Source organism: Coenobita brevimanus, chromosome 98 (assembly GCF_032717465.1).
Source record: "Coenobita brevimanus isolate Jiangsu-jjx chromosome 98, ASM3271746v2, whole genome shotgun sequence".
Lineage (NCBI taxonomy): Eukaryota > Metazoa > Arthropoda > Malacostraca > Decapoda > Coenobitidae > Coenobita > Coenobita brevimanus.
The window spans coordinates 16,810,455-16,876,891 of NC_137051.1; the positions used below are offsets into that span (position 1 = coordinate 16,810,455).

At 40.6% G+C, this 66,437-nt stretch overlaps 8 protein-coding genes across 8 annotated transcripts; all 8 read left to right on the plus strand.

The window, feature by feature from the left end:
* The first annotated feature begins 9,682 nt into the window (after positions 1–9,682).
* Positions 9,683–10,841, plus strand: LOC145414214 (uncharacterized). Its single transcript, XM_080283791.1, has 2 exons — positions 9,683–9,694; positions 10,230–10,841. The coding sequence occupies exons 1-2, from the start codon at positions 9,683–9,685 to the stop codon at positions 10,839–10,841; spliced, it is 624 nt and encodes a 207-aa protein (XP_080139917.1).
* Positions 10,842–14,808: 3,967 nt separating this feature from the next.
* LOC145414215 (uncharacterized) lies at positions 14,809–15,941 on the plus strand. Its single transcript, XM_080283793.1, has 2 exons — positions 14,809–14,820; positions 15,339–15,941. The coding sequence occupies exons 1-2, from the start codon at positions 14,809–14,811 to the stop codon at positions 15,939–15,941; spliced, it is 615 nt and encodes a 204-aa protein (XP_080139919.1).
* Positions 15,942–24,007: 8,066 nt separating this feature from the next.
* LOC145414216 (uncharacterized) lies at positions 24,008–25,145 on the plus strand. The gene is made up of 2 exons (XM_080283794.1): positions 24,008–24,019; positions 24,540–25,145. The coding sequence occupies exons 1-2, from the start codon at positions 24,008–24,010 to the stop codon at positions 25,143–25,145; spliced, it is 618 nt and encodes a 205-aa protein (XP_080139920.1).
* Positions 25,146–40,002: 14,857 nt separating this feature from the next.
* Positions 40,003–41,150, plus strand: LOC145414217 (uncharacterized). Its single transcript, XM_080283795.1, has 2 exons — positions 40,003–40,014; positions 40,539–41,150. The coding sequence occupies exons 1-2, from the start codon at positions 40,003–40,005 to the stop codon at positions 41,148–41,150; spliced, it is 624 nt and encodes a 207-aa protein (XP_080139921.1).
* Positions 41,151–43,891: 2,741 nt separating this feature from the next.
* Positions 43,892–45,039, plus strand: LOC145414218 (uncharacterized). The gene is made up of 2 exons (XM_080283796.1): positions 43,892–43,903; positions 44,428–45,039. The coding sequence occupies exons 1-2, from the start codon at positions 43,892–43,894 to the stop codon at positions 45,037–45,039; spliced, it is 624 nt and encodes a 207-aa protein (XP_080139922.1).
* A 3,566-nt stretch (positions 45,040–48,605) lies between these two features.
* LOC145414220 (uncharacterized) lies at positions 48,606–49,753 on the plus strand. Its single transcript, XM_080283797.1, has 2 exons — positions 48,606–48,617; positions 49,142–49,753. The coding sequence occupies exons 1-2, from the start codon at positions 48,606–48,608 to the stop codon at positions 49,751–49,753; spliced, it is 624 nt and encodes a 207-aa protein (XP_080139923.1).
* A 2,707-nt stretch (positions 49,754–52,460) lies between these two features.
* Positions 52,461–61,289, plus strand: LOC145414221 (uncharacterized). Its single transcript, XM_080283798.1, has 5 exons — positions 52,461–52,472; positions 52,997–53,604; positions 55,114–55,165; positions 57,056–57,635; positions 61,018–61,289. The coding sequence occupies exons 1-5, from the start codon at positions 52,461–52,463 to the stop codon at positions 61,287–61,289; spliced, it is 1,524 nt and encodes a 507-aa protein (XP_080139924.1).
* Positions 61,290–63,345: 2,056 nt separating this feature from the next.
* On the plus strand, positions 63,346–64,251 carry LOC145414222 (uncharacterized). The gene is made up of 2 exons (XM_080283799.1): positions 63,346–63,357; positions 63,874–64,251. The coding sequence occupies exons 1-2, from the start codon at positions 63,346–63,348 to the stop codon at positions 64,249–64,251; spliced, it is 390 nt and encodes a 129-aa protein (XP_080139925.1).
* The last annotated feature ends 2,186 nt before the right edge of the window (positions 64,252–66,437 follow it).

Genomic DNA, 66,437 nt, shown 5'->3' on the forward strand with positions numbered 1-66,437 from the left:
GGGCTACCAAAGCCAGGAAGGGTTGTACCATGGCCAAGAGATGGGCCATAGTCTGAAACAGATGTAGAAAGATATTGGTGTACCATAGCCAGGAAGTGTAAAACAGCCTGAGAGGTGAACCATAGTCAAACAAGTATACCATAATCAAAGATGTGTTGCCGTAGCCATGAGGAAGTGCACCATAACTGGAAAGAGATACACCATAGTCAAATAAGGTGTACCACATCCAGAAAGAGGTGTAACACAAAGAAAGGTGGATGGAAAGTAAGGACTTCAATGAAAAGATGAGTCAGTGTCCAGAGACGAAATATTACGGAAGGTATTTTGGTTGTTTCTTTTATTTTGTAACATCTCTTCCACAGTGATTTATTGTGCCAGTTACACTTCATTGATCTTCTGTTACGTTACTGATGAAAACTATAATGAATTATGATGTATAATTATAAGTACATGTATTTATACTTCTCTCTCTCTCTCTCTCTCTCTCTCTCTCTCTCTCTCTCTAATAATAATAATAACGTATAAACATAAGTACGTGTATATATACTTAACTCTCTCTCTCTCTCTCTCTCTCTCTATATATATATATATATATATATATATATATATATATATATATATATATATATATATATAATCTCATCAGCCGTTTGAATGTCCATTGCAGGACCGGCCTATCCTAGCCAAAGTGGGGACGATACAGCCAATGTATCTCTAACAAGTGGCTTATGCTGTCTGGTAGAGATTGTATGTAGGGTGAGAAGTGCTTGTAAGTGTACTGTAGTGTTGGAGTGGCTTTGGATGTGTGTGAAGTCTGTGAACCATGTGTAATCGGCCCGTGCAAGCCGACAGGATGCAAGCATACTTTATAGTATGAGACACTAGTTCAACCACAGCATCCCTGATGTCCGCCAATGCAGTACGTGGCCAGATGAAAGCTCCCAAAGTTTATTACCATGGCGGGGCGCGAACCCTCGTTCTTCAGTGTACGAAATCGCAAACTTTACCACTGTACCACAGAGGCTCCTTTATATATATATATATATATATATATATATATATATATATATATATATATATATATATATATATATATATATATATATAATGCCAGACGCCTTAATCCCATAAGGGATGGCCATAAACAATTCGCCTCCATGTCGCCCTGTCCCCCACCATTTCACTGCCCTGCTCCCAGCTCACACCCCCTCTCTCATATACCTCTCCACTCCATCCCTCCATCTCATCCATGGCCTCCCCCTCCCTCTCCCCCCTCCACCTCACTCACATACACTCTCCTTGTCAGTCTCTCAAACCACCTTGATGTGTTTCTCTTAACACTTCATATCACATCCACATCCACACCACAAAGCTCCTTCACTTCCTCATTTGTCAGTCTGTCTCTCCATGTGACTCCACATGCTCCTCTCGAAATAACTCATTTCCACTGCTCTCACTCTTGACTTCTGTCCCTCCAACAAGGTCCAAGCTTCACTTCCATACGTTAGAGTTGGTATCACAATACTGTCATGTAGTAACTTTTTCACTTCCATGCTCACTTCCTTGTTTCTTATCATTGCTTTCAAGGAACCAGCAACCTTTCTTCCTTGTTGTAACCTTTCAAGCACTTCACCCTTTAAACTTCCATCCTTACTCATCACACTACCCAAGTACTTATTCGCACTCACGTTTTCCATTTCTTCCTCATCCAGCCTCACTGTACATTCACTGACTTCACTTCTCTCGAAGACCATAATTTTACTTTTCCCTACATTCACCTTTAGATTCCGTTTCTTACATATTTTCCCAAACTCATCCACCAAGCCTTGCAGCTCACCTTCGTCTTCTCTTAACAACATGGTATTATCTGCAAACAACAGAACAGGGAGTTTCTAAAAACTGCCCTCTCTCATTAGGGAAGCGCCAGCATCCACTGCCCTACTTGTATTGTCTTTTATAACCCCATCCATATACAGATTGAACAACCATGGAAATATGACACAATCCCTGTTTCAGTCCAACCTTCAAATAGAAAAATTCACTCAGTTCACTATCCACAAGCATTGCAGCCTTAGCACCCTCATACATTTTTTTTTTTTGTATGTGAGGAAGAAGGACCAAAGTCCATGAGCCTGCAATAACAGTTCCCTCCAAGAGAATAACAAAATACAAGAGAAAGCCAAATTCAAGATTCATTCATTTCGAGATGCCTTCACACACTGCGTTTGAAAGACTGGAGATCATAGGCAGCAGGAAATACAGACAGAGGGAGACAGTTTCAGAGCTGACCTGTTGCATAAATGAAGGACTGGGAGTAACGGTTAACTCTTAGATTAGAGAGTTGGACAGAAAAGGGATGAGAATTTGCTGCTAGATGGGTGCTATGCGCCCGTCATAGAGGTGGAGGAATGCATGCAGACAGTTCAGAGGAGCAGTGATCATTAGAGCAGCGATAGAAAAGAGATAAAGATGCAACAGTGCGGTGAAGAGACAGAGGTTGAAGGGAGTCAGTAAGAGGAGGAGAGTTAATGAGACGAAAAGCCTTTGACTCCACCCTATTGAGAAGAGCTGCATGTGGGGAGCCTCTCCGCACATGAGAGTTGTACTCCACACAGGGGCGGATAAAACCCCTGTATAGAGTCAACAATTGTGCAGAGGTAAAGAAAGAACGGAGTCAGGTTAGCACACCTAATCTCTTGGAAGCAGACTTTACAAGAGATGTAATATGATCTTTCCAAGATAAGTCCCGAGTAAATGAAAACCCAAGCATGTTCAAGGATGATGCTGGATTAAGCTGAATATTATTAAACATTAGTGGGTATGCCTGTGGAAGATTTTTTCGGGTTGATAGGTGTAAGAACTGAGTCTTAGATGCATTAAAAACAACCAGATTATTTTTACCCCAGTCAGAGATACGGGCCAAGTCAGACGTTAAGTGTGCCATAGCCTCATCCCTTGTTTGTTGAAGTAACCGCTGAGATGGGCGTTGCGGGAACCGAATGGAAAGGTGAAGGGTGGAGTCATCAACGTATGAGTGGATAGGGTTAGATGTACAGCTTAGAAGGTCATTGATGAATAAAATGAAGTGAGCTGGTGATAGGACAGAGCACTGTGGAACACCACTGTTGATAGATCTAGGAGAAGAACGATGGCCGTCTACAACAGCAGCTATAGAACGACCAGAAAGGAAGCTAGCGATGAAGGCACAGATAGATGGATAGAAACCGTAAGAGGGCAGTTTGGAAATTAAAGATTTATGCCAGACTCAATCGAAAGCCTTTAAGATGTCAAGTGCAATGGCAAAGCTTTCGCCAAAGTCCCGAAAGGAGAGTTGAGAGCATTTAGTATGGATGAAATTATTTTTAGCAGAGTGAAGAACAGACTTAGCACGATTCCGGGCAGAAACGTGAAGATGATGTGATTCAGGGGTGGGTTGGCTCCGGTACCTTTTGTAGGCCCTCTCCTTGTTGCGGACAACATTAGAATAAGCGTGATTAAATCAAGGCTTTCTTGTGTTAGACAGAGGATATGAGAAAGGAATGTATGCTTCCATGCCAGAGAGAATAACTTCCGTAATGTGTAAGGCACACTCAGATGGCTAATTCTACTTACTACCATGGAGGCAATAATCATTCCAGGGAAAATCAAAGAAGTACTGCCTGAGGACCTCCCAATTCACAGCTCCAAAGTGCCACAGACGACGTTTCTTTGGAGGGTCCACAGGCCGTACAGGAGCAATAGGACAGGTTAAGGTGATAAGGTTGTGATCTGAGGAGCCCAACGGAGAGAAAGGACTAACACTGTAAGCAGAAGGATTAGTTGTAAGGAAGAGTTCAAGTATGATGGAGCTCTCTCCAAGACGGTCTGGGATACGGGTAGGGTGCTGTACAAGCTGCTCTAGGTCACTGTGGATAGAAAAGATGTAGGCTTGTTCACCAGGTGGATCAGTGAAAGGAGAGGAGAGCCAAAGGTGGTGGTGAACATTGAAATCTCCTAAAATGGAGATTTCAGAGAAAGGAGAAATGGATAGAATGTGTTCCATCGTAGAAGTAAGGCAGTCGAAGAATTTTGGATAGTAAGTAGAATTAGGGGATAAGTAACAGATATATTTAGTCAGAGAATGACAGGAAAGCCGAAGCCAGAGTGTAGAGAATTCAGAAGAATCGAGTTCTGGAAACAAGAGTAAGATAAGTCGTTGTGTATATATACACAACATCCACCTTTAGCTTTGAAATGAGTATAGAGAAAGTAGGAGGTTACAGAAAAAGGTTTGCTGTCAGTTGCCTCAGACAGCTGAGTCTCAGTTAGAAAGAGAACGTGAGGTATAGAGGAGGAGAGGTGGTGCTCAACAGAGCTAAAGTTAGAGGAAAGGCCGCGAGTGTTGCAGAAATGAAGAAGTGAGTCAGACAGTGGTTCCAGGCAGCTCAAGTAGTCACCGGGAGAGGGGCGGAAGGTGGGAGCATTTATTGTCCTCCCCCCTGGGGACTCTGAGGCTGAGTGTTGAGTAGCCATGATTTTTTTTTTTAAATTTTGGAAAAGGAAGTGTAGTGTGTACTGTGCATGTAGTTTGGTCTTCACGGCCTTCAACAACTTCCCATGTACTCCATATACTGTTAATACTTTCCACAATGCTTGTCTATCCATCCTGTAATTATGCTTTCTCCAACTCCACGAAGGCTGCATACAACTTCTTTCCCTTTTCCAGAAACTTTTCCTCTAAAGATCTAAGAATGAATTTCTGATCTACACAACCTCTTCCCTTTCTAAAACCTCCCTGTTCTTCTCCAACTAATTCCTCTGTTATATCCCTAACTCTGTCAATAAGTATCCTCTCGTATACTTTTCCTATTACACTAAGAAGACAAATGCCCCTATGATTACCACTCAATAAGTATCCTCTCGTATACTTTCCCTATTACACTAAGAAGACAAATGCCCCGATGATTACCACATACTACTTTCCCCCTTTTCCTTTGTACAAGGGAATAATTATACCTGACTTCTCATCCTCCGGGACTCTACCTTCCTCACAGGCCATTTTGCACATCTTCCACATCACTCAACTACTATCTTTCCCCCATTCTTCAGCATTTCACCACACACTCCATCAATTCCTGGGGCTTTCCCCATATTAACTTTCTTCATTGCATCCACAACTTCCATCCTACAGATTTCTTCCTCTCTTCTCACATCCCTCCGTCTTCCAGCCATTCCTCAGCCACTTATACTCGCATTACTTTCATTCTCCATGTTCAACAATTCCTTAAAGTGTTCTCTCCATCTGCTCACTTTTTCTCGCTTCTCCACTAGTAATCTACCATTTTTTTCTTTTTCTCCCCAACTAACTTTTTTGGCACCCTCTCTCTCTCTTTCTCTCTCTCTCTCTCTCTCTCTCTATATATATATATATACATATCATTCCATCAGCCGTTTGTGTGCCCACTGCAGGACCGGCCTATCCCGACAGAAGTGTATCTCTACCAAGTGGCTTAGGCTGTCTAGTAGAGATTGTATGTAGAGTGAGAAGTGCTTCTAAGTGTATTTGTAGTGTTGGAGTGGCTTTGGACGTGTGTGTAGTCTGTGAACCAAGTGTAATCGGCCCGCGCAAGCCGACTGGGTGCAAGCATATTTATAGTATGCGACACTGGTTCAACCACAGCACCCCTTGTTTCCGTCAATGCAGTCCGTGGGCTGAAGAACGCTCCCAAAGTTTATTACCCTGGCGGGGCGCGAACCCTCGTTCTTCAGTGTACGAAAACGCACAGTTTACCACTGCACCACATTGGCTCCCTATATATATATATATATATATATATATATATATATATATATATATATATATATATATATATAATCAAAGAGACCTTAAGGAGCACTGTACACCATGGACCGCTTATGTAAAGCTATTGCAGAGCTTACTTATATTCTGGGTCTGTAACGTATAACCCGGTCGCCATAATAAATGCATACACGCATAAATACATACTGACAGACATATATACATATTTTACATGCAAGCATACATTTCCGCAAGTTTTGATGGAAATATACCTGGGGATGTATCTTCCATAATGTGTTTTTTGATATTTTGTAATGGACAGCAGACAATAAATTTATGTCATATAACTTTACATTAACCCCTCAAACCCGTGCAACCATATTTCCCTACCTTTATTTTGCGCTTTTAGGTCTAACTGTCTCAATGTTTAGTTTATTATGTGGCGAGAAAGTGCATACTTAGGTCACATTATTTTTTCTCCAGTCCACTTACGTGTACACGTACACATACGTGCATATACAGATACTATATATATGTACATATATATGTATGTATGTATGTATGAATGTATGTATTAGTTAAGTATTCCTTCTGCAAGATTGTTTCATTCACTTTTAAAACGTTTCTCGTACTGAAGTGGTTAATGTGGGCTAGTTCGAGTATGTAACCCCTTTGGATTGAAAAGTCTCTACGAAGGTAACGAATACAGCGTAAAGTAGCAAGAAGAATGTAAGACTCATGTCACCGTATCGAAGGTGTTAATATGTGGTATAGGTAAAAAATGAAAATATGGTTGAACTGGGCTACATAGTGCAGTTTGAGATAATGCTTGTTCTGTCCTATTGATAGTAGAAAGCAGTACGACTAGCAGCATGTTTAGCAATTTCAGGCAGTCTTTGACATAATGAAAATTTTATTATTACTAATTTCACAGGATATATCTTATCCTAGGGGTATCTCGTATTGTCAAGGAGGTTGGTAGAGTATATTTGCAATACTCACCATTGAAAAGCTTCTCCAAAGTTTAATAAATCATCAATAGCAATATCAGTATACATCTATCTATTTACCTATTTATCTACATATACAGAGAGAGAGAGAGAGAGAGAGAGAGAGAGAGACCATTTTAGGAACATACTGTAAAACTAAAGCACTAAAATCGCAAATATTTATCAGACTGAGACAATCAAACACCTGCACCTTAAATCCTGGGTAATGCGAGGGAAAGCTCTATAAAAGTCTTCAACTTCCTCTTTGTCTTCTTTTTCTCATAATTATTGGTATTGTTGTTGTGGATTGGTATTCAGGTACAGTCGTGGTCATAAATAATCACATAGCTTCGGTACCCGTGCCTCAGGTTGGCTCCTTTATGCACGCCAAGTCACAGTGGAGTAAGAGAGGCTGAAAGGGAGGGGCCAGAAAGAGAAGGGAAGGTGGGTGGGGGGACGAGCGATGGTGCGGGGGTGGAGTGAGGGAGGGGAGGGAGTGTAGGTAGGGAAGGGAGGATGAAATGTGAGGTGGTGGTCACATTATTTGTCTATTTTCTTTCATTCCGGGCATGTTATAAAGGAGTCAGTATTCGGTAGATAATGCTGCATTACACCCTGTATAGTTGCGTCGGATAACAAGCTTTAGATAGGTGATGATAATTCAAGGGCTAGCTTGAGAGAGAAATATACTGACGTGACAGAATCAATCATTAGTGAAGAACCAGCGAGACTGTGTGGGCCCAGATTGTCAACGACTGGGAGCCAGAAAACGAGAGGACACGGGTCCACCTCCTCCAGCACATTAAGGAGAAGTGAGAGCTGTTCGAATGTAACCAGCAAACAGTCAACAACATTGTTTCCTTGGTGTCGTGAAGACTACAAGAAGTTATCAAGGCAGGAGGCCACTGGTCTACTTGCTAAGGCTTTCCTGGTTGCTTTGGCCTGCCCAGTGTCGGTGAACAATGAGATAGATATATGTTGGGAGTTTGGGTAGGATTTTATTTAATTTTCCTCCTAACAGATAATGAAAAATTTCGTTATTATATCCACCCATGTGTACAGACATCAAATTTAATTACTGTTTATGTTCAGTTTTCCAAATAGCCTTCATATACAGATGCCATAAAATAGTTGACATGATGGTGACTGTATAGAGGGAATGTATACCGAAAAGATGATCATATTTACTTTGGACACAGCCATGTCAAAGATTGCATATGATAATTAGTTCCAACAATTAATTACATATAAGGGTAGAGGACGTTTCTTACATAAACATTACAAAAGTCAAAGTCATCCATATTCCATTCTCTGTCCGAAGTCAGAATAAACGGATAAGCACAAATGTATGGCTCCGCACTAATGTTTGATCTGTCTATTTATCTATCTATTGCCAGACGCCAAAATCCCGCAAGGGGCGGCCACTTGACTTTGTCATGTCGGTATATTTCTCTCAAAAACCAGCCCTTGATATCACCACCAATCTAAAGCATGTTATCTAACGCGCCTGTACAAGGTGTAATGCAGCATTATCAACCGAATATTGACTCCTTTATATCATGCCCTGAATGAAAGAAAATGGAAAAACAATGTGATCACAACTTTACAATTCATACACCTGTACTCCCTCCCCTACCTACCCTCTCTCCACCCCCGCACCATCGCTAGTCCCCCCACCCACCTTTTCTTCTCTCTCTTGCCCCTCCCTCTCAGCCGCTCTTACTCCATTGTGACTTGCAGCGCATAAATGAGTCAGCCTGAGGCACGGGGTCCGGAGGATAGGGGATTATTTATGACCACGACTGTACAATACCTGAAAGCACACCAAGGTAATACCTAAGTGTTTCTTAGAAATCAGAATACCGAATACAAAACAATGATCATATTTTTACCTCTAATGGTAAACACACACACACACACACACACACACACACACATATAGATCAGAGAGAGAGAGAGAGAGAGAGAGAGAGAGAGAGAGAGAGAGAGTTATATAAACCGGTTTCGATTTATCTGGCACGTAAAATAACAGGTAATACAGTACAACCCTCTATTATTGCTTAACCTACTCTCGTTCAATTAATAATACCTTTTCAAGCGACTGATATCCTTTCTCTTCAATATCTCGATTTCTTTCCTTTCGTGATTAATTCTCCTTGCATTTATAACCAAGGTGAGCTATGACATGCGCCAAGCACCATATAGGAAATCAAGCTACAACTGTCACTGTTAACCTTAAATGAAAATTTACTGTGATATTCATCTTCAGATAACTAGTAAAGAATCACCCGATTCTACATTTATATATACTTTTACATGATAACGTATATAGTATAAAAACAATGGTCTCTCGCGGGATTATTAGTCACATTGTTGATAGGATGTAACAGTTCTATGATTTTGAAGCAGGAAAAGAATATAAAAGGCTATTACTGAATCTTGAATAATTTCATATTTCATATAAACCATAGCTGAATAACAGTAAAGGGCACAGCCATAACGACACGTATACAATACACCCTGTGTGTATGTTTGTGTGTGTGTGTGTGTGTTTGTGTGCAATAGTTTGTCAACAAATAATCTGCAACACAACCGGATCACCAACAAAGTAGATATCAAAACAGTATCTGCAACACAACCTATATCAAAACAGTATTTGCAACACAGCCTGTATCAACACAGAATCTGTAACACAGCCATCATCATCGCGGTATCAGTACCACCACAACAATGCTAACACTACCGCTCCTTCCCGCTGCCTGACCAAGTTTCATTGAAAGCGTATCTGACCAACAAAAACTGGTTTCCTTGAGAGAGGCGTTCGTTCGTAGCGTGCGTTAACTCCATCTTGGTATATAAGGAGATAGGAAGCGGGGAGCATCAGCACACCAGACACAGCTCAACACTGGTCGAAATGAAGACTCTGGTGAGTCACAGTTTAACCTACGGGACCCAATGGTTAATTTTTCCTAACTATGGATGATTTTTTTTTTTTTTTTAAATTTTAGGGAAGATTACTGCCATACAGGTGTTACTGAAAGTTATACTTAATCTCTCTACTTCATAAGTCCCTTCTAAGCTGAATAAACTGGTCTGGATGAAGCAATAGCAAAATACAAAATTCGTCATTCGAGTGACGGGAGTGACAGCCTCTTGAAGGGAATCATGAGTTTGTCGTTAACTCTGGATATTCATGGTAAGAAATTTCACAGTAATAACACAAGGGTTGCCTCTGATTGCTTAACGCTGTATAAAAGAAAGGCTGTACCTTGGATCATGGAAGAGAACTGATTTTCTCATTGTTACAAAAATGTAGGATATTAAGAGGAAAGCTATACTGATCTCCGGTCGCTCCTTTTAGTTATTTTTTTCATTTATATTTTAAATAATAGATATTAACCCATTGCTTGTCATCGTTATTGTTTAATTAGTGCATAGTTAACGACACTGTTTCTCCTCAGACTGTCGCTGCCCTGGCGGCCCTCTGCCTTGTGGCCGTGAGTGCCGAGCCAGAGCCAGAGCCAGAGCCTGGCTTCCTCCGTGGCGGCCATAGAGGTATTGGCTTCCACAGAGGAGGCTTTCGTGGAGGCTACGGAGGCTATGGTGGCTACGGACGCAAGAGGAGGAGTGCCGAGCCCGAACCCGAACCCGAGCCCGAACCAGGATACAGAAGGAGCTTCCTGTCCATCGGTGGTGGATACGGCGGCTATGGAGGTTATGGTGGCTACGGACGCTGGAAGAGAAGCGCTGAGCCCGAACCTGAGCCCGAGCCTGGCTTCAGAAGGAGGTTCGTGTCCTTCGGTGGTGGATACGGAGGTTACGGAGGCTATGGTGGCTACGGACGCTATAAGAGGAGTGCCGAGCCTGAACCCGAACCCGAGCCTGGCTTCCTGTCCTACGGCGGGTACGGTATTGGGTACGGTGGTGGGTATGGTGGCGGTTACGGTGGATATGGACGCTGGAAGAGGAGTGCTGAACCCGAGCCTGAGCCTGGCTTTCTTCGTGGCTATGGAGGCCACCGTTTCGGAGGTTTTGGTGGCTACGGAGGCTACGGCTATGGCTACCATGGGTGAGCTCTTGTCCAGTCGTCCGTCACCGATGGGTCATAAACTATAAACGTCGATGTATACATACAAAAATAAATACTCTCGAAATGTTATGGAAGGCCTATGATTACTTCCTTAAAAATATGTTTATCATAACTGTATGCAAAAGTGAGTGGCGACTATGAAGTTAGGACAAAATCGAATATTTTACTTCTAACAGACTTTGCATTATTAATTTTCCCAATTGTTTACTCGATGGCTTGTATAGATCTTATGCTCTGAACTGAATAACATCGTGGCTGAATATGACAACATATAACGACTCAAATTTCTGAACTATGGCCGAAGTATATTTTACTTCATAGACTGGGTATAACGTCTATTTTCCGTAATGCATTGAAAGGAACATTGTGGCTGTTCTCTGATTTTTTGAAAACCCTAACCGCGGTTGAAGAATGAAAATAGTTACCAGTAGCATGAGTCCTAAGGCAGCTACTACCTGCCTGTAAAGTTGAAACGCAAGTTTACCATAGGACTGTGAGTATCATCATCATCATCATCATCCGGATCTCCTTCCCACCCTAGGGCAGAGTGAGGAGTGGCAATGTCCAGACAGTCCAAATTTGCCCAGTCGAATGGGTCACGCTTCCATTCACTCATCATTCAAGCCCCCGGAATCCTGGCTCTATCGGATACGCCAAAAACATTCACCATGTTCTATAGCTTGACATAAACGTATCCGATAGAATCAATTCGGACGCTGCCACGTTAAAAAGGGGTGCCAAATCCCTGATCATGCACTTCTCCTCACAATATTTATCCAGGCAGCTCGATCTCTTGTCAGTTCCCTAGCCTCACCGACTTCCAAACCTCTCTTCCTCACACACTCATCCACCATATCTCTCCACCTTCTCCTTGGCCTACCTCGCCTCCTCCCTCCTTCAAATTCGCTCAGATATACCTTTTTCACCACTCCATTGTGATCCATTCTCTCCACATGACCATACCACCTCAGTACACTCTCTTCGAGTCTGCTGTCCACAGACTTCCTCACTCCACATCTTTCACGAATCACATTATTTCGTATCCTCTCCACGCTCTGTACTCCACATACATTCCTCAGCAGTCCCATCGCCACTGCTCTTACTCTTGACTTTTCATTTTCATGCCACACCATAATCTCACATCAGTATGTTAAAGTTGGTAGTAACACTCCTTCATGTAGGCCTCGTGTAGCTGCAACACTCAAGCTTCTGTTTCTTATCAAGGCCTTCATTGCACTAGCTACTTTTCTTCCTTGTGTCACTCTACTTTCCACTTCTTTTGCACATTTTCCTCCTTTCTATCACTGTACCCAGGTATCTGAACTCTCTGTACCCAAGTATTTGAACTCTCTCACCAATTCCAGTCTCCCTCTCCATTCATTGTAACATACGCACGCACTGGGAGTCACCTTCTCTCTCAATAACCATCACTCTACTCTTATCTACATTTACTCTCAAAGCACGACGTTCACAGACATCAGCAAAACTCTGCACTAGCCTTCCAAGTTTTTGTCCGGCATTTGCAAGCAGCAGTGCATTATCGGCATACAACATATTTGATATATTCCATCCATCACCATTCATTACCAAAGCCATCCCCCTCTCCTTTACTCGTGCTTTTACTTCGCTCATCACCCCATCCATATATACTGTATAATGAACAACCATGGAGACATCACACAACCTTGTCGCACGCCCACACCGATCGTGAACCATTCACTTAGATGCTCATTAACCCTTACACATGCTTCACTACCATCATAAAAACTCATAACGGCACCTAGCAGCTTACCATCTACACCGTACATGCGCAAAACTTTCTACAGTCCTTCTCTGTCCACTTTGTTGTATGCTTTTTCCAGATCTATGAATGCCATAAACACCTAATGGTCCTTCTCACAAGCCTTCTCTGCTATCTGTCTCACTGCAAATATTTGATCGACACATCCTCTGCCACTCCTAAAGCCATCCTGTTTATCACTCACTAGGACTTCCTATATCACTCTTACTTTCTCTATAATAATTCGTCCATACACCTTCCCTACCACACTCAATAAACTTATGCCATGATAATTCTTGCACTCACTTCACTTGCCTTTATTTGTACAGGGGTACAATCACAACCTTTTTCCACTCCGCTGGCAGTTTCACTCATCCATGCCTTCTTACACATCTCCAACAAGGACTTAACTCCACTTTCTCTACTGCATTTAATCATCTCTGCATACACCCCAGCTGCTTTTCCATTTTGCAGCCGCTTCACAGCACTCTTCACCTGAGCGAGTGTCAGGTCTCCTGGCACTGTATTCCTTCTCTATGAGTAACTGCGATAAATGTGTGTGTGTGTGTGTGTGTGTGTGTGTGTGTGTGTGTGTGTGTGTGTGTGTGTGTGTGTGTGTGTGTGTGTGTGTGTGTGTGTGTGTGTGTGTGTGTGTGTGTGTGTGTGAAAACAACTTACATATGCTTGCATGCATTAAGTAATACACTTACATACATATTTTTACAAAGTTGTGCGAGAACGTAAAGAATAATTTACCCACGGGATTATGAATAACGTGGCCTATTAACGATACATGTATAAAGGACTGGCAAAAATTATAATTAATTTATGGAAAGACTTTCTTATTATTTCATATACATTTCATCATTATCTCCCTGAACTTGCCTATGAATAACTGATGTTAGTATTAATCATGTCAGAAGTTATGGGTTGCAGACGTTGCATCTTATCAATAATGTGAGTTGGTCGCAGTCAGAAGTAACACAGCCTCGGGTCTACTGTAGACTAGGCAAAAATGGTACTGTACCTGCCCTCCGATGTGTCTCACACATATATATGAACATCATTTGGGCTATACAAGATTCTAATTTATTGTTAGAAACCTCTGCCTGTTAAAAGCTAAATAGTTTACTAGAGAAATAAACAAGTTAGTACAAGTTTTTCGCATACATTATTTTAAAACTTTATTTCCTATGAAATACTGACTTGATTTAAGACCAGCACTGACAATATGAAAAAACAAAACATGTTTAGCTTCAGAGAGAGAGAGAGAGAGAGAGAGAGAGAGAGAGAGAGAGAGAGAGAGAGAGAGAGAGAGAATAACTTTATATATATAAACAGGTTTCGATTTATGTAGCATGTAAATTAACAGGTAATACAGACTTCTATAACTGCCTATTCTACCATCGTTTCCAAAATATTTTCTTCTATAAGGACTGATAGCCCTTCTCTTCATAATCTCTACTTCTTTCTCGGTAAATTCTCTTTGCACTTATAACCAAGAAGAGCAATGAAATGCACCAAGCACCATCTAGGAGATCAAAGGACAACAATCACTGTTAACATTGCATGAAAATTGACTGTGATATTCACCTTCAATACAGAACCACCCTATTCTACATTTATTTATACCTTTATGTATAACGTATATTGTATTAAAACAATTGTCTCTTGCGATATTATTAATCACACTGTTGATAGAATCTAATAGTTCGACGAATTTCGTGTAACACATACCCGTGTGTGTGTGTGTGTGTGTGTGTGTGTGTGTGTGTGTGTGTGTGTGTGTGTTAATTTACATTAGCAGAAAAATCAGCAACAGAACAGTATCACTAAAACAGCCGAAATCAGAACAGTATCTTCCACGCAACCTACATTTAACAGTATCAACAATACAGCAGATCAAAATATGATCTGCAACAGAGCCTTCATCAGCACATTAACTGTAGGAGTAATTATCATCGCAGTTCCAGTGCCACCAAACAATGTTACCACTACGGCTCCTTCCCGCTGCATGACAAAGTTTTCTGGAAAGCTCATAGGACCAAAAAAGTGGGGTCCTTGAGAGAGGCGTTCGTTCGTAGCGTGCGTTAACACCGTCTCGTGGGTATATAAGGAGACAGGAGGCGTGGAGCACCATCACACGGGACACAGCACAACACTGGTCGACATGCAGACCCTGGTGAGTCACAGTTTAACTCAAGGAATGCAGTGCTTAATTTCTACAACCTGCAGATGAATTTCCTCATCTTAGGTGCGATTTCTGTCGTGCAGGTGTTACTGAAAACTATATATAATGTCTCCATAAATCCCAACTAAGCTAAATGATGTCGTCTGGATACAGCAGTAATAAAATACAGAATCCATTATTCAAGTGACGAGGGTTGACAATGTCTTGAAGATCATGAGTTTGTTGTTAACTGTGGATATCCATTGCGAGAAAATTAACAGCAATATCAAAGGATTGCCTTTGTTTGCTTTACGCTGTGTAAAGTATGGTTGTATTTTGGATCCTGTAATACAACTGATTTTCTCATAGTAGCAGAAATGAAAGATGTGAAGAGGAAAGTTATATTGATCTCTCGACTGTTCATTTATTAAGTTATGTTTCGTTTATATTTTAAATAATAGATATTAATCCATTGCCTGTCATCGTCATTGTATAACTAGTGCATAATTAACTACAATGTCTCTCCTCAGACTTTCGCTGCCCTGGCGGCCATCTGCCTCGTGGCCGTGACCGCCGAGCCAGAGCCAGAGCCTGGCTTCCTCCGTGGAGGCCATAGAGGTATTGGCTTCCACAGAGGAGGCTTTCGTGGAGGCTACGGAGGCTATGGTGGCTACGGACGCAAGAGGAGGAGCGCCGAGCCCGAACCCGAACCCGAGCCCGAGCCAGGATACAGGAGCTTCCTGTCCATCGGTGGTGGATACGGCGGCTATGGAGGTTATGGTGGCTACGGACGCTGGAAGAGAAGCGCCGAGCCCGAACCTGAGCCCGAGCCTGGCTTCAGAAGGAGGCTCGTTTCCTTTGGTGGTGGATACGGAGGTAACGGAGGCTATGGTGGCTACGGACGCTATAAGAGGAGTGCCGAGCCCGAACCCGAACCCGAGCCTGGCTTCCTGTCCTACGGAGGGTACGGTATTGGGTACGGTGGTGGGTATGGTGGCGGCTACGGTGGATATGGACGCTGGAAGAGGAGTGCTGAACCCGAGCCTGAGCCTGGCTTTCTTCGTGGCTATGGAGGCCACCGTTTCGGAGGCTCTGATGGCTACGGAGGCTATGGCTATGGGTATCATGGGTGAGCTCTTGTCCAGTCGTCCGTCACCGATGGGTCATAAACTATAAACGTCGATGTATACAAACAAAAATAAATACTCTCGTGATGTTATGGAATGCCTATGATTACTTCCTAAATAAAATATGTTTATTATAACTGTATGCAAGTGACTGGTGAATATGAAGTTAGGACAAAATCGAATATTTGACTTCTAATAGACTCTGCATTACTAATTTTCCCAGATGTTTACTCGACGGTTTGTATAGATCTTATGTTTTGAACTGAATAAGCTCGTGGCTGAATATGACAACATATAACAACACAAATTTCTGAAGTACGGCAGAAGTATTGTTTCATAGACTGGGTATAACGTCTATTTTCCGTAATGCATTAAAAGGAACATTGTGGCTGTTCTCTGATTTTCTGAAAACCCTAACCGTGGTTGAAAAATGAAAATAGTTACCAATAGTACGAGTCCTAAGGCAGGTACTACCTGCCTGTAAAGCTGAAACGCAAGTTTACCATAGGACTGTGAGAAACTGCGATAAATGTGTGTGTGTTTGTTTGTTTGTTTGTTTGTGTGTGTGTGTGTGTGTGTGTGTGTGTGTGTGTGTGTGAAAACAACTTACATATGCCTGCATGCATTAATATATACACTTACGTACATATTTTTGCAAAGTAGTGCGAGAAGGTAAAGAATGCTTTACCCATGGGATTATGGGATTATAAGGTGGCCTATTAGCGATACATGTATAAAGGACTGGCAAAAATTATAATTAGTTAATAGTAAGGATTTCTTATTATTTTATATACATTTCATCATTATCTTCCTTAACTTGCCTATGTATATCTGATGTTAGTGTTAATCATGTCAGAAGTTACGGGTTGCAGACGTTGCATCTTACCCAAAATGTGGGTTGGTCGCAGTCAGAAGTAAGATAGCCTCGGGTCTAGACTAGGCAAAAATTGTACTGCACCTGCTGTCCGATATGTCCGAAATATATATATATATATATATATATATATATATATATATATATATATATATATATATATATATATATATATATATATATATATATATTGTTACGGAACAGAGAAAGATAATGTACACTAAGTGAGAATGCTAAAAATCACTACTGTCCCGTAAAGTTCCAGGTTCAAAACAAAAGAGTTAGGTAAAATTACAAGTTAAAGTTTAATGCACAAACTAACAACTAAACATTCAGGACTCATAAGGATAATGTAATGGCAAAAACAGGTTAAATATATGGTTAACTGCAATAGCCTCTATTAACACGAAATTAGCAAGAGTAAATTTATCTAAGTCAGCCCTGATAAAATGAGATACCAGATAATACTCAGTGAATGCCAGATAAATAATTACAGATACAAACTATTATCAAAAATGACTGACATAAAGAACCCTACATGAATTACAAAAACTTCACTAGGCCTACAAATTAAACTTATGCTATACAGTACAAGAAAAAATGCAACAACAGTTATACTCAGATTACACACAGCTGCTAGATGGTTGGAGATTTCTTGAGCACTCACAATAATAATATCTGTACAGGGGAGGACAGAGATGTGAACAAAATGAGGAGCAGATCTAAGTGGCAATGATGCAGAGACTGAGCTCATTATATAGGGGCCAGCAGAGCTTGATACAACTTGTAATAAGGACGCGCAAATGAAGCGATGGGGACAAACGGTCGACAATCCCGCACTGAATAACAGAAAGGACGACTTACTCTACTATAACGGTAGAAGGGGGGACTGAGGCAGAACACGCTCGTGATCAAACATGCAGCATACTGTGCGTTAAAATTACACAAAGGATGATGAAATCATAGGCTATGTAACACCTCCCCACAAAGAAAAAGAAATTTACAAAGGAAATTTCTTATTACTCTAAAACAATCTGTATATGGCATTACAGACCATGCAAAGGTCTTTCCTAATGTTACAAAACATGAGATCTCCCTAGCACGTTCAGTCATAGGTACTTGCCAGTATCCCTTTAACAAATCAAACTTACTTATGTACCTAGCCTTTCCGATCTTGTCTATGCAATCTTCCACGCGAGGGAGAGGGTAAGTGTCTGTTTTAGTTATCTGATTAACACGTCTGTAGTCAATGCAAAGCCTCTGTGACCCACCTGGCTTAGGGACTAGAGTGACAGGAGAACTCCACTCGCTCTGACAGGGCTCAATCATCTTGTGGTCCAACAGGTAGCCAAGCTCCTTCTGGATGAGAGGAACTTTCACTGGGTTCACACGGTAAGGAGGCAATTTAATTGGCTTTGCGTCTCCAACATCGACATCATGCATCAACACAGTGGTTCTTCCTGGAGTAGCACGGAACACTTGTGGGTACTCCTGCAGTAATGCCGAAAACTCCTGCCTTTCCTTGGGAGGTAGATGAGAAAGCTTAGTCTGGAGATCATTCATGATATCAGGATTCTTCCCCAAACTATCACTCAGGCTCATACTGCATGGGAGAGCTTCACTTGCAGACTCGGGTGGAACAGCTACAGTGCAGACTGGATTATTTTCGTCCCGCCTGTGATATAACTTTAGCATGTTGATGTGACATAGTTGCTTGCTCTTTCTACGATCTGGTGTGGCGATGACATAGTTGACATCACTGAGTTTCTTCTCCACGAAATAAGGACCACTAAACTTGGCTTGAAGAGGTTGCCCATGAACTGGTAGCAGAATCAAAACCTGATCTCCTGGCTGAAAGTGGCGTAACCTGGACTTCTTATCATACCAAGTCTTCATCTTCTCCTGAGCAGCTCCTAAATTCTCTCTCGCCAGCTGTAAAGCAGTGGACAGCCGTTCTTTGAAATTCATCACATACTCCAGCAGGTTGACGTCATCTTCCTCCGACAGCCAGCATTCCTTGAGTAGCTTAAGGGGTCCTCTTACTTCATGGCCAAACAGTAGTTCAAAAGGTGAGAAGCCCAGTGATTCATTTGGAGATTCTCTTGCAGCAAACACAACGAATGGAAGACCTTTATCCCAGTCTTTCTGATGTTCCAAACAGTATTTCTTGAGCATCGATTTGAGTGTTTGATGATATCTCTCCAACGCTCCTTGGGTCTGGGGATGGTAAGCTGAAGACGTGATCTGGGTGATGCCCAACTCTTTCAGAGACTGCTTGAAAACGTTTGACATGAAATTACTTCCCCGGTCTGACTGTACCTCCTTGGGCAGACCAAACTTTGTGAAGAACCCTAGCATTTCCTTAACCACGTTCTTTGCTGAGATGTTTCTAAGTGGAATGGCTTCAGGATAACGAGTAGCCATATCAATCATGGTCAACACATAAGAAAATCCTGAAGAAGTCTTGGGAAGAGGGCCCACAATATCCACCAACACACGGGTGAAAGGCGCCTCAAAAGGAGGAATGGGAACTAGAGGTGCAACCTTTTCGGTCTGATTACACTTCCCCACAACTTGACAGGTGTGACAAGACTTACAATACCAGGAAACATCCCTGAAGATACCTGGCCAGTAGAAGTGTTTCAAAATGCGTGCCACAGTCTTCCTCACTCCAAGGTGTCCTGCCAAACTGGAATCATGAGCCACTCGAATGATATCCTGCCTACAAACACGAGGGATGACAACTTGATGTACAACCTCCCATTCACAGTCGGCTGATGCTGTTGGGGGTCTCCACTTCCTCATAAGTACTCCTGACTTTACATAATAACAAGTAGGAGCACCAGCTGACTCTTCCTCACTGCAAGCAGAGTTAGCTAGACCTTTCAACTCAGGGTCAGCAACCTGCAACTCAACCAACTCTTGACGAGACAAATTATCAACACTACGGGGTACTGCCTCATCTGGTGAATGGTCCAAATTAGCAAGAAAAGTGTCAGCTAGGATAACATCATCATCATCATTATCCTCTAAATCACCAGTAACTTTAGACTTAGCCCTAGTGACAGCACATGCAGGGAACACATCAGGGACATCACAATCCCGGGACACAGCCACTGGCTCACTAGACAACTGAGGAGCTGGACACACTTGACTTCCACCAATATCATTTCCAAGTAAGAAAGTTACACCTGACATTGGGAGTGTCTCAACCAACCCAACCATAACGGAACCATTAACAAAATCAGACTCTAAATTCACTCTGCACAGAGGGACAGAGAAGTAATTATTTCCTACACCTTGTAAGATTACAGTTTCATCAGAGGAATTAACATTAGAGCCTAGAACACTGGTCAGCATAAGGGATTGGCAAGCACCTGTATCACGATATATTTTAACTGATTTCCTGTCATTACTGTCCAGAGGACTGACAAAACCATCAGACAGGAAATTAGCACATGAACTCTTGAGAGTGTCACCCACGTTACTGCTCAAAAGAGGAGCTCCATCATGAGAATTTAAGTTACCCCTCAAAGCAGGTTCAGTTAACTCAGTTAAAGAATTCTGGGAACTCTCAAGAGTGGACACTAGACCAATTGACTGAATATTTAAAGACTCCTTTTTGTTCACATCACGCTGTCTCCTGAAACATCTCTCCGTAGTATGACCAAGCTTACTACAATAAGTACATTTACTTTTCTGAAATCTAGAGGTGAAGCTGGTATTTACTTCCTGAGAAACATCATCTTTATTCTCTTTCCTGTTACCTGTACTCTGAGTAGAGGCAACGTACTTACTCTCAGCTTTCCCTTTTTCTCTAGAATATCTCTTGTGAGTGAGAACATACTCATCAGCTAAAACTGCAGCATCAGACAAATTATCTATTCTTTTCTCATCAAGATATAGGCTTACATCTTTACTAATACACCTTTTGAAGTCCTCCAGCAAAATCATCTGCTTAAATTTACCAAAATCAGAATCCACATTCTTAGAATTTAACTACTGCTCTAACAGATCTTCTTTGATTTTTGCATACTCAACATGGGATTGCTTATCTTGCTTGTAAGTTGTCCTAAATTTTACTCTATAGGCTTCAGGAACAAGCTCATAGGCCTTAAGAATCAAGCTCTTAACTACATCATAATTATCAGATTGATCCTGAGGCAAAGATGCATAAGTTACTTGAGCTTTACCGGTGAGAACAGTTTGAAGGAGTACTGGCCAATACTCCTTAGGCCAATTAAAACCTGTAGCTACCCTCTCAAACAACTGAAAATACTTTGTTAAATCAGATTCATTAAAAGGAGGGACAAGTTTAACATTTTTAGCCACATCAAAATCATCAGAGCTAGATGATCCAGTTCCACCTTGTTTCATGCGATACTCATGGTCTGCCTGAATCCTGGCAAGCTCAACTTGTGCCTGTATCTGTGCCTCCTGAATCCGAACCTGAGATTCCGCCTCCTTAGCCTGAGACTCAGCCTCCTTAGCACGTGCTTGAAATTCAGCCTCCTGAATACGAGCCTGAGACTCCGCCTGCTTAGCATTTGCCTGAAATTCAGCTTCTTTAGCACGAGCCTCCTGCAGAGCTAGCTGTAACTTAGCTAATTCAATCTGCGTTTGCTCATTTGGAGGAGTTACATTAAACAAGCTTTTATTAATCATGCCAACAATTTGATCCTTAGAATGATGAGAGTGAACTGCAATTCCCAATTGTTGAGCAACAAGCTTAAGTTCATTCTTTGTTCTGTTTTCTATATCACACACTGTTTGCACATTTGACAAAAAATCTTTGGCTTCATCAAGTGTAGAAATAGTAGCCATCATGAATATATCACAGTCACAAAATATCAAACAATATCCTTATGATAATATCCTGAATATCCTGGCAGGGTCGCCAAATTTATGTTACGGAACAGAGAAAGATAATGTACACTAAGTGAGAATGCTAAAAATCACTACTGTCCCGTAAAGTTCCAGGTTCAAAACAAAAGAGTTAGGTAAAATTACAAGTTAAAGTTTAATGCACAAACTAACAACTAAACATTCAGGACTCATAAGGATAATGTAATGGCAAAAACAGGTTAAATATATAGTTAACTGCAATAGCCTCTATTAACACGAAATTAGCAAGAGTAAATTTATCTAAGTCAGCCCTGATAAAATGAGATACCAGATAATACTCAGTGAATGCCAGATAAATAATTACAGATACAAACTATTATCAAAAATGACTGACATAAAGAACCCTACATGAATTACAAAAACTTCACTAGGCCTACAAATTAAACTTATGCTATACAGTACAAGAAAAAATGCAACAACAGTTATACTCAGATTACACACAGCTGCTAGATGGTTGGAGATTTCTTGAGCACTCACAATAATAATATCTGTACAGGGGAGGACAGAGATGTGAACAAAATGAGGAGCAGATCTAAGTGGCAATGATGCAGAAACTGAGCTCATTATATAGGGGCCAGCAGAGCTTGATACAACTTGTAATAAGGACGCGCAAATGAAGCGATGGGGACAAACGGTCGACAATCCCGCACTGAATAACAGAAAGGACGACTTACTCTACTATAACTGTAGAAGGGGGGGACTGAGGCAGAACACGCTCGTGATCAAACATGCAGCATACTGTGCGTTAAAATTACACAAAGGATGATGAAATCATAGGCTATGTAACAATATATATATATATATATATATATATATATATATATATATATATATATATATATATATATATTAGCATCATTTGGGTTATATAAGATTCTAATTTGCTATAAGAAACCTCTGCCTGTTAAAGACTAAATAGTTTACTAGATAAACAAGTTAGTACAGGTTTTTCAAATAGTTACATTCTTTTAAACTTTTATTTCCTATGAAATACTGACTTAAGTAAGACCAGCAATGACAATGTGAAAAAACAAAACACGTTTAGTTTCAGAGAGAGAGAGAGAGAGAGAGAGAGAGAGAATAACTTTCATGTAACCCAGTTTCCATTTATCTAGCATGTAAACTAACAGGTAATATAGCCTTTTATAACTGCCTATTCTACTGTCGTTTCCATAATATTTTCGTCTACAAGGACTGATATCTCTTCATTATCTCTATTTCTTTCCTTTCCCGGTAAATTCTCTTTGCACTTGTAACGAAGATGAGCTACGAAATGCACGAAGCACTATGTAGAACATCAAAGGACAACGGTCACTGTTAACCTTGCATGAAAATTGACTATGATATTCGTCTTCCACTGTTTAGCACAGAACCACCCTATTCTACATTTATTTATACTTTCATGTGGTAACGTATATTGTATTAAAACAATTGTCTCTCGCGATATTATTCATCACACTGTGGATAGAATCTAATAATTCGATGAATATCGAGAAGAACAGTAATATAAACAATTATCAGGTAATCTTGAGTAAATTCATATTTCGTGTAACACATATCCGAATAACAGAAAATAGCACAGCCATAACGACTGGTACATAGTACATCCTGTGTGTGTGTAATTCACCGGGTCGGTCAGAATCACTTGATGGTCGTGATCGTCAGCTTTTTACCCTCCCGGAAGGGAGCTGAGAGCTCATATAGTCCGATCTAAGGGCAAGGCTGTGACCTTCACACACGCACACACCCGTCCCCTTGCTCAAGGGGGACACTAACCACCCACTTCGTCAGTGAAACTTTTCGCAACCTGAGCGAGGCGCGAACTCCCGTCCACCAGTTGGCAAGCGAGAACATTACCACCGCACCAGCGATGTGTGTGTGTGTGTGTGTGTGTGTGTGTGTGTGTGTGTGTGTGAATTACATCAGCAACAAAATTAGCAACACATCAGCATCACTAAAACAGCCGAAATCAAAATAGTATCTTCCACGCAGCCTACATTTAACAGTATCAACAATACAGTCGATCAAAATATCATTACAACACAGCCTGCATCAGCACTTTAACTGTAGGAGTAATTATCATCGCAGTTCCAGTGCCATCACAACCAATGTTGCCACCACGGCTCCTTCCCGCTGCCTGACAAGGTTTTGTGGAAAGCGTATAGGGCCAAAAAAGTGGGGTCCTTGAGAGAGGTGTTCGTTCGTAGCGTGCGTTAACACCATCTCATGGGTATATAAGGAGGCAGGAGGCGTGAAGCACCATCACACTGGACACAACACAACACTGGTCGACATGAAGACCCTGGTGAGTCATAGTTTAACCCACGGAATGCAGTGCTTAATTTCTACAACCTGCAGATGAGTATCCTCATCTTAGATGCGATTTCTGTCGTGCAGGTTTTACTGAAAGCTTTATCTAATTTCTCCATAAATCCCAACTAAGCTAAAGTCGTCTGGATGCAGCAGTAATAAAATACAAAATCCATCATTCAAGTGGCAAGGGTTGACAGTGTCTTGAAGGAGATCATGAGTTTGTTGTTAACTGTGGTTATTCATGATACTAAAAATATCAGTAATATCATAAAGATAGGCATTGTTTGCTTTACGCTGTATAATGCATGGTTGTGTTTTGGATCATGTAATACAACTGATTATCTCATTGTAACAGATATGAAGGAAATGAAGAGGAAAGTTATATTGATCTCTCGACTGTTCATTTATTTAGTTATTTGTTTCATTTAAATTTTGAATCAAAGATATTAACCCACTGCCTGTCATCGTTATTGTCTAATTAGTGTATAGTTAACTACACTGTCTCTCCTCAGACTGTCGCTGCCCTGGCGGCCCTCTGTCTTGTGGCCGTGAGTGCCGAGCCAGAGCCAGAGCCTGGCTTCCTCCGTGGCGGCCATAGAGGTATTGGCTTCCACAGAGGAGGCTTTCGTGGAGGCTACGGAGGCTATGGTGGCTACGGACGCAAGAGAAGGAGCGCCGAGCCCGAACCCGAACCCGAGCCCGAGCCAGGATACAGAAGGAGCTTCCTGTCCTTCGGTGGTGGATACGGCGGCTATGGAGGTTATGGTGGCTACGGACGCTGGAAGAGAAGCGCTGAGCCCGAACCTGAGCCCGAGCCTGGCTTCAGAAGGAGGTTCGTGTCCTTCGGTGGTGGATACGGAGGTTACGGAGGCTATGGTGGCTACGGACGCTATAAGAGGAGTGCCGAGCCCGAACCCGAACCCGAGCCCGGCTTCCTGTCCCACGGCGGGTACGGTATTGGGTACGGTGGTGGGTATGGTGGCGGCTACGGTGGATATGGACGCTGGAAGAGGAGTGCTGAACCCGAGCCTGAGCCTGGCTTTCTTCGTGGCTATGGAGGCCACCGTTTCGGAGGCTTTGGTGGCTACGGAGGCTATGGCTATGGTTACCATGGGTGAGCTCTTGTCCAGTCGTCCGTCACCGATGGGTCATAAACTATAAACGTCGATGTATACAAAAAAAAAAAAAATAAATAAATAAATACTATCGAAATGTAATGAAAACCCTTTACTTTCATCCTAAAATTAATATATTAATAGTAATTGTATGCTAAAGTGATTGGTGGCTATGTAATTAGGTATAATAGACCATTTGACTTCTAACAAATTTTTCTAATTAATTTTACCCGTTGTTTATTCCACGGAATGTAGAGATACTATTTTTTGATCTAAACAAACTTGTGGTTGAATGTGTGAAAAAATAACAGTGTAGATTTCTCAAGTACGGCCAAACTCCACATTTTTTCATGGACTACATATAACGTATATTCTCTGTAATACATTACTGGGAACGCTACGATTGTTATCTGAATTATTTGGAAGCATAAGAGTGACTGAATGATGAAAATAGTTATTACTGACATTACTAAGATAGCTACGACCTTCCTGTGAAGAGGAATCGAAAGATAACCATATGACTATGAGTAAATGCGGAAAGCTTGTGTGTGTGTGTGTGTGTGTGTGTGTGTGTGTGTGTGTGTATATATATATATATATATATATATATATATATATATATATATATATATATATATATATATATATATATATATCTTTGTGGTAGGTGGGGCGCTCACCATCCACTCACTTGATGTAGTGCTGCTCTCGGGTGTCTGCCCTTTCCTAGCCTCCATCCTTCTTTCCATCCATCCTCTTCTGTCTACCTTTCTGTCATTCTTTCCTCTTTCTTCTGCCTACGGGTGACTTTACACTCCCTCTTGTGTCTTTCTTTCCTTCATTCTTTCCTCTTCCCTCTGCCTGTGGGTGACTTTACACTGAGTGACAAGCCAAATGGTTTCCTGTACACCAGGAAACCATTTACTATGCTGGGTGGTAACCATACAACCAAATTTTTGAGCCTGGTGGTTTAGTGGGTAATAACGGCGCTCCAATCGGAATGAGCAGGTGAAGGTTTATATCCAAGGGATGGTTGGGGTTTATTGCTCATGTAATGCCAATTAGGGATGAGTGGCATTACAGGACCAACTTGCCTAGCCCCGGGCTCCTACGCTCCTCATAGGATTGGATGTTGGATGGATATCAATCAATTAATCTATCTATCTATCTATCTATCCATCTATCTCTCTATCTATCTATGTGTGTGTGTGTGTGTGTGTGTGTGTGTGTGTGTGTAAAACCAACTTACATGTGACTGGATACATAAAGTAAAAGATTATATGTATAATTTTACCTAAATTTGACCGTCAGCCTACAGGAACGCTTTGCCCACTGGATTATGAATGTAAGTGGTCAATTAAGATTATAATTTCATGCATAAAGCCCTGGCATAATTTTCAGTTAATATTTGGTAAGACATTATTTCATATTCATTTTATCATTATATCCATAAACTAGGCTAGGAATAACTGAGGCCAGTCGTAATTATGTCAGGAGTTGTGGGCTGCATATGTAGCGCCTCATCCATAATGTGCGTTTGTTGCAGTTGGAAGTGAGACAGAATCATGTCTAGACTAAGCAATATAGTTACTGTGTATGCTCTCAGGGGTGTCACACACAAGGATATCAACATCATTTCGGTAATAGAAGATGCTGACTCGTTGCGTTTGGAAGCCTATGCGTTTTAAAAGCTAAATAGTTTTGATGCTATAGAAACAAGTTTGCAAAATTTTTTTAAAACTTCGTTCTTCTCCAATTTTGTATCCTGTGAAACACTGACTTGTGTCGAGTATGGATGTCACCGAGAACATCGAAAAACATGTAGCATAAATCAGTGAGAGAGAGAGAGAGAGAGAGAGAGAGAGAGAGAGAGAGAGAGAGAGAGGAATATAAGTTTTATATAAACCGGTTTCGATTTATCTGGCAACTAAGAGGTAAGACAGCCTTCCATAACTGCCTATTCTGTTGTCATTTTCATAATATTTTCTTTTTCAAGGACTGATATCCTTTCTCTTCATTTTCTCTGCTTCTTTCCTTTCCCGGTATATCTCATTGCACTTATAACGAAGAAAAGCTATGACATGCATCAAGCATGAAGTAGATCAAAAGACAACGGTCACTGTTAACCTTACATGAAAAGTCACGATGATATTCATCTCCAAATGAACAGCACAGAACCACCCAATTCTACACATATTTATGCTTTAATGTGGTAACGTATATTGTATTAAAACAACTGTCTCACGCGACATTATTAATCACATTTTGGGTAGAATCTAATAATTCTATGACTTTCAAGAAGCAGAGTAAATTTAAAAAATGATCAGTAAATCTTGAATAATTTCATATTTCGAATACCATACCCAAATAACGGAAATGAGCACAGGGATATCGACACGGATACAGTAGAACCTGTATGTGTGTGTGTGTGTGTGTGTGTGTGTGTGTGTGTGTGTGTGTGTGTTAATTAACATCATCCCAAAATCAGCAACACAACAGTATCACTAAAAAAAAAAAAAAAAAAAAAAACGAAATCAAAACAGTATTTGCCAAGCAGCTACATTTAACAGCATCTACGACACAGCCAATCAAAACTGCAGTTACAACACAGTCAATCAAAAACGCATTAGCACAGTATCAGTAGCAGTAATCATCACCGCTGTACCAGTGCCATCTCAACAATGCCACCAGTACGATTCCTTCCCGTTGCATGATAAAGTTTTGTGAAAAGCGTATTGGGCCAAGTGAATGGCGTCCTTGAGACAAGCGTTCGTTCGTAGCGTGCGTTAACACCGTCTCGTGGGTATATAAGGAGACAGGAGGCGTGCAGCACCATCACACGGGACACAGCACAACACTGGTCGACATGAAGACCCTGGTGAGTCACAGTTTAACCCACGGAATGCAGTGCTTAATTTCTACAACATGCAGATGAATTTCCTCATCTTAGGTGCGATTTCTGTCGTGCAGGTCTTACTGGAAGCTACATCTAACGTCTCCATAAATCCGAACTAAGCTAAATAAAGTCGTCTGGATGCAGCAGTAATAAAATACAGAATCCATCATTCAAGTGACAAGGGTGACAGTATCTTGAAGAGATCATGAGTTCGTTGTTAAATGTGGGTATTCATGGTATGAAAATTAACAGTAACATCAGAAGGGTTGCCTTTGTTTGCATTACGCGATATAAAACAAGGTTGTATTTTGAGTCATGTAATACAAAATAATGATTTTCTAATTGTAACACAACTGAAGGAAATCAAGAGGATAGGTATACTGATCTCTCGTCTGTCCATTTACTTAGTGATTTGTTTCATTTATATTTTGAACCACACGTATTAACCAATTGCCTGTCATCGTTATTGTCTAATTAGTGCATAGTTAACTACACTGTCTCTCCTCAGACTGTCGCTGCCCTGGCGGCCCTCTGCCTGGTGGCCGTGAGTGCCGAGCCAGAGCCAGAGCCAGAGCCTGGCTTCCTCCGTGGCGGCCATAGAGGTATTGGCTTCCACAGAGGAGGCTTTCGTGGAGGCTACGGAGGCTATGGTGGCTACGGACGCAAGAGGAGGAGCGCCGAGCCCGAACCAGGATACAGAAGGAGCTTCCTGTCCATCGGTGGTGGATACGGCGGCTATGGAGGTTATGGTGGCTACGGACGCTGGAAGAGAAGCGCTGAGCCCGAACCTGAGCCCGAGCCTGGCTTCAGAAGGAGGTTCGTGTCCTTCGGTGGTGGATACGGAGGTTACGGAGGCTATGGTGGCTACGGACGCTATAAGAGGAGTGCCGAGCCCGAACCCGAACCCGAGCCCGGCTTCCTGTCCTACGGCGGGTACGGTATTGGGTACGGTGGTGGGTATGGTGGCGGCTACGGTGGATATGGACGCTGGAAGAGGAGTGCTGAACCCGAGCCTGAGCCTGGCTTTCTTCGTGGCTATGGAGGCCACCGTTTCGGAGGCTTTGGTGGCTATGGAGGCTACGGCTATGGCTACCATGGGTGAGCTCTTGTCCAGTCGTCCGTCACCGATGGGTCATAAACTATAAACGTCGATGTATACAAACAAAAATAAATACTCTCGTAATGTTATGGAATGCCTATGATTACTTCCTATAAACATATATTTATTATAACTGTATGCAAACGTGACTGGCGACTATGAAGTAAGGCCAAATCGAATATTTGACTTCTAACACACTTTGCATTATTAATTTTCCCAGATGTATCCCGGACGGTTTCTATAGATGTTATATTTTCAACTGAATAAGCTCGTGCCCGAATATGACAACATACAACAACAAATTTCTGAAGTATGGCCGAAGTATATTTTGTTTCATAGACTGGGTATAGCGTATACTTTCCATAATACATTAAAAGGAACATTGTGGATGTTCTCTGATGTTTTGAGAACGCAAACCGTGACTGAAAAAGGAAAATTGTTACCAGTAGCATGAGTCCTACGGTAGCTACTACCTGCCTGTAAAGCTAAAACGTAAGTTTACGATGGGACTATGAGTAACTGCGATAAATGTGTGTGTGTGTGTGTGTGTGTGTGTGTGTGTGTGTGTGTATGTTGTAAATAATGTGTGTTGTAAATAACATTTAGAGTTTAAATCGAGTTGTCAGTGGATCTGCTGTTCAGTGACCGATAATTGATGCCAAGCCTGTATTTGTTATCTTGGGTTGATATTTATGTATATATGTATGTGTGTGTATGTTTGTATGTACTGTATGTGTGTATGTGTATGTATATGTGTATACATATGTATATGTATATGTATATATATCTGTATGTGTATATGTATATGTGTATGTATGTTTGTGGGTATGTGTGTATGTATTTATGTGTATATTTTTTGCTTTGGAATATGTTTTACTAAGTCAAGATTTTGACTGTATACTCCAGTTTCATCTACTGCTCTTAAAAAAGTTATTTTTTACAAGAAATTGTATTTGGTGGACTACAGATGTGTAAGAAGTTTTGTCGTTTCATTCGTGTCGAAAAGTCCAGAGTTGTTACATAATACCCTATTTGTGTTTTGTAATATAAATGTAAGCTGTGGTCAAAAACTATGTATCTGTCTATGTGTGTGTGTGTGTGTGTGTGTGTGTGTGTGTGTGTGTGTGTGTGTGTGTGTGTGTGTGAAAACAACTTACATATGCCTGTATGCATTAAGTAATACATTTACGAGCATATTTTTGCAAAGTTGTGCGAGAACGTAAAGAATGCTTTACCCAAGGGATTATGAATAAGGTGGCGTGGCCTAATTAGCGATACATGTATAAAGGACTGGCAAAAATTATGATTAGTTTATAGTAACACTTTCTTATTTTTTCAAATAAATTTCATCATTATCTCCATTAATGTGCCTATGTATAAGTAATGTTAGTGTTAATCACGTCAGACGTTATGAGTTGCAGATGTTATTTCTTATCCATAATGTGGGTTGGTCGAAGGTAGATGTAAGAGAGCCTCGAGTCTAGTCAAGGCAAAAATGGCACTGGACCTATTCTCCGACGATTCCCACACACACACACACACATATATATATATATATATATATATATATATATATATATATATATATATATATATATATATATATATATATATATATATTAACATCATTTGGGTTATACAAGAGTCTAATTTACCATTGGAAACCTCTGCCTGTTAAAGACTAAATAGTTTACAAGATAAAGAAGTTAGTGCAGTTTTTCAAATACATTCTTTTAAACTGTTACTTGCTATGAAAAACTGACGATTTAAGTAAGACTAGTACTGTCAAAATGTAAAAACGAAACATGTTTAATTTCAGAGAGAGAGAGAGAGAGAGAGAGAGAGAGAGAGAGAGAGAGAGAGAGAGTAACTTGTATAAACAGTTTTCGATTTATGTAGCATGTAAGCTAACACGTAAAACAGCCTTCTATAACTGCCTATTCTAATGTCATTTCCATAATATTTTCTTCTACAAGGACTTTTATCCCTTCTCTTCATTATCTCTACTTCTTTCCTTTCTAGGTAAATTCTCTTTGCACTTATAACCAAGATGAGCAATGAAATGCATCAAGCACCATGTAGGAGATCAAAGGACAGCTGTCACTGTTAACCCTGTATGAAAATTCACAATGATATTGACCTTCGATTGTTTAGTACAGAACCTCCCTATTCTACATTTATTTATATTTTCATGTGGTAACGTATATTGTATCAAAACAACTGCCTCTCGCGATATTATTAATCACACTGTGGATAGAGTCTAATAATTCGATGAATTTCGAGGAGGATACTAATATAAACAATTATTAGTGAATCCGGAATAAATTCATATTTCGTGTAATACATACCTGAATAATAGAAAATAGCACAGCCTAATTGACACGTATAGAGTACACCCTGTGTGTGTGTGTGTGTGTGTGTGTTAATTTCCATCAGTAAAAAAATCAGCAACCCAATAGTATCACCAAAACAGCCGAAATCAAAACAGTATCTCCAACGCAGCCTACTTTTAAGAGTATCAACAATACAGCCGATCAAAATATGATCTGCAACACAGCCTGCATCAGCACATTAACTGTAGCAATAATTATCATCGCAGTACCAGTGCCATCACAACCATGTTACCACTACGGCTCCTTCCTGCTGCCTGACAAAGTTTTGTGGAAAGCGTATAGGGCCAATAAAGTGGGGTCCTTGAGCGAGACGTTCGTTCGTAGCGTGCGTTAACAGCGTCTCGTGGATATATAAGGAGACAGGAGGCGTGGAGCACCATCACACGGGACACAGCACAACACTGGTCGACATGAAGACCCTGGTGAGTCACAGTTTAACCCACGGAATGCAGTGCTTAATTTCTACAACATGCAGATGAATTTCCTCATCTTAGGTGCGATTTCTGTCGTGCAAGTGTTACTGAAAGCTATATCTAACGTCTCCATAAATCCGAACTAAGCTAAATAAAGTCGTCTGGATGCAGCAGTAATAAAATACAGAATCCATCATTCAAGTGACGAGGGTGACAGTATCTTGAAGATCATGAGTTCGTTGTTAACTGTGGGTATTCATGGTATGAAAATTAACAGTAACATCATTAGGGTTGCCTTTGTTTGCATTACGCGATATAAAACAAGGTTGTATTTTGAGTCATGTAATACAAAATAATGATTTTCTAATTGTAACACAACTGAAGGAAATCAAGAGGATAGGTATACTGATCTCTCGTCTGTTCATTTACTTAGTGATTTGTTTCATTTATATTTTGAACCACACGTATTAACCAATTGCCTGTCATCGTTATTGTCTAATTAGTGCATAATTAACTACACTGTCTCTCCTCAGACTGTCGCTGCCCTGGCGGCCCTCTGCCTGGTGGCCGTGAGTGCCGAGCCAGAGCCAGAGCCAGAGCCTGGCTTCCTCCGTGGCGGCCATAGAGGTATTGGCTTCCACAGAGGAGGCTTTCGTGGAGGCTACGGAGGCTATGGTGGCTACGGACGCAAGAGGAGGAGCGCCGAGCCCGAACCCGAACCCGAGCCCGAACCAGGATACAGAAGGAGCTTCCTGTCCATCGGTGGTGGATACGGCGGCTATGGAGGTTATGGTGGCTACGGACGCTGGAAGAGAAGCGCTGAGCCCGAACCTGAGCCCGAGCCTGGCTTCAGAAGGAGGTTCGTGTCCTTCGGTGGTGGATACGGAGGTTACGGAGGCTATGGTGGCTACGGACGCTATAAGAGGAGTGCCGAGCCCGAACCCGAACCCGAGCCCGGCTTCCTGTCCTACGGCGGGTACGGTATTGGGTACGGTGGTGGGTATGGTGGCGGCTACGGTGGATATGGACGCTGGAAGAGGAGTGCTGAACCCGAGCCTGAGCCTGGCTTTCTTCGTGGCTATGGAGGCCACCGTTTCGGAGGCTTTGGTGGCTATGGAGGCTACGGCTATGGCTACCATGGGTGAGCTCTTGTCCAGTCGTCCGTCACCGATGGGTCATAAACTATAAACGTCGATGTATACAAACAAAAATAAATACTCTCGTAATGTTATGGAATGCCTATGATTACTTCCTATAAACATATATTTATTATAACTGTATGCAAACGTGACTGGCGACTATGAAGTAAGGCCAAATCGAATATTTGACTTCTAACACACTTTGCATTATTAATTTTCCCAGATGTATCCCGGACGGTTTCTATAGATGTTATATTTTCAACTGAATAAGCTCGTGCCCGAATATGACAACATACAACAACAAATTTCTGAAGTATGGCCGAAGTATATTTTGTTTCATAGACTGGGTATAGCGTATACTTTCCATAATACATTAAAAGGAACATTGTGGATGTTCTCTGATGTTTTGAGAACGCAAACCGTGACTGAAAAAGGAAAATTGTTACCAGTAGCATGAGTCCTACGGTAGCTACTACCTGCCTGTAAAGCTAAAACGTAAGTTTACGATGGGACTATGAGCAACTGCGATAAATGTGTGTGTGTGTGTGTGTGTGTGTGTGTGTGTGTGTGTGTGTGTGTGTGTGTGTGTATGTTGTAAATAATGTGTGTTGTAAATAACATTTAGAGTTTAAATCGAGTTGTCAGTGGATCTGCTGTTCAGTGACCGATAATTGATCCCAAGCCTGTATTTGTTATCTTGGGTTGATATTTATGTATATATGTATGTGTGTGTATGTTTGTATGTATGTGTGTATGTGTATGTATATGTGTATACATATGTATATGTATATATATCTGTATGTGTATATGTATATGTGTATGTATGTTTGTGAGTATGTGTGTATGTATTTATGTATATATTTTTTGGTGTGGAATATGTTTTACTAACTCAAGATTTTGACTGTATACTCCAGTTTCATCTACTGCTCTTAAAAAAGTTATTTTTTACAAGAAATTGTATTTGGTGGACTACAGATGTGTAAGAAGTTTTGTCGTTTCATTCGTGTCGAAAAGTCCAGAGTTGTTACATAATACCCTATTTGTGTTTTGTAATATAAATGTAAGCTGTGGTCAAAAACTATGTATCTGTCTATGTGTGTGTGTGTGTGTGTGTGTGTGTGTGTGTGTGTGTGTGTGTGTGTGTGTGTGTGTGTGAAAACAACTTACATATGCCTGTATGCATTAAGTAATACACTTACGTACATATTTTTGCAAAGTTGTGCGAGAACATAAAGAATGCTTTACCCACGGGATTATGAATAAGGTGGCGTGGCCTAATTAGCGATACATGTATAAAGGACTGGCAAAAATTATGATTGGTTTATAGTAACACTTTCTTATTTTTTCAAATACATTTCATCATTATCTCCATTAATGTGCCTATGTATAAGTAATGTTAGTGTTAATCACGTCAGACGTTATGAGTTGCAGATGTTATTTCTTATCCATAATGTGGGTTGGTCGAAGGTAGATGTAAGAGAGCCTCGAGTCTAGTCAAGGCAAAAATGGCACTGGACCTATTCTCCGACGATTCCCCCACACACACACACACATATATATATATATATATATATATATATATATATATATATATATATATATATATATATATATATATATATATATATTTACATCATTTGGGTTATACAAGAGTCTAATTTACCATTGGAAACCTCTGCCTGTTAAAGACTAAATAGTTTACAAGATAAAGAAGTTAGTGCAGTTTTTCAAATACATTCTTTTAAACTGTTACTTGCTATGAAAAACTGACGATTTAAGTAAGACTAGTACTGTCAAAATGAAAAAACGAAACATGTTTAATTTCAGAGAGAGAGAGAGAGAGAGAGAGAGAGAGAGAGAGAGAGAGTAACTTGTATAAACAGGTTTCGATTTATGTAGCATGTAAGCTAACACGTAAAACAGCCTTCTATAACTGCCTATTCTAATGTCATTTCCATAATATTTTCTTCTACAAGGACTTTTATCCCTTCTCTTCATTATCTCTACTTCTTTCCTTTCTAGGTAAATTCTCTTTGCACTTATAACCAAGATGAGCAATGAAATGCATCAAGCACCATGTAGGAGATCAAAGGACAGCTGTCACTGTTAACCCTGTATGAAAATTCACAATGATATTGACCTTCGATTGTTTAGCACAGAACCTCCCTATTCTACATTTATTTATATTTTTATATGGTAACGTATATTGTATCAAAACAACTGCCTCTCGCGATATTATTAATCACACTGTGGATAGAGTCTAATAATTCGATGAATTTCGAGGAGGATACTAATATAAACAATTATTAGTGAATCCGGAATAAATTCATATTTCGTGTAACACCTCCCTGTAAAACAATTAACTCTAAGCCCTTGGCTACCCCGTCTGGGATACATAGCGTCTGGAAATGAATGAATGAAACATACCTGAATAATAGAAAATAGCACAGCCTAATTGACACGTATAGAGTACACCCTGTGTGCGTGTGTTCGAGCTTGTGTGTGTGTGTGTGTGTGTGTGTGTGTGTGTGTGTGTTAATTTCCATCAGCAAAAAAATCAGCAACCCAATAGTATCACCAAAACAGCCGAAATCAAAACAGTATCTCCAACGCAGCCTACTTTTAAGAGTATCAACAATACAGCCGATCAAAATATGATCTGCAACACAGCCTGCATCAGCACATTAACTGTAGCAATAATTATCATCGCAGTACCAGTGCCATCACAACCATGTTACCACTACGGCTGCTTCCTGCTGCCTGACAAAGTTTTGTGGAAAGCGTATAGGGCCAATAAAGTGGGGTCCTTGAGCGAGACGTTCGTTCGTAGCGTGCGTTAACAGCGTCTCGTGGATATATAAGGAGACAGGAGGCGTGGAGCACCATCACACGGGACACAGCACAACACTGGTCGACATGAAGACCCTGGTGAGTCACAGTTTAACCCACGGAATGCAGTGCTTAATTTCTACAACATGCAGATGAATTTCCTCATCTTAGGTGCGATTTCTGTAGTGCAAGTGTTACTGAAAGCTATATCTAACGTCTCCATAAATCCGAACTAAGCTAAATAAAGTCGTCTGGATGCAGCAGTAATAAAATACAGAATCCATCATTCAAGTGACGAGGGTGACAGTATCTTGAAGATCATGAGTTCGTTGTTAACTGTGGGTATTCATGGCATGAAAATTAACAGTAACATCAGACGGGTTGCCTTTGTTTGCATTACGCGATATAAAGCACGGTTGTATTTTGATTCATGTAATACAAAATAATGATTTTCTAATTGTAACACAACTGAAGGAAATCAAGAGGATAGGTATACTGATCTCTCGTCTGTTCATTTACTTAGTGATTTGTTTCATTTGTATTTTGAACCACACGTATTAACCAATTGCCTGTCATCGTTATTGTCTAATTAGTGCATAGTTAACTACACTGTCTCTCCTCAGACTGTCGCTGCCCTGGCGGCCCTCTGCCTGGTGGCCGTGAGTGCCGAGCCAGAGCCAGAGCCAGAGCCTGGCTTCCTCCGTGGCAGCCATAGAGGTATTGGCTTCCATAGAGGAGGCTTTCGTGGAGGCTACGGAGGCTATGGTGGCTACGGACGCAAGAGGAGGAGCGCCGAGCCCGAACCCGAACCCGAGCCCGAACCAGGATACAGAAGGAGCTTCCTGTCCATCGGTGGTGGATACGGCGGCTATGGAGGTTATGGTGGCTACGGACGCTGGAAGAGAAGCGCTGAGCCCGAACCTGAGCCCGAGCCTGGCTTCAGAAGGAGGTTCGTGTCCTTCGGTGGTGGATACGGAGGTTACGGAGGCTATGGTGGCTACGGACGCTATAAGAGGAGTGCCGAGCCCGAACCCGAACCCGAGCCCGGCTTCCTGTCCTACGGCGGGTACGGTATTGGGTACGGTGGTGGGTATGGTGGCGGCTACGGTGGATATGGACGCTGGAAGAGGAGTGCTGAACCTGAGCCTGAGCCTGGCTTTCTTCGTGGCTATGGAGGCCACCGTTTCGGAGGCTTTGGTGGCTATGGAGGCTACGGCTATGGCTACCATGGGTGAGCTCTTGTCCAGTCGTCCGTCACCGATGGGTCATGAACTATAAACGTCGATGTATACAAACAAAAATAAATACTCTCGTAATGTTATGGAATGCCTATGATTACTTCCTATAAACATATATTTATTATAACTGTATGCAAACGTGACTGGCGACTATGAAGTAAGGCCAAATCGAATATTTGACTTCTAACACACTTTGCATTATTAATTTTCCCAGATGTATCCCGGACGGTTTCTATAGATGTTATATTTTCAACTGAATAAGCTCGTGCCCGAATATGACAAGATACAACAACAAATTTCTGAAGTATGGCCGAAGTATATTTTGTTTCATAGACTGGGTATAGCGTATACTTTCCATAATGCATTAAAAGGAACATTGTGGATGTTCTCTGATGTTTTGAGAACGCAAACCGTGACTGAAAAAGGAAAATTGTTACCAGTAGCATGAGTCCTACGGTAGCTACTACCTGCCTGTAAAGCTAAAACGTAAGTTTACGATGGGACTATGAGTAACTGCGATAAATGTGTGTGTGTGTGTGTGTGTGTGTGTGTGTGTGTGTGTGTGTGTGTGTGTGTGTGTGTGTATGTTGTAAAAAATGTGTGCTGTAAATAACATTTAGAGTTTAATTCGAGTTGTCAGTGGATCTGCTGTTCAGTGACCGATAATTGATGCCAAGCCTGTATTTGTTATCTTGGGTTGATATTTATGTATATATGTATGTGTGTGTATGTTTGTATGTATGTGTGTATGTGTATGTATATGTGTATACATATGTATATGTATATGTATATATATCTGTATGCGTATATGTATATGTGTATGTATGTTTGTGGGTATGTGTGTATGTATATATGTATATATTTTTTGCTTTGGAATATGTTTTACTAACTCAAGATTTTGACTGTATACTCCAGTTTCATCTACTGCTCTTAGAAAAGTTATTTTTTACAAGAAATTGTATTTGGTGGACTACAGATGTGTAAGAAGTTTTGTCGTTTCATTCGTGTCGAAAAGTCCAGAGTTGTTACATAATACCCTATTTGTGTTTTGTAATATATGTGTAAGCTGTGGTCAAAAACTATGTATCTGTCTATGTGTGTGTGTGTGTGTGTGTGTGTGTGTGTGTGTGTGTGTGTGTGTGTGTGTGTGTGTGTGTGTGTGAAAACAACTTACATATGCCTGTATGCATTAAGTAATACACTTACGTACATATTTTTGCAAAGTTGTGCGAGAACGTAAAGAATGCTTTACCCACGGGATTATGAATAAGGTGGCGTGGCCTAATTAGCGATACATGTATAAAGGACTGGCAAAAATTATGATTAGTTTATAGTAACACTTTCTTATTTTTTCAAATACATTTCATCATTATCTCCATTAATGTGCCTATGTATAAGTAATGTTAGTGTTAATCACGTCAGACGTTATGAGTTGCAGATGTTATTTCTTATCCATAATGTGGGTTGGTCGAAGGTAGATGTAAGAGAGCCTCGAGTCTAGTCAAGGCAAAAATGGCACTGGACCTATTCTTCGACGATTCCCACACACATATATATATTTACATCATTTGGGTTATACAAGAGTCTAATTTACCATTGGAAACCTCTGCCTGTTAAAGACTAAATAGTTTACAAGATAAAGAAGTTAGTGCAGTTTTTCAAATACATTCTTTTAAACTGTTACTTGCTATGAAAAACTGACGATTTAAGTAAGACTAGTACTGTCAAAATGAAAAAACGAAACATGTTTAATTTCAGAGAGAGAGAGAGAGAGAGAGAGAGAGAGAGAGAGAGAGAGAGAGAGAGAGAGAGAGAGAGTAACTTGTATAAACAGGTTTCGATTTATGTAGCATGTAAGCTAACACGTAAAACAGCCTTCTATAACTGCCTATTCTAATGTCATTTCCATAATATTTTCTTCGACAAGGACTTTTATCCCTTCTCTTCATTATCTCTACTTCTTTCCTTTCTAGGTAAATTCTCTTTGCACTTATAACCAAGATGAGCAATGAAATGCATCAAGCACCATGTAGGAGATCAAAGGACAGCTGTCACTGTTAACCCTGTATGAAAATTCACAATGATATTGACCTTCGATTGTTTAGCACAGAACCTCCCTATTCTACATTTATTTATATTTTTATGTGGTAACGTATATTGTATCAAAACAACTGCCTCTCGCGATATTATTAATCACACTGTGGATAGAGTCTAAGAATTGGATGAATTTCGAGGAGGATACTAATATAAACAATTATTAGTGAATCCGGAATAAATTCATATTTCGTGTAACACCTCCCTGTAAAACAATTAACTCTAAGCCCTTGGCTACCCCGTCTGGGATACATGGCGTCTGGAAATGAATGAATGAAACATACCTGAATAATAGAAAATAGCACAGCCTAATTGACACGTATAGAGTACACCCTGTGTGTGTGTGTGTGTGTGTGTGTGTGTGTGTGTGTGTGTGTGTTAATTTTCATCAGCAAAAAAATCAGCAGCCCAATAGTATCACCAAAACAGCCGAAATCAAAACAGTATCTCCAACGCAGCCTACTTTTAAGAGTATCAACAATACAGCCGATCAAAATATGATCTGCAACACAGCCTGCATCAGCACATTAACTGTAGCAATAATTATCATCGCAGTACCAGTGCCATCACAACCATGTTACCACCACGGCTCCTTCCTGCTGCCTGACAAAGTTTTGTGGAAAGCGTATAGGGCCAATAAAGTGGGGTCCTTGAGCGAGAAGTTCGTTCGTAGCGTGCGTTACCAGCGTCTCGTGGATATATAAGGAGACAGGAGGCGTGCAGCACCATCACACGGGACACAGCACAACACTGGTCGACATGAAGACCCTGGTGAGTCACAGTTTAACCCACGGAATGCAGTGCTTAATTTCTACAACATGCAGATGAATTTCCTCATCTTAGGTGCGATTTCTGTCGTGCAAGTGTTACTGAAAGCTATATCTAACGTCTCCATAAATCCGAACTAAGCTAAATAAAGTCGTCTGGATGCAGCAGTAATAAAATACAGAATCCATCATTCAAGTGACGAGGATGACAGTATCTTGAAGATCATGAGTTCGTTGTTAACTGTGGGTATTCATGGTATGAAAATTAACAGTAACATCAGACGGGTTGCCTTTGTTTGCATTACGCGATATAAAGCACGGTTGTATTTTGATTCATGTAATACAAAATAATGATTTTCTAATTGTAACAAAACTGAAGGAAATCAAGAGGATAGGTATATCGATCTCTTGTCTGTTCATTTACTTAGTGATTTGTTTCATTTGTATTTTGAACCACACGTATTAACCAATTGCCTGTCATCGTTATTGTCTAATTAGTGCATAGTTAACTACACTGTCTCTCCTCAGACTGTCGCTGCCCTGGCGGCCCTCTGCCTGGTGGCCGTGAGTGCCGAGCCAGAGCCAGAGCCAGAGCCTGGCTTCCTCCGTGGCAGCCATAGAGGTATTGGCTTCCATAGAGGAGGCTTTCGTGGAGGCTACGGAGGCTATGGTGGCTACGGACGCAAGAGGAGGAGCGCCGAGCCCGAACCCGAACCCGAGCCCGAACCAGGATACAGAAGGAGCTTCCTGTCCATCGGTGGTGGATACGGCGGCTATGGAGGTTATGGTGGCTACGGACGCTGGAAGAGAAGCGCTGAGCCCGAACCTGAGCCCGAGCCTGGCTTCAGAAGGAGGTTCGTGTCCTTCGGTGGTGGATACGGAGGTTACGGAGGCTATGGTGGCTACGGACGCTATAAGAGGAGTGCCGAGCCCGAACCCGAACCCGAGCCCGGCTTCCTGTCCTACGGCGGGTACGGTATTGGGTACGGTGGTGGGTATGGTGGCGGCTACGGTGGATATGGACGCTGGAAGAGGAGTGCTGAACCTGAGCCTGAGCCTGGCTTTCTTCGTGGCTATGGAGGCCACCGTTTCGGAGGCTTTGGTGGCTATGGAGGCTACGGCTATGGCTACCATGGGTGAGCTCTTGTCCAGTCGTCCGTCACCGATGGGTCATGAACTATAAACGTCGATGTATACAAACAAAAATAAATACTCTCGTAATGTTATGGAATGCCTATGATTACTTCCTATAAACATATATTTATTATAACTGTATGCAAACGTGACTGGCGACTATGAAGTAAGGCCAAATCGAATATTTGACTTCTAACACACTTTGCATTATTAATTTTCCCAGATGTATCCCGGACGGTTTCTATAGATGTTATATTTTCAACTGAATAAGCTCGTGCCCGAATATGACAAGATACAACAACAAATTTCTGAAGTATGGCCGAAGTATATTTTGTTTCATAGACTGGGTATAGCGTATACTTTCCATAATGCATTAAAAGGAACATTGTGGATGTTCTCTGATGTTTTGAGAACGCAAACCGTGACTGAAAAAGGAAAATTGTTACCAGTAGCATGAGTCCTACGGTAGCTACTACCTGCCTGTAAAGCTAAAACGTAAGTTTACGATGGGACTATGAGTAACTGCGATAAATGTGTGTGTGTGTGTGTGTGTGTGTGTGTGTGTGTGTGTGTGTGTGTGTGTATGTTGTAAAAAATGTGTGCTGTAAATAACATTTAGAGTTTAATTCGAGTTGTCAGTGGATCTGCTGTTCAGTGACCGATAATTGATGCCAAGCCTGTATTTGTTATCTTGGGTTGATATTTATGTATATATGTATGTGTGTGTATGTTTGTATGTATGTGTGTATGTGTATGTATATGTGTATACATATGTATATGTATATGTATATATATCTGTATGCGTATATGTATATGTGTATGTATGTTTGTGGGTATGTGTGTATGTATATATGTATATATTTTTTGCTTTGGAATATGTTTTACTAACTCAAGATTTTGACTGTATACTCCAGTTTCATCTACTGCTCTTAGAAAAGTTATTTTTTACAAGAAATTGTATTTGGTGGACTACAGATGTGTAAGAAGTTTTGTCGTTTCATTCGTGTCGAAAAGTCCAGAGTTGTTACATAATACCCTATTTGTGTTTTGTAATATATGTGTAAGCTGTGGTCAAAAACTATGTATCTGTCTATGTGTGTGTGTGTGTGTGTGTGTGTGTGTGTGTGTGTGTGTGTGTGTGTGTGTGTGTGTGTGTGTGTGTGTGAAAACAACTTACATATGCCTGTATGCATTAAGTAATACACTTACGTACATATTTTTGCAAAGTTGTGCGAGAACGTAAAGAATGCTTTACCCACGGGATTATGAATAAGGTGGCGTGGCCTAATTAGCGATACATGTATAAAGGACTGGCAAAAATTATGATTAGTTTATAGTAACACTTTCTTATTTTTTCAAATACATTTCATCATTATCTCCATTAATGTGCCTATGTATAAGTAATGTTAGTGTTAATCACGTCAGACGTTATGAGTTGCAGATGTTATTTCTTATCCATAATGTGGGTTGGTCGAAGGTAGATGTAAGAGAGCCTCGAGTCTAGTCAAGGCAAAAATGGCACTGGACCTATTCTTCGACGATTCCCACACACATATATATATTTACATCATTTGGGTTATACAAGAGTCTAATTTACCATTGGAAACCTCTGCCTGTTAAAGACTAAATAGTTTACAAGATAAAGAAGTTAGTGCAGTTTTTCAAATACATTCTTTTAAACTGTTACTTGCTATGAAAAACTGACGATTTAAGTAAGACTAGTACTGTCAAAATGAAAAAACGAAACATGTTTAATTTCAGAGAGAGAGAGAGAGAGAGTAACTTATATAAACAGGTTTCGATTTATGTAGCATGTAAGCTAACACGTAAAACAGCCTTCTATAACTGCCTATTCTAATGTCATTTCCATAATATTTTCTTCGACAAGGACTTTTATCCCTTCTCTTCATTATCTCTACTTCTTTCCTTTCTAGGTAAATTCTCTTTGCACTTATAACCAAGATGAGCAATGAAATGCATCAAGCACCATGTAGGAGATCAAAGGACAGCTGTCACTGTTAACCCTGTATGAAAATTCACAATGATATTGACCTTCGATTGTTTAGCACAGAACCTCCCTATTCTACATTTATTTATATTTTCATGTGGTAACGTATATTGTATCAAAACAACTGCCTCTCGCGATATTATTAATCACACTGTGGATAGAGTCTAAGAATTGGATGAATTTCGAGGAGGATACTAATATAAACAATTATTAGTGAATCCGGAATAAATTCATATTTCGTGTAACACATACCTGAATAATAGAAAATAGCACAGCCTAATTGACACGTATAGAGTACACCCTGTGTGTGTGTGTGTGTGTGTGTGTGTGTGTGTGTGTGTGTGTGTGTGTGTGTGTGTTAATTTTCATCAGCAAAAAAATCAGCAGCCCAATAGTATCACCAAAACAGCCGAAATCAAAACAGTATCTCCAACGCAGCCTACTTTTAAGAGTATCAACAATACAGCCGATCAAAATATGATCTGCAACACAGCCTGCATCAGCACATTAACTGTAGCAATAATTATCATCGCAGTACCAGTGCCATCACAACCATGTTACCACCACGGCTCCTTCCTGCTGCCTGACAAAGTTTTGTGGAAAGCGTATAGGGCCAATAAAGTGGGGTCCTTGAGCGAGAAGTTCGTTCGTAGCGTGCGTTACCAGCGTCTCGTGGATATATAAGGAGACAGGAGGCGTGCAGCACCATCACACGGGACACAGCACAACACTGGTCGACATGAAGACCCTGGTGAGTCACAGTTTAACCCACGGAATGCAGTGCTTAATTTCTACAACATGCAGATGAATTTCCTCATCTTAGGTGCGATTTCTGTCGTGCAAGTGTTACTGAAAGCTATATCTAACGTCTCCATAAATCCGAACTAAGCTAAATAAAGTCGTCTGGATGCAGCAGTAATAAAATACAGAATCCATCATTCAAGTGACGAGGATGACAGTATCTTGAAGATCATGAGTTCGTTGTTAACTGTGGGTATTCATGGTATGAAAATTAACAGTAACATCAGACGGGTTGCCTTTGTTTGCATTACGCGATATAAAGCACGGTTGTATTTTGATTCATGTAATACAAAATAATGATTTTCTAATTGTAACAAAACTGAAGGAAATCAAGAGGATAGGTATATCGATCTCTTGTCTGTTCATTTACTTAGTGATTTGTTTCATTTGTATTTTGAACCACACGTATTAACCAATTGCCTGTCATCGTTATTGTCTAATTAGTGCATAGTTAACTACACTGTCTCTCCTCAGACTGTCGCTGCCCTGGCGGCCCTCTGCCTGGTGGCCGTGAGTGCCGAGCCAGAGCCAGAGCCAGAGCCTGGCTTCCTTCTTGGCGGCCATAGAGGTATTGGCTTCCACAGAGGAGGCTTTGGTGGAGGCTACGGAGGCTATGGTGGCTACGGACGCAAGAGGAGGAGCGCCGAGCCCGAACCCGAACCCGAGCCCGAACCAGGATACAGAAGGAGCTTCCTGTCCATCGGTGGTGGATACGGCGGCTATGGAGGTTATGGTGGCTACGGACGCTGGAAGAGAAGCGCTGAGCCCGAACCTGAGCCCGAGCCTGGCTTCAGAAGGAGGTTCGTGTCCTTCGGTGGTGGATACGGAGGTTACGGAGGCTATGGTGGCTACGGACGCTATAAGAGGAGTGCCGAGCCCGAACCCGAACCCGAGCCCGGCTTCCTGTCCTACGGCGGGTACGGTATTGGGTACGGTGGTGGGTATGGTGGCGGCTACGGTGGATATGGACGCTGGAAGAGGAGTGCTGAACCTGAGCCTGAGCCTGGCTTTCTTCGTGGCTATGGAGGCCACCGTTTCGGAGGCTTTGGTGGCTATGGAGGCCACGGCTATGGCTACCATGGGTGAGCTCTTGTCCAGTCGTCCGTCACCGATGGGTCATAAACTATAAACGTCGATGTATACAAACAAAAATAAATACTCTCGTAATGTTATGGAATGCCTATGATTACTTCCTATAAACATATATTTATTATAACTGTATGCAGACGTGACTGGCGACTATGAAGTAAGGCCAAATCGAATATTTGACTTCTAACAGACTTTGCATTATTAATTTTCCCAGATGTATCCCGGACGGTTTCTATAGATGTTATATTTTCAACTGAATAAGCTCGTGCCCGAATATGACAGCATACAATAACAAATTTCTGAAGTATGGCCGAAGTATATTTTGTTTCATAGACTGGGTATAGCGTATACTTTCCATAATACATTAAAAGGAACATTGTGGATGTTCTCTGATGTTTTGAGAACGCAAACCGTGACTGAAAAAGGAAAACTGTTACCAGTAGCATGAGTCCTACGGTAGCTACTACCTGCCTGTAAAGCTAAAACGTATGTTTACGATGGGACTATGAGTAACTGCGATAAATGTGTGTGTGTGTGTGTGTGTGTGTGTGTGTGTGTGTGTGTGTGTGTGTTGTAAATAACATTTAGAGTTTAATTCGAGTTGTCAGTGGATCTGCTGTTCAGTGACCGATAATTGATGCCAAGCCTGTATTTGTTATCTTGGGTTGATATTTATGTATACATGTATTTTTTTTTTTTTTTTTTATGCGAGGAAGAAGGAACCAAATGCCATGAGCCCGCAGTAACAGTTCCCTCCAAGAGAAAAACAAAATACAATAGAGAGCCAAATTCAAGATCCGATCATTTTGAGATGCCTGGACACACTGCGTTTGAAAGACTGGAGATCATAGGCAGCAGGAAATACAGATAGAGGGAGATAGTTATAGAGCTGACCTGTTGCATAAATGAAAGACTGGGAGTAACGGTTAACTCTTGCATTAGAGAGTTGGACAGAAAAGGGATGAGAGTTTGCTGCCAGACGGGTGCTACGCGCACGTCGTAGAGGTGGAGGAATGCAAGCAGACAGTTCAGAGGAGCAGTGACCATTAAAGTAGCGATAGAAAAGAGATAAAGATGCAACAGTGCGGCGAAGAGACAGAGGTTGAAGGGAGTCAGTAAGAGGAGGAGAGTTAATGAGACGAAAAGCCTTTGACTCCACCCTATTGAGAAGAGCTGTGTGTGGGGAGCCTCCCCACACATGAGAGTTGTACTCCACACAGGGGCGGATAAAACCCCTGTATAGAGACAACAATTGTGCTGGGGTAAAGAAAGAGCGGAGTCTGCTTAGCACACCCAATCTTTTGGAAGCAGATTTTACAAGAGATGTAATATGATCTTTCCAAGATAAGTCCCGAGTAAATGAGACCCCAAGCATGTTCAAGGATGATCCAGGATTAAGCTGAATATTATTAAACATTATTGGGTATACCTGTGGAAGATTTTGTCGGGTTGATAGGTGTAAGAACTGAGTCTTAGATACATGTGTGTGTATGTTTGTATGTATGTGTGTATGTGTATGTATGTGTATACATATGTATATGTATATGTATATATATCTGTATGTGTATATGTATATGTGTATGTATGTTTGTGGGTATGTGTGTATGTATTTATGTATATATTTTTTGCTTTGGAATATGTTTTACTAACTCAAGATTTTGACTGTATACTCCAGTTTCATCTACTGCTCTTAAAAATGTTATTTTTTACAAGAAATTGTATTTGGTGGACTACAGATGTGTAAGAAGTTTTGTCGTTTCATTCGTGTCGAGAAGTCCAGAGTTGTTACATAATACCCTATTTGTGTTTTGTAATATAAATGTAAGCTGTGGTCAAAAACTATGTATCTGTGTGTGTGTGTGTGTGTGTGTGTGTGTGTGTGTGTGAAAACAACTTACATATGCCTGTATGCATTAAGTAATACACTTACGTACATATTTTTGCAAAGTTGTGCGAGAACGTAAAGAACGCTTTACCCACGGGATTATGAATAAGGTGGCGTGGCCTAATTAGCGATACATGTATAAAGGACTGGCAAAAATTTTGATTAGTTTATAGTAACACTTTCTTATTTTTTCAAATACATTTCATCATTATCTCCATTAATGTGCCTATGTATAAGTAATGTTAGTGTTAATCACGTCAGACGTTATGAGTTGCAGATGTTATTTCTTATCCATAATGTGGGTTGGTCGAAGGTAGATGTAAGAGAGCCTCGAGTCTAGTCAAGGCAAAAATGGCACTGGACCTATTCATCGACGATTCCCACACACATATATATATTAACATCATTTGGGTTATACAAGAGTCTAATTTACCATTGGAAACCTCTGCCTGTTAAAGACTAAATAGTTTACAAGATAAAGAAGTTAGTGCAGTTTTTCAAATACATTCTTTTAAACTGTTACTTGCTATGAAAAACTGATGATTTAAGTAAGACTAGTACCGTCAAAATGAAAAAACGAAACATGTTTAATTTCAGAGAGAGAGAGAGAGAGAGAGAGAGAGAGAGAGAGAGAGAGAGAGAGAGAGAGAGAGAAACTTATATAAACAGGTTTCGATTTATGTAGCATGTAAGCTAACACGTAAAACAGCCTTCTATAACTGCCTATTCTAATGTCATTTCCATAATATTTTCTTCTACAAGAACTTTTATCCCTTCTCTTCATTATCTCTACTTCTTTCCTTTCTAGGTAAATTCTCTTTGCACTTATAACCAAGATGAGCAATGAAATGCATCAAAGCACCATGTAGGAGATCAAAGGATAGCTGTCACTGTTAACCCTGTATGAAAATTCACAATGATATTGACCTTCGATTGTTTAGCACAGAACCTCCCTATTCTACATTTATTTATATTTTCATGTGGTAACGTATATTGTATCAAAACAACTGCCTCTCGCGATATTATTAATCACATTGTGGATAGAGTCTAAGAATTGGATGAATTTCGAGGAGGATACTAATATAAACAATTATTAGTGAATCCGGAATAAATTCATATTTCGTGTAACACATACCTGAATAATAGAAAATAGCACAGCCTAATTGACACGTATAGAGTACACCCTGTGTGTGTGTGTTCGAGCTTGTGTGTGTGTGTGTGTGTGTGTGTGTGTGTGTGTGTGTGTGTGTGTGTGTGTGTGTGTGTATGTGTGTGTGTGTGTGTGTGTGTGTGTGTGTTAATTTCCATCAGCAAAAAAATCAGCAACCCAATAGTATCACCAAAAAAGCCGAAATCAAAACAGTATCTCCAACGCAGCCTACTTTTAAGAGTATCAACAATACAGCCGATCAAAATATGATCTGCAACACAGCCTGCATCAGGACATTAACTGTAGCAATAATTATCATCGCAGTACCAGTGCCATCACAACCATGTTACCACGACGGCTCCTTCCTGCTGCCTGACAAAGTTTTGTGGGAAGCGTATAGGGCCAATAAAGTGGGGTCCTTGAACGAGAAGTTCGTTCGTAGCGTGCGTTAACAGCGTCTCGTGGATATATAAGGAGACAGGAGGCGTGGAGCACCATCACACGGGACACAGCACAACACTGGTCGACATGAAGACCCTGGTGAGTCACAGTTTAACCCACGGAATGCAGTGCTTAATTTCTACAACATGCAGATGAATTTCGTCATCTTAGGTGCGATTTCTGTCGTGCAAGTGTTACTGAAAGCTATATCTAACGTCTCCATAAATCCGAACTAAGCTAAATAAAGTCGTCTGGATGCAGCAGTAATAAAGTACAGAATCCATCATTCAAGTGACGAGGGTGACAGTATCTTGAAGATCATGAGTTCGTTGTTAACTGTGGGTATTCATGGAATGAAAATTAACAGTAACATCAGACGGGTTGCCTTTGTTTGCATTACGCGATGTAAAGCACGGTTGTATTTTGATTCATGTAATACAAAATAATGATTTTCTAATTGTAACACAACTGAAGGAAATCAAGAGGATAGGTATACTGATCTCTCGTCTGTTCATTTACTTAGTGATTTGTTTCATTTGTATTTTGAACCACACGTATTAACCAATTGCCTGTCATCGTTATTGTCTAATTAGTGCATAGTTAACTACACTGTCTCTCCTCAGACTGTCGCTGCCCTGGCGGCCCTCTGCCTGGTGGCCGTGAGTGCCGAGCCAGAGCCAGAGCCAGAGCCTGGCTTCCTCCGTGGCGGCCATAGAGGTATTGGCTTCCACAGAGGAGGCTTTCGTGGAGGCTACGGAGGCTATGGTGGCTACGGACGCAAGAGGAGGAGCGCCGAGCCCGAACCCGAACCCGAGCCCGAACCAGGATACAGAAGGAGCTTCCTGTCCATCGGTGGTGGATACGGCGGCTATGGAGGTTATGGTGGCTACGGACGCTGGAAGAGAAGCGCTGAGCCCGAACCTGAGCCCGAGCCTGGCTTCAGAAGGAGGTTCGTGTCCTTCGGTGGTGGATACGGAGGTTACGGAGGCTATGGTGGCTACGGACGCTATAAGAGGAGTGCCGAGCCCGAACCCGAACCCGAGCCCGGCTTCCTGTCCTACGGCGGGTACGGTATTGGGTACGGTGGTGGGTATGGTGGCGGCTACGGTGGATATGGACGCTGGAAGAGGAGTGCTGAACCCGAGCCCGAGCCTGGCTTTCTTCGTGGCTATGGAGGCCACCGTTTCGGAGGCTTTGGTGGCTATGGAGGCTACGGCTATGGCTACCATGGGTGAGCTCTTGTCCAGTCGTCCGTCACCGATGGGTCATAAACTATAAACGTCGATGTATACAAAAAAAAATAAATACTCTCGTAATGTTATGGAATGCCTATGATTACTTCCTATAAACATATATTTATTATAACTGTATGCAAACGTGACTGGCGACTATGAAGTAAGGCCAAATCGAATATTTGACTTCTAACACACTTTGCATTATTAATTTTCCCAGATGTATCCCGGACGATTTCTATAGATGTTATATTTTCAACTGAATAAGCTCGTGCCCGAATATGACAACATACAACAACAAATTTCTGAAGTATGGCCGAAGTATATTTTGTTTCATAGACTGGGTATAGCGTATACTTTCCATAATACATTAAAAGGAACATTGTGGATGTTCTCTGATGTTTTGAGAACGCAAACCGTGACTGAAAAAGGAAAATTGTTACCAGTAGCATGAGTCCTACGGTAGCTACTACCTGCCTGTAAAGCTAAAACGTAAGTTTACGATGGGACTATGAGTAACTGCGATAAATGTGTGTGTGTGTGTGTGTGTGTGTGTGTGTGTGTGTGTGTGTCTGTATGTTGTAAATAATGTGTGTTGTAAATAACATTTAGAGTTTAATTCGAGTTGTCAGTGGATCTGCTGTTCAGTGACCGATAATTGATGCCAAGCCTGTATTTGTTATCTTGGGTTGATGTTTATGTATATATGTATGTGTGTGTATGTTTGTATGTATGTGTGTATGTGTATGTATATGTGTATACATATGTATATGTATATATATCTGTATGTGTATATGTATATTTGTGTGTATGTTTGTGTGTATGTGTGTATGTATTTATGTATATATTTTTTGCTTTGGAATATGTTTTACTAACTCAAGATTTTGACTGTATACTCCAGTTTCATCTACTGCTCTTAATAAAGTTATTTTTTACAAGAAATTGTATTTGGTGGACTACAGATGTGTAAGAAGTTTTGTCGTTTCATTCGTGTCGAGAAGTCCAGAGTTGTTACATAATACCCTATTTGTGTTTTGTAATATAAATGTAAGCTGTGGTCAAAAACTATGTATCTGTCTATGTGTGTGTGTGTGTGTGTGTGTGTGTGTGTGTGTGAAAACAACTTACATATGCCTGTATGCATTAAGTAATACACTTACGTACATATTTTTGCAAAGTTGTGCGAGAACGTAAAGAATGCTTTACCCACGGGATTATGAATAAGGTGGCGTGGCCTAATTAGCGATACATGTATAAAGAACTGGCAAAAATTATGATTAGTTTATAGTAACACTTTCTTATTTTTTCAAATACATTTCATCATTATCTCCATTAATGTGCCTATGTATAAGTAATGTTAGTGTTAATCACGTCAGACGTTATGAGTTGCAGATGTTATTTCTTATCCATAATGTGGGTTGGTCGAAGGTAGATGTAAGAGAGCCTCGAGTCTAGTCAAGGTAAAAATGGCACTGGACCTATTCTCCGACGATTCCCACACATATATATATATTAACATCATTTGGGTTATACAAGAGTCTAATTTACCATTGGAAACCTCTGCCTGTTAAAGACTAAATAGTTTACAAGATAAAGAAGTTAGTGCAGGTTTTCAAATACATTCTTTTAAACTGTTACTTGCTATGAAAAACTGACGATTTAAGTAAGACTAGTACTGTCAAAATTAAAAAACGAAACATGTTTAATTTCAGAGAGAGAGAGAGAGAGAGAGAGAGAGAGAGAGTAACTTGTATAAACAGGTTTCGATTTATGTAGCATGTAAGCTAACACGTAAAACAGCCTTCTATAACTGCCTATTCTAATGTCATTTCCATAATATTTTCTTCGACAAGGACTTTTATCCCTTCTCTTCATTATCTCTACTTCTTTCCTTTCTAGGTAAATTCTCTTTGCACTTATAACCAAGATGAGCAATGAAATGCATCAAGCACCATGTAGGAGATCAAAGGACAGCTGTCACTGTTAACCCTGTATGAAAATTCACAATGATATTGACCTTCGATTGTTTAGCACAGAACCTCCCTATTCTACATTTATTTATATTTTCATGTGGTAACGTATATTGTATCAAAACAACTGCCTCTCGCGATATTATTAATCACACTGTGGATAGAGTCTAATAATTCGATGAATTTCGAGGAGGATACTAATATAAACAATTATTAGTGAATCCGGAATAAATTCATATTTCGTGTAACACATACCTGAATAATAGAAAATAGCACAGCCTAATTGACAAGTATAGAGTACACCCTGTGTGTGTGTGTGTGTGTGTGTGTGTGTGTGTGTGTGTGTGTGTGTGTGTGTGTTAATTTCCATCAGTAAAAAAATCAGCAACCCAATAGTATCACCAAAACAGCCGAAATCAAAACAGTATCTCCAACGCAGCCTACTTTTAAGAGTATCAACAATACAGCCGATCAAAATATGATCTGCAACACAGCCTGCATCAGCACATTAACTGTAGCAATAATTATCATCGCAGTACCAGTGCCATCACAACCATGTTACCACTACGGCTCCTTCCTGCTGCCTGACAAAGTTTTGTGGAAAGCGTATAGGGCCAATAAAGTGGGGTCCTTGAGAGAGACGTTCGTTCGTAGCGTGCGTTACCAGCGTCTCGTGGATATATAAGGAGACAGGAGGCGTGGAGCACCATCACACGGGACACAGCACAACACTGGTCGACATGAAGACCCTGGTGAGTCACAGTTTAACCCACGGAATGCAGTGCTTAATTTCTACAACATGCAGATGAATTTCGTCATCTTAGGTGCGATTTCTGTCGTGCAAGTGTTACTGAAAGCTATATCTAACGTCTCCATAAATCCGAACTAAGCTAAATAAAGTCGTCTGGATGCAGCAGTAATAAAATACAGAATCCATCATTCAAGTGACGAGGGTGACAGTATCTTGAAGATCATGAGTTCGTTGTTAACTGTGGGTATTCATGGTATGAAAATTAACAGTAACATCAGACGGGTTGCCTTTGTTTCCATTACGCGATATAAAGCACGGTTGTATTTTGATTCATGTAATACAAAATAATGATTTTCTAATTGCAACACAACTGAAGGAAATCAAGAGGATAGGTATACTGATCTCTTGTCTGTTCATTTACTTAGTGATTTGTTTCATTTGTATTTTGAACCACACGTATTAACCAATTGCCTGTCATCGTTATTGTCTAATTAGTGCATAGTTAACTACACTGTCTCTCCTCAGACTGTCGCTGCCCTGGCGGCCCTCTGCCTGGTGGCCGTGAGTGCCGAGCCAGCGCCAGAGCCAGAGCCTGGCTTCCTCCTTGGCGGCCATAGAGGTATTGGCTTCCACAGAGGAGGCTTTCGTGGAGGCTACGGAGGCTATGGTGGCTACGGACGCAAGAGGAGGAGCGCCGAGCCCGAACCCGAACCCGAGCCCGAACCAGGATACAGAAGGAGCTTCCTGTCCATCGGTGGTGGATACGGCGGCTATGGAGGTTATGGTGGCTACGGACGCTGGAAGAGAAGCGCTGAGCCCGAACCTGAGCCCGAGCCTGGCTTCAGAAGGAGGTTCGTGTCCTTCGGTGGTGGATACGGAGGTTACGGAGGCTATGGTGGCTACGGACGCTATAAGAGGAGTGCCGAGCCCGAACCCGAACCCGAGCCCGGCTTCCTGTCCTACGGCGGGTACGGTATTGGGTACGGTGGTGGGTATGGTGGCGGCTACGGTGGATATGGACGCTGGAAGAGGAGTGCTGAACCTGAGCCTGAGCCTGGCTTTCTTCGTGGCTATGGAGGCCACCGTTTCGGAGGCTTTGGTGGCTATGGAGGCTACGGCTATGGCTACCATGGGTGAGCTCTTGTCCAGTCGTCCGTCACCGATGGGTCATAAACTATAAACGTCGATGTATACAGACAAAAATAAATACTCTCGAAATGTTATGGAATGCCTATGATTACTTCCTATAAACATATATTTATTATAACTGTATGCAAACGTGACTGGCGACTATGAAGTAAGGCCAAATCGAATATTTGACTTCTAACAGACTTTGCATTATTAATTTTCCCAGATGTATCCCGGACGGTTTCTATAGATGTTATATTTTCAACTGAATAAGCTCGTGCCCGAATATGACAACATACAACAACAAATTTCTGAAGTATGGCCGAAGTATATTTTGTTTCATAGACTGGGTATAGCGTATACTTTTCATAATACATTAAAAGGAACATTGTGGATGTTCTCTGATGTTTTGAGAACGCAAACCGTGACTGAAAAAGGAAAATTGTTGCCAGTAGCATGAGTCCTACGGTAGCTACTACCTGCCTGTAAAGCTAAAACGTAAGTTTACGATGGGACTATGAGTAACTGCGATAAATGTGTGTGTGTGTGTGTGTGTGTGTGTGTGTGTGTGTGTGTGTGTGTGTGTGTGTGTGTGTGTGTGTGTTGTAAATAATGTGTGTTGTAAATAACATTTAAAGTTTAATTCGAGTTGTCAGTGGATCTGCTGTTCAGTGACCGATAATTGATGCCAAGCCTGTATTTGTTATCTTGGGTTGATATTTATGTATATATGTATGTGTGTGTATGTTTGTATGTATGTTTGTATGTATGTTTGTATGTGTATGTATATATATATATATATATATATATATATATATATATATATATATATATATATATATATATATATATATATATATATATATATATATATATATATATATATATATATATATATATATATATACATATGTATATGTATCTGTATGTGTATATGTGTATGTATGTTTGTGTGTATGTGTGTATGTATTTATGTATATATTTTTTGCTTTGGAATATGTTTTACTAACTCAAGATTTTGACTGTATACTCCAGGTTCATCTACTGCTCTTAAAAAAGTTATTTTTTTTTTACAAGAAATTGTATTTGGTGGACTACAGATGTGTAAGAAGTTTTGTCGTTTCATTCGTGTCGAGAAGTCCAGAGTTGTTACATAATACCCTATTTGTGTTTTGTAATATAAATGTAAGCTGTGGTCAAAAACTATTTATCTGTCTATGTGTGTGTGTGTGTGTGTGTGTGTGTGTGTGTGTGAAAACAACTTACATATGCCTGTATGCATTAAGTAATACACTTACGTACATATTTTTGCAAAGTTGTGCTAGAACGTAAAGAACGCTTTACCCACGGGATTATGAATAAGGTGGCGTGGCCTAATTAGCGATACATGTATAAAGGACTGGCAAAAATTTTGATTAGTTTATAGTAACACTTTCTTATTTTTTCAAATACATTTCATCATTATCTCCATTAATGTGCCTATGTATAAGTAATGTTAGTGTTAATCACGTCAGACGTTATGGGTTGCAGATGTTATTTCTTATCCATAATGTGGGTTGGTCGAAGGTAGATGTAAGAGAGCCTCGAGTCTAGTCAAGGCAAAAATGGCACTGGACCTATTCTCCAACGATTCCCCCACACATATATATATTAACATCATTTGGGTTATACAAGAGTCTAATTTACCACTGGAAACCTCTGCCTGTTAAAGACTAAATAGTTTACAAGATAAAGAAGTTAGTGCAGTTTTTCAAATACATTCTTTTAAACTGTTACTGGCTATGAAAAACTAACGATTTAAGTAAGACTAGTACTGTCAAAATGAAAAAACGAAACATGTTTAATTTCAGAGAGAGAGAGAGAGAGAGAGAGAGTAACTTGTATAAACAGGTTTCGATTTATGTAGCATGTAAGCTAACACGTAAAACAGCCTTCTATAACTGCCTATTCTAATGTCATTTCCATAATATTTTCTTCTACAAGGACTTTTATCCCTTCTCTTCATTATCTCTACTTCTTTCCTTTCTAGGTAAATTCTCTTTGCACTTATAACCAAGATGAGCAATGAAATGCATCAAGCACCATTTAGGAGATCAAAGGACAGCTGTCACTGTTAACCCTGTATGAAAATTCACAATGATATTGTCCTTCGATTGTTTAGCACAGAACCTCCCTATTCTACATTTATTTATATTTTCATGTGGTAACGTATATTGTATCAAAACAACTGCCTCTCGCGATATTATTAATCACACTGTGGACAGAGTCTAATAATTCGATGAATTTCGAGGAGGATACTAATATAAACAATTATTAGTGAATCCGGAATAAATTCATATTTCGTGTAACACATACCTGAATAATAGAAAATAGCACAGCCTAATTGACACGTATAGAGTACACCCTGTGTGTGTGTGTTCGAGTTTGTGTGTGTGTGTGTGTGTGTGTGCGTGTGTGTGTGTGTGTGTGTGTGTGTGTGTGTGTGTGTGTGTGTGTGTGTGTGTGTGTGTGTGTGTGTGTGTGTGTGTGTGTGTGTGTGTTAATTTACATCAGCAAAAAAATCAGCAACACAATAGTATCACCAAAACAGCCGAAATCAAAACAGTATCTTTAACGCAGCCTACTTTTAAGAGTATCAACAATACAGCCGATCAAAATATGATCTGCAACACAGCCTGCATCAGCACATTAACTGTAGCAATAATTATCATTGCAGTACCAGTGCCATCACAACCATGTTACCACTACCGTTCCTTCCCGCTGCCTGACAAAGTTTTGTGGGAAGCGTATAGGGCCAATAAAGTGGGGTCCTTGAGAGAGACGTTCGTTCGTAGCGTGCGTTACCAGCGTCTCGTGGATATATAAGGAGACAGGAGGCGTGGTGCACCATCACACGGGACACAGCACAACACTGGTCGACATGAAGACCTTGGTGAGTCACAGTTTAACCCACGGAATGCAGTGCTTAATTTCTACAACATGCAGATGAATTTCCTCATCTTAGGTGCGATTTCTGTAGTGCAAGTGTTACTGAAAGCTATATCTAACGTCTCCATAAATCCGAACTAAGCTAAATAAAGTCGTCTGGATGCAGCAGTAATAAAATACAGAATCCATCATTCAAGTGACGAGGGTGACAGTATCTTGAAGATTATGAGTTTGTTGTTAACTGTGGGTATTCATGGTATGAAAATTAACTCTAATATCAGAAGGGTTGCCTTTGTTTGCATTACGCGATATAAAGCACGGTTGTATTTTGATTCATGTAATACAAAATAATGATTTTCTAATTGTAACACAACTGAAGGAAATCAAGAGGATAGGTATACTGATCTCTCGTCTGTTCATTTACTTAGTGATTTGTTTCATGAATATTTTGAACCACACGTATTAACCAATTGCCTGTTATCGTTATTGTCTAATTAGTGCTTAGTTAACTACACTGTCTCTCCTCAGACTGTCGCTGCCCTGGCGGCCCTCTGCCTGGTGGCCGTGAGTGCCGAGCCAGAGCCAGAGCCTGGCTTCCTCCTTGGCGGCCATAGAGGTATTGGCTTCCATAGAGGAGGATTTCGTGGAGGCTACGGAGGCTATGGTGGCTACGGACGCAAGAGGAGGAGCGCCGAGCCTGAACCCGAACCCGAGCCCGAACCAGGATACAGAAGGAGCTTCCTGTCCATCGGTGGTGGATACGGCGGCTATGGAGGTTATGGTGGCTACGGACGCTGGAAGAGAAGCGCTGAGCCCGAACCTGAGCCCGAGCCTGGCTTCAGAAGGAGGTTCGTGTCCTTCGGTGGTGGATACGGAGGTTACGGAGGCTATGGTGGCTACGGACGCTATAAGAGGAGTGCCGAGCCCGAACCCGAACCCGAGCCCGGCTTCCTGTCCTACGGCGGGTACGGTATTGGGTACGGTGGTGGGTATGGTGGCGGCTACGGTGGATATGGACGCTGGAAGAGGAGTGCTGAAGCCGAGCCTGAGCCTGGCTTTCTTCGTGGCTATGGAGGCCACCATTTCGGAGGCTTTGGTGGCTACGGAGGCTACGGCTATGGCTACCATGGGTAAGCTCTTGTCCAGTCGTCCGTCACCGATGGGTCATAAACTATAAACGTCGATTTATACAAACAAAAATAAATACTCTCGAAATGTTATGGAATGCCTATGATTACTTCCTAAAAAACATATATTTATCATACCTGTATGCAAACTTGACTGACAACTATGAAGTCAGGACAAAATCGAATATTTGACTTCAAACAGACTTTGCATTATTAATTTTTCCACATGTTTCCTGGACGTTTTCTATAGATGTTATATTTCAAATTAACAAACTCGTGGCTGAATATGAAAAAATATAACAACACAAATTTCTGAATACGGCCGAAGCATATTTTGTTTCATATACTGGGAATAATGTAAATTTTCCGTAATACATTAAAAGGAACATTGTGGTTGTTCTCTGATGTTTTGAAAACGAAAACCGTGCCTAAAAAATGAAAATTGTTACCTGTAGCATGAGTCCTACTGTATCTACTACCTGCCTGTAAAGCTGAAACGTAAGTTTACGATGGGACTATGAGTAACTGCGATAAGTGTGTGTGTGTGTGTGTGTGTGTGTGTGTGTGTGTGTGTGTGTGTGTGTGTGTGTGTGTGTGTGTGTGTGTGTGTGTGTGTGTGTGTGTTGTAAATAATGTGTGTTTTAAATAACATGTAGAGTTTAATTCGAGTTGTCAGTGAATCTTATGTTCAGTGACCGATAACTGATGCCAAGCCTGTATTTGTTCTCTTGGGTTGATATTTGTGTACAGTATATGTGTGTATGTGTGTATGTTTGTATGAATGTGTGTATGTGTGTGGACATATATATGTATATGTATATGTGTGTGTACAGTATATGTATATGTGTATGTATGTATGTTTATGTGTGTATGTATTTATGTATATATCATTGCTTTGGAAAATGTTTTACTAACTTAATATTTTGACTCAGTAGTTCAGTTTCATCTACTGCCCTTAAAAAAGATATTTGTTATAAGATAGTGTATTTGGTGGACTACTGATGTGTAAGAAGTTTTGTCCTTTCATTCAGTGTCGAGAAGTCCAGAGTTGATACATAATATCCTATTTATATTTCGTTATATAAATTTAACCTGTGGTCAGAAAATATCTATCTATTTATATGTGTGTGTGTGTGTGTGTGTGTGTGTGTGTGTGTGTGTGTGTGTGTGTGTGTGTGTGTGTGTGTGTGTGTGAAAACAACTTACATATGCCTGCATGCATTAAGTAATGCACTGACGTATATATTTTTGCAAAGTTGTGCGAGAACGTAAAAAATGGTTTCCTCACGGGATTATGAATAAGGTGGCCTATTAGCGACACATATATAAAGGACCGGGAAAAATTATCATTAGTTTATGGTAAGACTTTCTTATTATTTCAAATACACTTCATCATTATCTCCATTAATGTGCCTATGTATATCTGATGTTAGTGTTAATCATGTCAGACGTTATGGGTTGCAGATGTTGTTTCTTATCCATAATGTGGGTTGGTTCAAGTTAAAAGTAACAGAACCTCGAGTCTAGTGAAGGCAAAAATGACACTGGACTTATTCTCCGACGTGTCCCAAACATATATATATTAACATCATTTGGGTTATACAAGAGTCTAATTTACCACTGGAAACCTCTGCCTGTTACAGACTAAATGGTTTATAAGATAAAGAAGTTAGTGGAGTTTTTCAAATATATTCTTTTAAACTGTTACTTGCTATGAAAAACTGACTTGATTTAAGTAAGACTATCACTGTCAAATGAAAAAAAAACGAAACATGTTTAGTTTCAGAGAGAGAGAGAGAGAGAGAGAGAGAGAGAGAGAGAGAGAGAGAGAATAACTTATATAAACAGGTTTCAATTTATGTAGCATGTAAGCTAACAGGTAATACAGAGTTCTATAACTGCTTATTCTAATATCATTTCCATAATATTTTCTTCTACAAGGACTGATATGCCTTCTCTTCATTATCTCTACTTCTTTCGTTTCCCGGTAAATTCTCTTTGCACTTGTAACCAAGATGAGCAATGAAATGCGTCAAGCACCATGGAGGAGATCAAGGGACAGCTGTCACTGTTAACCCTGTATGAAAATTCACAATGATATTCACCTTCGATTGTTTAGTATAGAACCATCCTATTCTACATTTATTTATATTTTCATGTGGTAACGTATATTGTATCCAAGCAACTGCCTCTCCCGATATTATTAATCACACTTTGAATATAATCTAACAATTCGATGAATTTCGAGAAGCAGTATAATATAAACAATTACTGGTGAATCTTGAAAAAATTCATATTTCGTTTAACACATACCTGAATAACAGAAAATAGCACAGCTATATCGAGAAGTATAGAGTACACCCTGTGTGTGTGTGTGTGTGTGTGTAGCACTAAGACACCCGAAATCAAACAGTATCTTCCACGCAGCCTAAATTTAACAGTATCAACAATAGAACCAATCAAAATATCATCTGCAACAAAGCCTGCAAAAGCACATTAACTGTAGCAATAATTATCATCTCAGTTCCAGTACCATCACAACAATGTTGCCACTACGGCTCCTTCCCGCTGCCTGACAAAGTTTTGTGGAAAGCGTACAGGGCCAAAAAAGTGGGGTCCTTGAGCGAGACGTTCGTTCGTAGCGTGCATTAACAGCATCTTGTGGATATATCAGGAGACAGGAGGCGTGGAGCACCATCACACGGGACACAGCACAACACTGGTCGACATGAAGACCCTGGTGAGTCACAGTTTAACCCACGGAATGCAGTGCTTAATTTCTACAACATGCAGATGAATTTCCTCATCTTAGGTGGGATTTCTATCGTGCAGGTGTTACTGAAAGCTATATATAATGCTTCCATAAATCCCAACTAAGCTAAACTAGTCTGGATGGAGCAGTAATAAAATACAATATCCATCATTCATGTGACGAGGGTGACAGTGCCTTGAAAGAGATCATGAGTTTGTTATTAACTGTGGCTATTCATGGTACGAAATTTAACAATAATATCAGAAGTGTTGCCTTTGTTTTCTTTACGCTATATAAAGCAAGGATGTAATTTGGATCATGTGAGACAACGAATTATCTCATTTCACGAAAAGTGAGAGAAATGACGAGGAAAGTTATATTGATCTCTCGTCTGTTCATTTATTTAGTTATTTGTTTCATTTATATTTTGAATCACAGATATTAACATTGCCTGTCATCGTTATTATTTAATTGGTGCATAGTTACATACACTGCCTCCTCTTAGACTGTCGTTGCCCTGGCGGCCCTCTGCCTTGTGGCCGTGAGTGCCGAGCCGGAGCCAGAGCCTGGCTTCCTCCATGGCGGCCATAGAGGTATTGGATTCCACAGAGGAGGCTTTCGTGGAGGCTACGGAGGCTATGGTGGCTACCGACGCTATAAGAGGAGTGCCGAGCCTGAACCCGAACCCAAGCCTGGCTTCCTGTCCTACGGCGGCTATGGTGGCAGATACGGGGTTGGGTATGGTGGCGGATACGGTGGATATGGACGCTGGAAGAGGAGTGCTGAACCCGAGCCTGAGCCTGGCTTTCTTCGTGGCTATGGAGGCCACCGTTTCGGAGGTTTTGGTGGCTATGGAGGCTATGGCTATGGCTACCATGGGTGAGCTCTTGTCCAGTCGTCCGTCACCGATGGGTCAGAAACTAGAAACGTCGATGTATACAATCATAAATAAATACTCTCGAAATGTTATGGAATGCCTATGATTACTTCCTAAAAACATATATTTATCATAACTGTATGCAAAAGTGACTGGAGACTATGAAGTTAGGATAAACTCGAAAATTTGACTTGTAGCATTATTAATTTACCCAGATGTTTCCCGGCCTGCTTCTATAGATGTTACATTTTCAATTGTATAAGCTCGAGGCTGAATAAGACAAAATATAAAAAACACAAATTTCTGAAGTACGGCCGAAGTATATTTTGTTTCGTAGACTGGGTTCAACGTATATTTTTCGTAATACATTGAAAGGAACATTGTGATTGTTCTCTGATGTATTGGAAACACATACCGTGGCTGATAAATGAAAAGTGTTCCCTGTGGTATGAGTCCTAAGGCAGCTACTACCTGCCTGTAAAGCTAAAACGTAAGTTTACCATAGGACTATGAGTAACTGCGTTTAATGTGTGTGTGTGTGTGTGTGTGTGTGTGTGTGTGTGTGTGTTGTACTGTAAATAATGTCTGTAGTAAATATTATTTAAAGTTTAATTCTAGTTGACAGTGGATCTGCTGTTCAGTGACCGATAATTGATGCCAAGCCTATATTTGTTTTCTTCGGCTGATATTTATGTATATGTGTGTATGTGTGAATGTTTGCATGTATGCGTGTATGTGTATGTATGTCTGTGTGTATATGTACATGTGTATGTATGTATATGTATGTGTATATTTATGTGTGTACGTATGTTTCTGTACGTGTATATGTGTGTCTATATGTATGTATATAAATCTTTTTGCCTTGGAATATGTTTTATTAACTCAATATTTTGACTGTGTACTCCAGTTTATAATACTGCTCTTAAAAAAAGTTATTTGTTGTTATAAGAAAATATATTTGCTGGACTACAGCTGTGTAAGAAGTTTTGTCGTTTCATTCAGTGTCGAAAGGTCCAGAGCTGTTACATAATATCATAATTGTATTTTATTTTATAATTGTAAGCTGTGGTCAATAAACTATATATCTATCTATCTGTGTGTGTGTGTGTGTGTGTGTGTGTGTGTGTGTGTGTGTGTGTGTGTGTGTGTGTGTGTGTGTGTTGTAAATAATGTGTGTTGTAAATAACATCTAGAGTTTAATTCGAGTTGTCAGTGGATCTGGTGTTCGGTGACCGATAATTGATGCCAAGCCTCTATATGCTCTCTTGGGTTGATATTTATGTATATGTAAATATGTGTTTATCTTTGTATGTATGTGTGTATGTGTATGTATGTGCGTGTACATATATATGTATATGTATGTATATGTATCTGTATGTATTTGTATGTGTGTATGTAAATATGATTTTTTTTTTTTTTTGCTTTCGAATATGTTTTACTAACTCAGTATTTTGACTGTGTACTCCAGTTTCATCTACTGCCTTTAAAAAAGTTATTTGTTAAAAGAAAGTGTAAAGTTTTGTCCTTTCATTCAGTGTCGAGAGGTCCAGAGTTGTTACATAGTATCCTATTTCTATTTTATTATGTAAATGTAAGCTGTGGTCAAAAACTATCTATTTATCTATCTGTGTGTGTGTGTGTGTGTGTGTGTGTGTGTGTGTGTGTGTGTGTGTGTGTGTGTTAATTTACATCAGGAAAAAAATTCAGCAACACAATAGTATCACTAAGACACCCGAAATCAAAACAGTATCTTCCACGCAGTCTAAATTTAACAGTATCAACAATACAACCAATCAAACAATCATCTGCATCAAAGCCTGCATCAGCACATTAACTGTAGCGGTAATTATCATCTCAGTTCCAGTGCCATCACAACAATGTTGCCACCACGGCTCCTTCCCGCTGCCTGACAAAGTTTTGTGGAAAGTGTATAGGGCCAAAAAAGTGGGGTCCTTGAGCGAGACGTTCGTTCGTAGCGTGCGTTAACAGCGTCCCGTGGATATATAAGGAGACAGGAGGCGTGGAGCACCATCACACCGGACACAGCACAACACTGGTCGACATGAAGACCCTGGTGAGTCACATTTAACCCACGGAATGCAGTGCTTAATTTCTACAACCTGTAGATGAATTTCCTCATCTTAGGTGGGATTTCTATCGTGCAGGTGTTACTGAAAGCTATATCTAATGCTTCCATAAGTCCCAGCTAAGCTAAACTAGTCTGGATGCAGCAGTAATTAAATATAATATCCATCATTCATGTGACGAGGGTGACAGTGTCTTGAAAGAGATCATGAGTTTGTTATTAACTGTGGCTATTCATGGTACGAAATTTAACAGTAATATCAGAAGTGTTGCCTTTGTTTTCTTTACGCTATATAAAGCAAGGATGTTATTTGGATCATGTGAGACAACGAATTATCTCATTTCACGGAAAGTGTGGGAAATGAAGAGGAAAGTTATATTGATATCTCGTCTGTTCATTTATTTAGTTATTTGTTTCATTTATATTTTGAATCACAGATATTAACATTGCCTGTCATCGTTATTATTTAATTGGTGCATAGTTACATACACTGTCTCCTCTCAGACTGTCGTTGCCCTGGCTGCCCTCTGCCTTGTGGCCGTGAGTGCCGAGCCGGAGCCAGAGCCTGGCTTCCTCCATGGCGGCCATAGAGGTATTGGATTCCACAGAGGAGGCTTTCGTGGAGGCTACGGAGGCTATGGTGGCTACGGACGCTATAAGAGGAGTGCCGAGCCTGAACCCGAACCCGAGCCTGGCTTCCTGTCCTACGGCGGCTATGGTGGCAGATACGGGGTTGGGTATGGTGGCGGATACGGTGGATACGGACGCTGGAAGAGGAGTGCTGAAGCCGAGCCTGAGCCTGGCTTTCTTCGTGGCTATGGAGGCCACCGTTTGGGAGGCTTTGGTGGCTACGGAGGCTACGGCTATGGCTACCATGGGTGAGCTCTTGTCCAGTCGTCCGTCACCAATGGGTCATAAACAATAAAGGTCGATGTATACAAACAAAAATAAATACTCTCGAAATGTTATGGAATGCCTATGATTACTTCCTAAAAATATATATTTATCATAACTATGCAAAAGTGATTGGCGACTCTGAAGTCAGGACAAACTCGAATATTTGACTTCTAACAGAGTTTGCATTATTAATTTTCCCAGATGTTTCCTGGACGGTTTTTATAGATGCTATATTTTCAACTGATTTAGCTCGTGGCTGAATATGAAAACATATTACAACACAAATTTCTTAAGTATGGCCGAAGTATATTTTGTTCCACAGACTGGGAATAGCGTATATTTTCCGTAATACATTAAAAGGAACATTGTCGTTGTTCTCTGATGATTTGAAAACGGAAACCGTGGTTGAAAAATGAAAATTGTTACTTGTAGCACGAGTCCTACGGTAGCTACTACCTGCCTGTAAGGCTAAAACGTAAGTTTACCATGGGACTATGAGTAATTGCGATAAATGTGTGTGTGTGTGTGTGTGTGTGTGTTGTAAATAATGTTTAGAGTTTAATTCGAATTGTCAGTGGATCTGCTGTTCAGTGACCGACAATGGATTTCCAGCCTGTATTTGTTCTCTTGGGTTGATTTTTATGTATATGTGTGTATGTTTGTATGTATGTGTGTATGTGTATGTATGTGTGTGTACATATATGTGTACTGGTATATGTATATGTATATCTATGTGTATATGAATATGTGTATGTATGTATGTTTGTATGTGTGCATGTATTTATGGATATATTTTTTGGTTTGAAATATTTTTTACCACCTTAATATTTTGACTGTGTACTGAAGTTCCATCTACTGCCCTTAAAAAATTATTTGTTATAAGAAAGTGTATTTGGTGGACTACAGATGTGTAAGAAGTTTTGTCGTTTCATTCAGTGTCGAGAAGTTCAGAGTTTTTACATAATATCCTATTTGTGTTTTGTAATATAAATGTTAGCTGTGGTCAAAAACTATCTATCTATCTATCTGTGTGTGTGTGTGTGTGTGTGTGTGTGTGTGTGTGTGTGTGTGTGTGTGTGTGTGTGTGTGTGTGTGTGGGTGGGTGGGTGTATGTGTGTGTGTGTGTGTGTGTAATTCACCGGCTCGGTCAGGATCACTTGACGGTCGTGATCGTCAGCATTTTACCCTCCCGGAAGGGAGCTGAGAGCTCATATAGTCCGATCTAAGAGCAAGGCTGTGACCTTCACACACCCACACACCCGTCACTTTGCTCGAGGGGGACAGTAACCACCCACTTCTTCAGTGAAACTTTTCGCAACGTGAGCGAGGCGGAACTCCCGTCTACCAGATGGCAAGCGAGAACGTTACCTCTGCGCCAGCGAGCTGTGTGTGTGTGTGTGTGTGTGTGTGTGTGTGTGTGTGTGTGTGTGTGTGTGTGTGTGTGTGTGTGTGTGTGTGTTTGTGTGTGAAAACAACTTATATATACCTGCATGCATTAAGTAACACACTTACGTACATATTTTTGCAAAGTTGTGCGAGAACGTAAAGAATACTTTACCACGGGATTATGAATAAAGTGGCGTGGCCTAATTAGCGATACATGTATAAAGGACTGGGATAAATTATGATTAGTTTATGGTAAGACTTTCTTATTATTTCAAATACACTTCATCATTATCTATATTAATGTGCCTATGTATAGCTGATGATAGTGTTAATCACGTCAGACGTTATGGGTTGCAGATATTGTTTCTTATCCATAATGTGGGTTGGTCGAAGTTAGAAGTAACAAAGCCTCGAGTCTAGTCAAGGCAAAAATGGCACTGGACCTATTCTCCGACGATTCCCACACATATATATATTAACATCATTTGGGTTATACAAGAGTCTAATTTACCATTGGAAACCTCTGCCTGTTAAAGACTAAATAGCTTACAAGATAATGAAGTTAGTGCAGTTTTTTAAATACATTCTTATAAACTGTTACTTGCTATGAAAAACTGACTTGATTTAAGTAAGACTACCACTGTCAATATGAAAAAACGAAATATGTTTACTTTCAGAGAGAGAGAGAGAGAGAGAGAGAGAGAGAGAGAGAGAGAGAGAGAGAGTAACTTATATAAACAGGTTTCGATTTATGTAGCATGTAAGCTAACACGTAAAACAGCCTT

Bases quoted from the DNA above. Each gene is read 5' to 3' on its own strand.
- LOC145414221 (XM_080283798.1), top strand. The intron at 53,605-55,113 runs GTGAGCTCTTGT...TAATCACGTCAG, and splicing joins TACGGCTATGGCTACCATGG to ACGTTATGGGTTGCAGATGT. The intron at 55,166-57,055 runs GTAGATGTAAGA...GTCTCTCCTCAG, and splicing joins ATAATGTGGGTTGGTCGAAG to ACTGTCGCTGCCCTGGCGGC.